The sequence below is a fragment of the Dermacentor variabilis genome, chromosome 2 (genome assembly GCF_050947875.1).
Source record: "Dermacentor variabilis isolate Ectoservices chromosome 2, ASM5094787v1, whole genome shotgun sequence".
In the NCBI taxonomy this organism is placed as follows: Eukaryota; Metazoa; Arthropoda; class Arachnida; order Ixodida; family Ixodidae; genus Dermacentor; species Dermacentor variabilis.
The window spans coordinates 50,257,126-50,329,214 of record NC_134569.1 but is presented as its reverse complement, the minus strand read 5'-3'; the positions used below and the strand labels follow the sequence as shown (position 1 = coordinate 50,329,214).

General features: G+C 46.7%; 1 protein-coding gene across 1 annotated transcript; it reads left to right on the top strand.

Moving 5' to 3' along the window:
• Window positions 1–20,186: 20,186 nt before the first annotated feature.
• LOC142570315 (retinal homeobox protein Rx1-like) lies at window positions 20,187–71,558 on the top strand. Its single transcript, XM_075678707.1, has 4 exons — window positions 20,187–20,433; window positions 60,367–60,686; window positions 68,220–68,524; window positions 70,500–71,558. Exons 1-4 carry the CDS (start codon window positions 20,187–20,189, stop codon window positions 70,675–70,677), a joined length of 1,050 nt encoding a protein of 349 aa, XP_075534822.1. The 3' UTR covers window positions 70,678–71,558.
• The last annotated feature ends 531 nt before the right edge of the window (window positions 71,559–72,089 follow it).

Genomic DNA, 72,089 nt, shown 5'->3' with positions numbered 1-72,089 from the left:
AATTGAATAAGACCAAAGAAGAAGAAAAAACAGAAATTGTGGAGCTGAATAGTGAGTATGAGTCATGTCCTGAGGCAACAACAACAACAACAACAACAACCAGAATGCAGTGCATGCTCAGCTCGATGGCGTGGTGAAAACATGGACGGGAAGAGTGTATATTCGTGCAGCGCCGTCTTCTTCGTTCGAGCCATGCGCACCTGAGCGTTGGCTAAGATATCGGTGTTCTTTCGCGAAGTTGAGAGGGCCTTCAATGCATGCTCTGATTGATGCAATACATGTGGCGCTATATTCAATAACTTCGTCCTCGCGTACTAGAGACCGACCCACCAATGATTACGATTACCTGACAGACGTGAACACGCAGAATCGAAGAACCGTCACAAATCAAAACTTTCTTGGAACTGTACTTCATCGTGTTCCCTCTGTCGTCACTTTCGTCTGTTACTAACAAGGCAAATCATCCCTGTAACGTGATTATTTGCGCTCACTTTGAAAATCTTGTTTTTCTCGCGCACCCGCGATAAGCTCTAGCGCGGAGATAACGAAAAGAAATCGCTCATTATAGCTGCTCAAGCCTGTTCATTACCGAAGAGCGCGTTCTAATCAACTACGTCTTCGCAACTTGCAGCTCAATCCTTTCGAACGTAAGGGGACTCTGCCGCTCGGGCAACGATTCTCCCAGTATACTTTCTCTTCCTGCTATAGCCTGCTCGGCGCTTGGCTTCGCCATATGGCTACGGGCATATTAGCTCGGGGCTTGAGCAAAAAGCAGCGTGCGTAATCTCGTCGGATCGCGCTCTTGTTACTGGGCATGCTTAATCCGCTGATCCTGATTTGGATAGAGAGAGATATCATTAGCGCCGTCTGAATCCGTGCTTTTTGGCACGGGCAGTCCCATACGCGCTGTAACGATAGTGAAAGGATTGTCGCTGTGTCTAGAAAGAAATCTAAAAAAAAGAAAATAGGAAGGAAGCACCACGACAGATAGACGCGTAAGGACTACGCTGGAAATTAATCTCGGAGTAACGAGAGCAAATTGCGACGAAGTAGCGAGAGATGCTTGATTCTTTATCTTCGTATTGTGTAAGGCTCAGAACTTTGTTGCCATGGTAAAGTTCTAGTCCGTGTACCAGCACTCTGTGATCACAGGCTGTAACAAGTTGGAAGAGTAGACGGGGCTGTATTATTGCACGGGTTTCTTTTATTTGCGTGTTCATTACATCGAGTATGCATAGAATACGCAGCATAGAAGACCGGTGGGAAGGAGTATATGCATGTCTGTATGTGAGGCAGTTTGGCATACAGTGCCACATTAAGGAATGATAATCAGCGCGTACTAAATAGACGGTTTCTTTCTATAATATTTCGTTAATCACGCGAACGCGATGGCCGCTTTGGACCTTTTCTTGCTTAAGTAAAAATTACACGTACCTAAAGGCCTTGCACTTCATACCTACGTAAACTATTATTATCAAGTTCCAGGTTGATAGCCATTGCGGTGTACATGCATCATGGTGTTCTGAATAAAAAAAACATATTTATCACATGGAGGCGTATCTTAATTAATTCTGATGTGTGACTGACACTTATGTTCTAAAATAAGTCAAATTCAGCCGAATTCTATACAATGTTACTGCAGTGTTACGTCGACTTCGCAAAAAAATAAAAGGAAGTCAATGTGAAACCTATGCACCTAGTAATGCAGCGACTGCGCAATAGCGTGGAACCACCACGTCTTCTTTTTGTTTCTTTTCTTTTTCTTTTGCTGGAGGTACAAAGGACAGCAAACGCGTTTTTGCTTCAAAAGTCGTGAAACATATTGGTCAATTTCGCCTGAACACTTTTTATACACAGACATTACCAGATTACCTCAATTCCGCGTGCTTCTGATTACAATAATATCCCCCCCCCCAACCTCTCTGTTCGAAATGTCGAGAGCAAAGAAAAGTAAGAGAACTCTTGAGACCGCTATATATTTCAGCAGATGAGAGCACGTCCGTTCTTTGACAGTTTCGCTTGCATACACCCTGTAGACTGTTTAAAAACCGTAGCGCGCAAGCAGTAAAGTGAATTAACAAGCTGCTCAACGATGACAGCTCGTTTCTCTACGCCGCCCAAAAGCAATCGTCATATCCGGAGGAATCCTGGAACGTGTGGGCGTACAAGCTAGAAACGAGCGATGCAGAGCGGGTAATTTTTCACCCCTCGTACTACATACGGGACGCACTTACTCAGCCGACGCAACTGCAGCGTCGAGCGATGTCGCGCGAAAGGGGGCTCTAAATCACGGCACACCATAGACGCGTGTGTCACAAACGTGGGCACACAGGACTCTACGAGCGTATAATTAACGGCCACCGCGAGAACCATGGTTCGTCCCTTTTGCCTTCAGAAATGTGTCCGAAACCGAGAACGACCGAACAGAAATAGGACACAAAGAAGACAAGTCTGCGCAGGTTTGTACAAGGGGCAAAGCAAGAAAAGGCAATCAAATCAATTAGAAGTGGGAGGAACCGAGGCAGCCGTGATGGATCTCTCTGCTGATTGGACAAGCGCACGTAGGTTCAGCGGCGTCATGCACGAGTGATTTGGCAGCGACGTGTGCGGCGGACGACAGACGGCGCGCCGCCATCGCTCGTACAGTTGCAGACGACAGGCGACGTGCCTCGCTACGGAGCGAGCGAGCCAGCGCCCGCGTCACACTGCAGACGCTTCCGTTGGAACAGACGCGAACGGACAGCGCGCTGCCATTGTACCTTGTCACTTACGAAATGCTTCGAGTATTCAATATCGAAGCTCTCCGCAGGACGCGAAAGGCTGGCTACGTAATCGATGCGCCCCGTGTTCGCTGACTACACGTAACTTGAAGTTTGGAAGAAGAAACTTCCTGAATATGAGAAGTTGATGCTCAAACTTATCTGGATCGAAGAAACCATACGCAGGAAGAGTGTACTGTCAGCCTAGAAATGCAGAATTCCAACTACGTAGCTCAAGTTACAGGAGAGAGCATCCGTATTCACCAGCAAGGCATCGACTGTACGTTACCCCTCTGCACCTTGAAATAAACTGTAACGCCACACGCCAGTGGGAGTAGTCACTAATTTCGATAGTGTTCCTCGGCGAAATTTTGCGGTGACAAGTTTCTTGAGAGGCAGTTCTGCGCTCCCATTCCTCTGAGCAGACGCTGAAATGACTCGACAAGGGAACATCTTCGCTCAGCAACCATCGCAGAAGGCTACTGAAAAGCCCAGAACCCCTTCACTCAAGGGGTTACAATGCTGCCGAATGCTGTCTGTTTGCAATAGTTGAGGAGCGGAGTTCACTTGTGTAATGTGTCCTTCCCCTCATTCCTCCCATTATCATCCCCCATTGTGACCCTTTTTCTTCCCCTCTTCCCCTTCCCTCACGTAGAGTAGCAGGCCAGCTGCTCCATTATCCCGCCGACCTCTCTGCATTTTCCAGTCATTAAAATACTTCTTCAGTAGTGGCGGATATATCAAAATAGCACATATTTATCCTCACTAGCCTAGCCAAGCATGACGTATATAACTAGCACACTCATGTGTATAAGAATCTACAAATGGGTCGGGCCATAGAGCGTCACTCTGTATTAACTCGATTTAGAGTTTCACTCGGGAAGCTCCCACATAGTGGACCATAGTTAGCCCAATCTCCCTTCTCCTCGCCAACATCACCAAATGGACCACGAGCCGTCATTTAACTATAATGAAAACCAATAATTGTTGCGCGTGCTCTAAAATGTCGCGGCACCAAAAAATCGGAGGTCTCTAAAACGAGCTATCAAGATCTTTACCTTGACAAAGCCTAAAAAAGTATGAGATAACTAGCTCGACGGAGAACCATCTTGCGCATTATACGTTACCGCAATCCCCTATCAGGAGCCAAATTCACGATAATTTGGCTTTTAAAACTGCTTGTTATTGAGAGAGTCAAACCCGCAATCAAGCCTGTATAGTCAAACCTGTAGCCAAACCTCTATCAAAGCCTGAGGTCCACAGTGTCGCGCCACAAATCCTTAGGACAGCAAAATACGACACCCGTAAGCTGCACACTCCACAGCCCATAGAGTACAGATACCACAGCCAGATTTCTAATGTGGAGGCGTATTTCGTAATTTGCTCTCTTTTGAGCCTCTCATTCTTGATACAAATCTTGTTATATTGATCCTTCCAGTGAACGACTTTGATTATATATATATCATGACGAAATTGATTCCTGCTTCTGACTCTGCAATTCGCAATCGAATAAGAGCAAAAAGCAACGGAAGTTTGGCGTCCAATAGGCTTCTGTTACAGCCTCTAAATTTTGAAAGCGACTCAATCCCTGAACACATATTTTATTATTACATGGCGATGTTGTCTCACAGGGCTGTGCATGTATACGGCAATGCAGGTAAGAGAAAAGAGATAACTTCGAAGTAATGTATTCTTTATATTTTTCATGATGATGCCTTCATAAGTCAGTCCCGGTAAGAGCTCCATGCTTTCCAGCTGCTCTCAGTAACCTGGCAGACTTCTTTTTTAATTATCAAATTTTCCTTTACATGCTCTCGTCCGTGCTTTGCAGAATTTTAATGCTATTCTTTTCTGCCAACTCATTATCCGTGTATGCATGGCGCTTCACTATTGCGCCTAACTTGACCTCAACAGACTATTGCCATCTATCTACTGACTCGTCATTCATTTTTATGCACAGGCATCGGCCAGCATATGAAAATGAAAACATGGCAAGGTTTCATAAACAGCGTCATAATTCTCACTTGGGTCTCTCTCAATTTCGCACAGCCATTAACTTCTTTCGCGGCACGAGAACCACACTGCGCCTCGATGTCTTGATCACTTGACTCGTATAACTCCAACTCTCCAGAGAGATGAACATCGGCCGCACTCACTGTCACCGAATTCCGCTAACAGCGCAACTAAAAGAAAACTGTGGTCCTATACGTCGTATAATGTCCCGAAAGCGGTTCTACAGCAGCCAGGGCGGCTCAGATTCAATAAACGTAACGCGCGCACCTCGACAGTGCGCTCACGGAGCGTAGAAACGATAACTGGCGCAGTAGACTCGGCCGTACAGGTGATAAACCCTTGTTGGTTGGGACAGCGCAGCGCACCAGTTCAATTAGTCCTAATGGAGCCGCGCAACGGCACGAGAAGGCATGCAGCCATTATGCACGCCGAGATATCAACGCTCGCACATGGGGCGCCCCCGCCTGGGCACCTGGTGGCGTCAGGCGTGCTCTGTCGCTCGAGCGCGAGCCCGAAAGAGCGCGTTACGAAGAGGAGCTGATTTGCTCGCACTTTCGCTACACACGTCAGCGAGTGGTGCAGCCAGCTGCATGTCGCATAGCCGTTTTTAAAGAGCTATACTCACGCAGACTCGTCACTAGTGTTCGAGTACGGTAGCCATGCAAACACTCCCAGTTGGCAGATCACCAAGGAATGAAGGGCTGTAGAAGGCGCGAGTGGGCAGATCCTGATACCATTGTGTGCGATATGTGTCCTAGCAAGTATTTTGTGCCACTAGTGGGCTAGTACTGACCGTGGTGGGTGATAACGACTGGGATGGAGACGTGGCGTTTATTTAGATGATCCTTTAAACCTAGACAGAATCAGCGGATAACAATTTCGTTGAGAAGTGAGCAGGATACGTCGATACATGGTTGATACATAGGCAACACCACTAGATCATAAGATTATATGGTCATAAGGAAGAGGAAGTTCCTGTGGATGCTAATCGATAATCGTTGAATGATAGGAGGCCACATATTGCTCAGTGCCTATGGCGTTCTGCTGCGGAGCAAGAGGTAGCGGGTGCGATTCCTCCTCACGTCGGCCGCAGTTTAATGGGAGGTTACTGCCGAAGCGCCCGTGCACATTTGCGCGCGTGCATGCGTGCATGCGTGCGTGCATTCGTAAAGGGTACGTAGTACATAAGACTAAGAGCAATAAAACTAATCCAAGCGCGAACGCGTGCCAAGGCTAACTATATACAAACAGGCGGATCCACGTCAGTCTAATAAACATTGTCTCAGAACTGCGCCAAGGAAAAACGGCGATTACAGTTATATGACAGACACCACGTTATAGATTTAAGAAAGTACGCCGCAAATAGCCATCACCCTAAAATGCGACTACTGCGTTAATCCTTACCTCGCAATCTTATTCGTTGAAAAAAACATGAAAGCCCACTTTTGAGGGAAGATATATAGCGCATACGAAAGTTCGCCCTATATAGTGCGTTTTCCAACCCAAACTGGCAGAGAGTCACGCGTTCTATAGAGCATATGCACGCGCACGCCTGTTTGGCTGCTCGCCGACGCGCGCATGCAGAGCGGTGGGCGCGAGGCCGCAACACGCACGCGTGCACCTCTAAACCCGGACGCTAATAACATCAGAGCCGCTGCCGGGCGAGGGATAAAGGGTCACGCGGGAGCCGACCACGCCGCCTTGATTGCAGATAAACCTGCCAGGGATGGCTCACGCAAGCACGTACACCTGTGCAGTAGTGTACGCGCTGGCGCGCGTATGCAGCCTAAAACGGGGAGAGGAAAACGAGGTTACGAGAAGTCGGGAATAAAGGTTCGCGTGTGAGGGCGGATAGGTAGGGAGAAATTACCTGCGGGACCCTCGCAGAGATTAAGCGCCGGACAGCACGCGGTGACCAGCCAGTTATACGGCTGCGTGCGCGCTCGGCAGGGGTTTCGAGAAGGACGTGGGGAGAGCTCCCCATTTTCATTTTTTACGGCTGTCTCTGCGGCTCGCTGGCCGCAATTTGCTAATTAGACCGGCAACTCATTGTTTGAACTGGTCACAGAGAGCAGTGCTCCTCCGTGAAGGGTGCACATGTCGACGTCGACGTGCGTACACGCTGAGGAACCTCCGCAATTTATTTTTTTTTTCGTACTCTTTATGCGAGAGATTACGACATGTGTGATATCTGTGGCGCGATTCGCGTGAGAATTGATTAGCTGTATTGTTTTTTGCTATTTTTATCTGCCTGGTATATATGCCAAGTTCGACGTGTGCGGTGTCCTGATACTTGAACGCTGCGGACTCGGTGCGTGATATAAAAACGTGAAGTTGTCGTGACAGCAGTTGAGTAGAGAAAACGTGCACGAAGTAAAAAAAAAAAGGGCTTGGATTCTTTTTTGTTTTCGCGTGCGCTTATGCACTTCTTCATTCAGTGGGCATATTTAGGATACGTACACGTAAAGTTCAACAAAGCAAGCCCAACAAAGCAAAGAAACCGAGTATTTCTTTTCATCAAGCGCCGATCTTAGTTTGAACCAACTTTAATTTCACGAACGGTCAGTACGCACACATAATACTGGTCTGAGTGTAATTACCTAGTGTCGTGTATTTTCCTTGCTTCAGTGGTCATCATCAAATGTTCCTACTTGCGTATTGACATGTGGCATCAAGAAAGTTATCCTGTGTATGTAAATATGTACATGCAAATACGCAGACTGATTCTGCTCTTCAATTTTAAAGAAAACCATAGAATATCTAACCCGCGTCACACAGTTTCTTCACGCACAGCAGTCCGACACAATAGCGCTGCTCCATAAATTTCCCGCTCGCCGCCATCTATCTATCTATACTTTCTTTGCCGCTGAGGCACCTTGACCACGGGAATGGTGAGTACTGTACGTTTCAGAAACTATATCTTTGTCCTGAATTCGGTGGAATGAATTTTGAAAAAAAAGTGGAATCAAGGAAAGCTTTCTCTTCCCGGTATTTCGAGACAGCTTGGCTGCACTGTTCGGTCACAATGCGTGACCTAGCATCTCTCCTGTGTGCAACAGAAGGTGACGTGCCCACGATCCCACCGGAGGGCACACCCACCGCCGACCTGGGAACGCGTGAGCATCCCCTGCCGAGGCAAAGCCTGTCCTCCTCCCATTCCCGCTGAGGCACCTTGACCACGGGAATGGTGACTTCTGTACGTTTCAGAAACTATATCTTTGTACTGAATTCGGTGGAATGAACTTTAAAAAGAAAGTAGAATCAAGGAAAGCTTTCTCTTCCCGGTATTTCGAAACAGCTTGGCTGCACTGTTCGGTCACAATGCGTGACCTAGCATCTCTCCTGTGTGCAACAGAAGGTGACGTGCCCACGATCCCACCGGAGGGCACACCCACCACCGACCTGGAAACCCGTGAGCATCCCCTGCCGAGGCAAAGCCTGTCCTCCTCCCATTCCCGCTGAGGCACCTTGACCACGGGAATGGTGACTTCTGTACGTTTCAGAAACTATATCTTTGTACTGAATTCGGTGGAATGAACTTTAAAAAGAAAGTAGAATCAAGGAAAGCTTTCTCTTCCCGGTATTTCGAAACAGCTTGGCTGCACTGTTCGGTCACAATGCGTGACCTAGCATCTCTCCTGTGTGCAACAGAAGGTGACGTGCCCACGATCCCACCGGAGGGCACACCCACCACCGACCTGGAAACCCGTGAGCATCCCCTGCCGAGGCAAAGCCTGTCCTCCTCCCATTCCCGCTGAGGCACCTTGACCACGGGAATGGTGACTTCTGTACGTTTCAGAAACTATATCTTTGTACTGAATTCGGTGGAATGAACTTTAAAAAGAAAGTAGAATCAAGGAAAGCTTTCTCTTCCCGGTATTTCGAAACAGCTTGGCTGCACTGTTCGGTCACAATGCGTGACCTAGCATCTCTCCTGTGTGCAACAGAAGGTGACGTGCCCACGATCCCACCGGAGGGCACACCCACCACCGACCTGGAAACCCGTGAGCATCCCCTGCCGAGGCAAAGCCTGTCCTCCTCCCATTCCCGCTGAGGCACCTTGACCACGGGAATGGTGACTTCTGTACGTTTCAGAAACTATATCTTTGTACTGAATTCGGTGGAATGAACTTTAAAAAGAAAGTAGAATCAAGGAAAGCTTTCTCTTCCCGGTATTTCGAAACAGCTTGGCTGCACTGTTCGGTCACAATGCGTGACCTAGCATCTCTCCTGTGTGCAACAGGAGGTGTGCACGTGCCCACGATCCCACCGGAGGGCACACCCACCGCCGACCTGGGAACGCGTGAGCATCCCCTGCCGAGGCAAAGCCTGTCCTCCTCCCATTCCCGCTGAGGCACCTTGACCACGGGAATGGTGACTTCTGTACGTTTCAGAAACTATATCTTTGTACTGAATTCGGTGGAATGAACTTTAAAAAGAAAGTAGAATCAAGGAAAGCTTTCTCTTCCCGGTATTTCGAAACAGCTTGGCTGCACTGTTCGGTCACAATGCGTGACCTAGCATCTCTCCTGTGTGCAACAGAAGGTGACGTGCCCACGATCCCACCGGAGGGCACACCCACACCACCGACCTGGAAACCCGTGAGCATCCCCTGCCGAGGCAAAGCCTGTCCTCCTCCCATTCCCGCTGAGGCACCTTGACCACGGGAATGGTGACTTCTGTACGTTTCAGAAACTATATCTTTGTACTGAATTCGGTGGAATGAACTTTAAAAAGAAAGTAGAATCAAGGAAAGCTTTCTCTTCCCGGTATTTCGAAACAGCTTGGCTGCACTGTTCGGTCACAATGCGTGACCTAGCATCTCTCCTGTGTGCAACAGAAGGTGACGTGCCCACGATCCCACCGGAGGGCACACCCACACCACCGACCTGGAAACCCGTGAGCATCCCCTGCCGAGGCAAAGCCTGTCCTCCTCCCATTCCCGCTGAGGCACCTTGACCACGGGAATGGTGACTTCTGTACGTTTCAGAAACTCTATCTTTGTCCTGAATTCGGTTGAAAGAACTTTAAAAAGAAAGTAGAATCAAGGAAAGCTTTCTCTTCCCGGTATTTCGAAACAGCTTGGCTGCACTGTTCGGTCACAATGCGTGACCTAGCATCTCTCCTGTGTGCAACAGAAGGTGTGCACGTGCCCACGATCCCACCGGAGGGCACACCCACCGCCGACCTGGGAACGCGTGAGCATCCCCTGCCGAGGCAAAGCCTCTCCTCCTCCCATTCCGGCTGAGGCACCTTGACCACGGGAATGGTGACTTCTGTACGTTTCAGAAACTATATATTTGTCCTGAATTCGGCGGAATGAAATTTTCACACAATATATATATATATATATATATATATATATATATATATATATATATATATATATATATATATATATATATATATATCCCTATCAATAGCTCATTCCAACTTACGCCTGCAAATTTGCTAATGTCAGCACCCGCAGTTTTCTGCCGTCCTTGACTGCGCTTTCCTTCCTTTGGCACTCGTTCTTCAACTCTAACGGAGTCCACCTCTTCCTGTTAACTTCCCTAGGCATTGCATGGCTTGATTGCGTAATGCTTCCACGACTGCTGGTATCTCTGCTGACTCAAAAGCTTTTTCATACATTATGAAAGCCATAGAGAAAGGTTGATTGTACTCCGCAGATTTCTCAATTACCTGATTCATGAAATGGACGTGACTGATTGTAGAATATCCCTTGATGAAACCAGTCTGTGCTCTTTGTCGATTGATGCCAAGTGTTGCCCTGATTCTATTCGAAATTATCCAGGTGAATATTTTATACAATAGTGAGAGCAAGCTAATGGGCCTATATTTCTTCATTCCTTTAACGCCTCTCCTCTCATGGATTAGTATAATGTAGCCATTCTTGCAGCTGTATGGTACATTTGAAGTCGTGAGACATAAACGGCCGCAAGCTTTTCAAGCATGATGTCTCCTCCATCTTTGATGAAATCGACTGTTATTCCATCTTCTCCTGCCGCTTTTCCGTGTTTCATGTCTTGTAAGGCCCTTTTAAGTTTATCCCTAGTTATAGAGGGAGCCTCTATAACCTCTTCATCACTACTTCCAATGAAGATTGCGTGGCTTCTCTGGGTGCTGTGCAGGTCAGTATAGAATGCTTCTGCAACTTTTACTATATCATCAACATTGCTGATGACATAACCCTGCTTATCTTTCAATGCATGCTCCTTGCATTGTCCTAAGGCAAGTTTTCTTCTCAATTATTTTTCGTTGCGGCGACTTTCTACTGCTTCCTCAGTCTTTCTGATGTTATAATTTCTAATGTCGCTTGATTTCTTCTTCATGTATGAGCTTGACAGTTCAGCGAATTCAAGCTGACGTCATATGTTAGGCACTTTCGTGCTTTGCCATTTTTTGATTAGGTCTTCTGTTATTTGGTAGAGCTTACCTTCTGGTTGGTTAGGTGCCTTATCTCGCACTTCAACTGCTGCTTCTGAAATCAGCCTAGTTATAGTTTTATTCATTACCTTCGTGTTATCTTCAACCTTCTGTTGTAAAGCTGCATATTTGTTTGCGAGCACCAGCTTGAATTTGTCCGCTTGTTCCCTTACTGCGTCTGAGTCGGCCTGAGACGATGTGCATTAGAATGTCTGTCTCTCATCAGATTGTGAGCAAAACTAGACCTCACTAACTTTCGCTCACTGTCCTTTACTCTGCCTAGCACTTCTACACCCTGCACTATGAAACAGAGAGAGGTAGTAAAGACAAAGATTTATACTAGTAGTCATCGAATAATTTGTGTAGGAAGGGCTTACTTTACCGAGTGCACAAATTTAAGTAACGAGGGCCTACGTACCAGAGAACGCGACAAACTCGAATCTTGTTTCATCAGCAAATTTAACACAAAAAAGATGAAATAAATTGACACCATAGAGCCTTCTCGGCATTAACATCCTTAGAACACGAATCCATTTTTATCTAAAAATTTCATGCCTCCTCGCTTCACTTTTCCTTAAATATCCTGTTGCACGGATGCGGGTTTTCTTGTTTCTTTCTTTCTTTCTTTCTTTCTTTCTTTCTTTCTTTCTTTCTTTCTTTCTTTCTTTCTTTCTTTCTTTCTTTCTTTCTTTCTTTCTATTTAGCTACGACTAATTACCTTACCTCCCAACTTTTGCACCTTACTTGGTTTATGCATGCACGCCGCGCTCTGGAACTCCGCGTGTTGTCCGCACTCTGCACAGCGCGCCCGGCCAGCATGCACAGACAAACGTGCTTCCGGTGATTGTATTATGTTGACTTACTGCTTTCTTAGTTCTTTTAATGTTGTAAGCATTTTTATTTCGTATATATTTTTGTTTTCTCTACCTTTGTTTTTCTCTTTCTTTCTGTCACGCTTTTTTCTGTTTGTTTTTTATATGCAGGCCAGTTGGAGGAACGCATTCGTGCAGATTGATCGTGCGCGTGCTTTGAACAACGGTCTTATGTATAGGTGAGTCACCCCCTTCCTTCGCCGCTCCTTCCCAATCCTTTCTCATGCCAGCGGGAACGAAGCTCACTAAGGCGGAAAAGAACAAACAAGTAGAACACGCTTTCTTCGCGGGCGCCGATGCTGGAAGCTGCCCACCCCAGCAGACAACAAACGGCACTGGGTGCGCTGACCCTGTTCACGTTTTTACCCGAAAGCACTTCTTGTGCTGCGTCTGGTGGCCCTCGTCACCTGAAATCACGCACTCGTTAAAGTAAGCCCTTCCTACACAAACTATTCAATGGCTATGGGCATAAATCCTTGTCTTTACTCACTCCCTCTCTTTTTTCACACACATTCTCTCTCTTTTTTTTACCGGTGGTATGTGGGAAACACAAAGAAAATCTGTACATGTTGTTTTCTGTTTTGAGAAAGTTCGGTCTCCGGTCGAAACATCGAAACAAGAAACAATTATTTTTAAAGAAGGGCATCATCTTTTCAAACATACATATTGTCTGTATATATGACGGTGCTCTGCTGCGGACCATCGTCAGTTGCAATTCGCTCCTCGAAGAGTCAGGACGTGTGTAGAGTGAGATCCTGAACAACACTTTGCGATGTGGTGAACGTGGTTTATATCATGGAGCCGGGATCTCAAAGAGGCGCGGCGTAATGCTAACGCCTTTCTCTCGCTTTTACCTTTAAATCGCCACTGATACCTTTAAGACCCTGTTAAGTTGTAGTTTGGCTGTACCATTATCCTACGTGTGCCTGACTGGCCAGAAATAAGCAACATTCTGAATTTTTATGGCCAACGAGGTTTATGCCTCTATACATTGCAACAATTTATTCAAACACTGTATTTTCTTTTATTCTTCGCGTTATGCCTACGCAACATAAACGGCACATAAACACGTCTCTCAATTTAGGACATTTATAAAACATCCCGTACTGCACCACTGTCCCAGTATAGCGTCGCGCATTTTCCCAAACCAAACCAGGTAGCGTATTAACATAGCGTATTAACATAGCGTCATATGCGTATTAACATAGGCGCCGACTACGGGGGGCTCCAGGGCCCCGGCCCCCTCCGGAGTTTTTCGGAGAGGGCAAGGCAGCCCCCCCCCGCGATGCCGAAGCCTACCCCCCCCCCCTCAAGCGCACACCTAAAATTACTTTACCATTATTTTGTCCCCCACATCACTTCAGGTTTCTTTCTACTTGCCTCGACCTTTTCACTTAGAATTTTATTGTGACTATTAGCGTACTACATCATTGTTGGCGCGGACCTGCACGGCTTTTAATTCATACTGTCGCTTTATTTCTGCAAATCCTGACAATAGGAGGACAAGTGCATTAGAAGCACTAGCTGCGGCTGCATCATGTGTATTTTCTCACTTAAACATTGTTTTAAATTTACACTGGAAACGGCATGCACATATACAGCATATTTAAATATACACGCTGTACAAAGTTTATTATATTTTAGAAAGAGAAGGAGGTAGCCAAATAAGAATTATTTCTAAAGGTATAGATAGCCTACGCCTGGATGTTGTTGTATGTTCACCTCACTTCAAATTGCTTTGCGTGCATTTTTAATCCCGAAAAAGACCTGCAGACTTCAGTGACTCTTTCGGCAGAGTCTTTTACCAATGGCGTGTGAAATGCACGTGAAGGATATGTGTCTCAGTATTGCTTCTCTTTCCAATAAGCAATGCTAACGACCCATGAAAAAAAAAGAACTCTTGGAATAATTTAGAACATTTATTAGGGATGGAAACAGCGTCATAAATACATACAGGTGTCCCAACGAACTATCATGCACCAAGAAATAAAAAATGAGCAATCGCGTTACTCAACGAAAGCCTAATGCATATTGTTTCCGGTACAGGGTAGTAGCTGCCAGTAACTGTTTCATTACTGAGATTTAGTTAGGTAATTGTAATTAATTACATAACTCGACACGTACTATCCTAATTATCAAAGTGTCAGTGAGGCATTCGTAGGCACAGCCAAGGGACATCTAATTGCGATATTTTCAGTGACGTACTATTGAGTACTAATTTTTTTCCGACTGATAAGTAAACCCCGCGAAATATGAAAAATACCACGTGACTGCGCTCCCACCCCCATCATAAAGCAGCCTCCTAGAACCAGCTCCCTCCGAGTTAGCCAGAACGAAATAAAGAAAATAAAGAAAAACTTTATGCTCGAGCTAGTTCCATATCCGCCGCACTCGGGCTGAAGTAACACGTCGCGATTGGTGTTAGTTGGAAACAAGCTAGGATAGCTGTTGTCTTAGCGTAGATAAATTGCGCGGATGTTTCGTTTCTCTGTATTTTTTTTTTTTGCCACGGCACCTATCGCCACAAAAGGGAATTGACAACATCACTGCAGAGGTTTAAAGGTGCGTTTTGTTTCATCCCAGTCACCATGTATTTCTCTAATGAGCCGGAGGAAAACATAATCATTGCCTTGGGAGCTGCAAATGGCAACAAGAGGAAGGCCGCAAATATATTTATCACGAAAATATATATCAGTTATGGAAGCATGGCGGTGGACCAAACGCATCGACTAACATCAGCAATTATGAAATCCTGAGACGAACAGACAGCTTCCAGAAACAGCGGCGGAGGACTCCATCTTTGAGTCCTATCCTGGGGCAAGGATGTTCTAGCATTTATGGCCTCAAACTCTCATGCTAGCGCGCGGGATGTGGCCGCCTAGGTACCAATTTCCAAGTCATCAGTTTGGAGGATTCTAAATGGCTCGGCCTTTCACCCGTACCACCTTAACCTTCACCAATGCTTGGAAGATAGGGACCTGCAGAATCGTCTATATTTCTCGAATTGGGTCCGCACAAAAGCTGATCAGTCACCGGAGTTTTTGAGCAACATCGTGTACACAGATGAAGCCAATTTTCACAGAAACGCCCAGGTAAATTTGCATACTGCACATATTGGAGTGACTACAAGGCACACTGGGTAAGCGCAATCGGCACCAGTACCAATGGTTGTTCAAAGTGGGGTGCGGAATTTACGCCGGTGTTATAATCAGTCCCATCTTCTTCGATCACACACTCACTAGACAGCGTTACGTGGACGAAATCTTTGAAGGAGTGGTGGAGGAGTTTCTCAGCGAACTTCTGTCGTCACGTATTCCACTTCTATGGTATATCAGAAAGCTGGAGCACCAGCACACAGCAGCAGCCAAGCACGAAACTGGCTGGATGCCACTTTTCATGCGCAATAGATTGGAAAGCATGGGCCTGTAAATTGGCTGGCTAGCTCACCTGACCTTTCTCCACTTGATTTCTTTCTTTGGGGTTATCTAAAAGATCGTCTTTAGATGATCGAGACGGACTTCAGATGAGTTCAATGCAAGGATAACGGATGTCAGCCATAGAATTCCAGCGTCGGTCCTCGAGAAAGCCACAGAAGAAGTGACAAAGTGGACTAAGCGTAGCTGCAGAAGGAAACCTATTCGAACACATCCTTTAGGCAGCAGCTAGTGTTCAACGGCGCTTGTGAATTCACGTATAATAAGTGCACACGGAAATCTGATGGTTTTAAATGCGTAAGCATTTCTATCCTTACCCAACGGAAACACCGTACCTCCGTCCGTTCCGTTAGACGATCGCTTTCAACACAGCGCCCGCAGCAGCGAGCCAATTGACCTTCGCGCTGCCTCTCGCTTCAACGCCAACGAAGCGGCGAGAACACAGCGCTGACGGAGCTCTCAGCCCATGCCACACTCTGCCGCTTTCACGGAACGCACTCAAGATGCGGGCCGGGCCGCCGCGCCACACGTAGCCGCCGCCGGAGCACGGTTGCCCACCGTTTATAATGGGTCAGTGTACCTAATAAATGTGGCACATATTTCCTTCATTTGCTACGTCTACCTGGTCATTTCATCCCACGTCCATATCCGCTGCGGGCTATCTATGACGCCAGCGAACATTGCTTATATTCGTCTCTTCTACGTCTTCTGTGCAGGTCTCAACAGTTCGGTGTCGCAACCGCGCTTCTCTGTTTCACGGTTTTTTCGCGGTCGTTCCCGCAATTATACGAAACAAACCAGCACACTACCAAGAAACACTACGACAGTGCTACGAAACGCGTACGCGTCATTAAGGTAAATCCCAGAGAAGATTCTGCTTCGATTCTTTTCTTCTCTCTTTCTTTGTTTTTGTTTTTTGTGCAGACGTCGTGATTGGTAATCCGGCTCATTTAGAAGTGGTACATTTACTTTCTCGGATGCATTGGTTTTGCCTTTTCTATACACTTGAGTCGCTTCCTGATCTGTTTATTTCGCTTTTATTCTTTGCCACGAACCTGCTTTTGCAGCGCCTATACACTACAATAAAAAAAAAAGTATCATCGCCCAAGCACTCAGTACAGATGGTTAACCAGCGCAGCTGAAACGTGCGGCCCCGGTGTTTATCACTGGGTTAATCGCGGTGCTTTATTAAACGACGGCTTGATAGGCTGCCCGATCCTCGGTACGCAGTTGCTACCTGCGCTTGCATGGTTGCACGAGCCTGTTCCTGTGCCTGGGCTGCAGCATCGGCAAGGCGTAGAGCAGCTTGTTCCCGGTCCTGCGCGCGTCTTTGCTGATCGAAAGCTGCCTGCTCCTCAGGAGTACATATGACGCCTGGCCTACCCATTTCGGAGCCGGAGAGAAACTGCTGTGCGTGCGCTAGGCTGTGACGGAGAACAACGACGTCACTACTGGTGCAGCCAATCGCGCGCCTCTCTCTCTCTCTTTTTTTTTCGCGCATGCGCATGGAGTTGCACACGAGGAGTTTTTGGCGTAAAGGCGACATGTAGACCGACGGACGGATCGGCTAGCAATAAACAGCCTCGCTGTAATATAAAACCATCATTTTAATTCGGCTGTGGTCCGAAGCAAGTTTTTGGTGAGAAATGTGGCTGCGCGCGCTCTCTTTCGGTACGGTTCGAGCCGAGCCGGGATTTTGAAACATTATATGCCTATTCCAGTGCTTCTCGCCTTTAGTGCGTGGTCAGAGTGACGCTTCGGAGGCGTTATCAAGGGGCTTTAGTTATCGATGTGTGATCATTCAGCCTTGAGAGACGGAAAATAAGTGCGCCGTAGAAAATAGAAGAAGAAATAGCTGCGAAGCCGCGAAAGTTGCTGCTGGTGCTCCTTCTGTACCATTATCAAGGTGATGCGCTGTCTCTTCGGTTTTGCGACAGGCAAAGCAGTTGCTTTCAATCAGCTTACTTGAGGGGACGCGGGTGAGAGCGCAGTCACGTGGTATTTTTCAGTTTTCATGGGCTTCTTTATCAGTCGGAAAAAATTATACGCAATTATTACGTCGCTGAAAATGCCATCGTTAGATGTCATTGGGGGTGATCCAAATGCCTCATTGACACTTTGATATTTAGGACAGTACTTCTCTAGTTATATAATTATATATAAATACCTAATTAAATTTCAGTAAGAAAAAATTACTGGCGGCTACTCCAGTGTACTGGAAACAATATGCACTAGCTTTTCTTCGAGTGACGCAACTGCTCTTTCGTTAACTCTTTGTGCAGGATATTCCGGTACTCATTGAATTATACATGATCCTGCGTAATTCACTCAGTAACCGAAATGAGGTCAAGCCGGATTCACTTGAAATCAGAATCAACAGCAGTCATGCGCTGCAGGGCTTATACTCGGACTCAAAGAAAGAGATAGAGAGAGAGATGCAGCAGCTTCTCCAGAAAGGCGAAGCAGTGTTAGTGATAGCGAAGTATAAGACAATTACACGAAGGAAAATTACACCACCGAGAAACGCCAAATTCTTGGCGTCGTGAGAGGACTCAGGCTGGGAAATCAAACTTTCTACCAACGTGGTCTTGCGAATACTCATATAAGGCCATAACTTAAGTCAACAACTCTTTGAGGTCGCATGAACTGTCGTCAAGTGCAACTGTTACTAAAGGTTATATTTATTTATTTATTTATTTATTTATTTATTTATTTATTTACACATATGGGGTTTGAAAAGCTCGTCGGCCGCCAGCACGTCCCCCCCCCCCCCCCCTTGGGAAAATTTACAACTTTCCGCCTGTGCGTATCAATATAAAAGCAAAAGGGACTTTGTCACCGAGCAAAACAATCTAAGCGGGCGCTACCTCATTTCGAGCAAATGTTTTTGTCTTCTTCTTCTTCTTCGTGGCGATGCGGCCGGGTGACGTGCGCTACAAAATAGACTTTAGGCGCCTCCACTCTAATTAAGGAGATTGCCGCGCAGCAAGGACAAGAGAGAGTACACCGTTGTTTGTACCAGCGCGGTACATGTACAACAGCGGCCGCAAGTGGGCTTCTCCGCCGCGTCACGCGCCTGCGGCTCTTATTAATTTTGTCGTGGCGGGAGGTCGTTTAATTGATAACGCTTTTCGAGGCGTGTGTGGTCACCCTCCCCGGCCAACAAGCTGCTCGTTTTCGCCTCGGCCACAGCCACTGCACTGAGCAAGCGCAGAAACTAAAAAGGGCACAGCGAAAAGAAGATCGAAAAAAAAAGAGGGCAGGACTTTCAACTTCGCAGCCTTCGCAACGGGCTCTCTTTCCTGCGCCAGGAGTACGATGAAGCAAAATGTAGGGCATCATTTGGGCAAAGACGGGAGGTGTTGTTTGGGGTTGAGGAGGAGTAGGCGGAGAGGTTGAGGCTGGAGAGTATACCACTCAATGCGACGCGGACAAACGCCCCGGAAAGCGAAAAACAAAGCCCACGTCGGGGATGGGAAAGAACAGACTCGGGGAGTGGGAGGGCGGGATTGAGAAAAACGAGTGGGCAGGCGTGCGGAGCAAGAACAAAAAAAAAAACGAGCGAGCAGGCAAGGGGGAAAGGAAAGGTGAGAAGAACGAGAAGAGGTAGGTCCAGATAATCTTAGCCCGATTTATCCACTTCCCCGGCTAAACCTCTCTCCTCTCCAGAAGATGGCGAAGCGCTTCAATTCAAACAGCGCTAAACGGCGCGGACAATGGCGCGGGCATGTGGGGCTTGCTGGAGGGAGAATGAAGAGGCGCTGCACACAACTGCTTCGTTTCCACTCCTGCAAGCAAAGCTGAAAGAAACAGTGTACGGCGAGAAATGAAAGGTAAAACTATTCAGCATGTAAGATAGCGGAAATTGCTGCAATGCAAAAAGAAAGTACGGGAAAATGTCCGAGGGAGCAAAACCAGCGCGCACAAAAAAGAAAAGAAGCGAAATAAGAAAAGACTAAACACGATCGCGCTGAGGGGGCCGCGCCCTGGGCATCTGGTACAAACTCACGCACGCACATTTGCGCCCCTGTCTAGAACGCGTGCGCCAGCGCACAGCCGACCAGAGACCACCACGATCAAAGGGAACGCCGGGAAAGCAAAATCAGACAAGGGACGCACCATGACGCTGCATGGCGCCACGGAGCCCTCGTCCCCCGTCTACAACGCTCCGTGACGTCATGAGCCCCGTGCTCGCCGACTGGCGAGGCGAGCGCGTCACTGGACGCCGCCGATTGGGCAATTACGCAGAACCAATGAGCGAACGCGCTGCTCTGGATCGGGCGCTTTGCTGTTTGGAGTCCTTCGCCTTATTTTTTTTTATCACCTCTCTGGCACCTTCTTCCCCTTCGCTCCAAAGCGGCGCTGTCTTCCCTCTCTCCCCCAAAACGGGAGGCGAAAAGGGAGGAGGGTCCCGTGGCGGCAGCGGTGGCGGTGGTGGCGAGCAAAATCGCTCGGTCCCGCTCGGCTCGACTTTGAACGGCGTGAAAAATCGACGGCCGAGGGTTTGGGTGCTACGCGCGCGCGTTTGTACCTTTCTTTTTCTTCGTAACGTCGTTCGCCCGGTGTGTGAGCCGCGAGGGTGTTTTGGAGTTCGGGCTGCGGCTGCTGCTGCCGTTTTTTCCCTCGTTGGCTCCGCCGGCTACTGCCACCGGTGGTGGTGCGGCGGCTACGACATCGCCATGCTGCACGAGGTGGCTGCTGCCGCGCGAGATACCGGCGGTTGCGGCGACGTCAAGCAGCCCGCGCCGTCGACCAAGGGCGTCGAGCGTCGACTCGTGCACGCTTACTCGATCGACGCGATCCTGGGACTTGACAGGTCGGCGACGTGCGCCGACGAGCGACGCCGGGCTCCGGTGCTCTGCCATGCCGGCACGCGATCCGCTTCACCCGCGGGCACGGACAGCGGGTCCGACACGGCGAGCAACGGTAAGGCGACCAACTCAACGTCATGCGTCGATTTCTCCGTTCGTCCACCCTAGTTCCGGAACCCACATGCGAGAAGTGGTGGCTAACGGTTTCTTCCCTACCGCTTAGTTTCGCATTATGACAGTAAATGAATGCCTGTGGCATACTGTTTCAGGTTTTAGAAGAAAAGGAAAATATGTGTAGTTTTAAACCCGTAAAGCTGATACGTTAACACAAAAAAGGAAAATTAACAATTTGTACCATTTTATTCCTGAACAGGAAGAATACATTGACACCAAATATACGTAATAAAATTTTACTTAGAGTAATAAGTTCATTAGTATGATAATAATTTAATTAATCACTGTTTGCTGAAGTAGCCCCTACTGATACTCGATCCGCTGTATCGTAAATGCTACTATGGGCTTTGGGTTAAGCTTCCAGCGCCTAAATCTCTATATTTAATAATCAAACTCAACGTAGCAAAAAGGAGTTAAGGTATGCGAAAAATTAGAATATACTTTATATTAAGGAATGAGAGGTAATGCTTGATACTGAGACGTTGTAATATATCGTACCTGGTGTAGAGGCAAACGCCGCGAATGGTTCCATTTAAAATATATATATAAAATATCAATCAAGCTAAACTCATTGTGGGAAAGCCGCCCAATAGAACTGAGAAGACACGTGATCCGAGAAATATATTTATATATCCCTAGTTCTTGTCTTTCTTCGTCATCTCGACGAATAGTGGTGGGTGCCCTGAAATCTTGACATTAAACAAGTATTTGCTGCTGCCTCAAGCAACGTGTTTCCAAGAAAATGTTGACGGTGTGTCCCTGCACAGTGAAGTTACTGTTTAACCCTCATACATGCTGAAGAAGTAAGACATAGAGCCAAGTTGGTCGAGGAAACCTCTTTTATAAAAGGAGTTTAATAACACTGAAGTCTTCGAATCGAGAATGAATTCTGGAAAACAAAATTCACAAAGTTCGCTACATAATGTTTAGCATAAACTGATGTAACAAGTGTGCAGCCAACCTTAAGAGAGTAAACATTCGTTATCAGGTAAGTTTAAGTGCAAAATATTGCGAAAAAATAATAATAAGCTGTGCTCGACGCATAACCTCCAAAGCTGCTTCCTGTCAGTGCTGGCCCAATACCTTCAGTACAGTGACAGCTTAACAGTGCGCAGTTCAGGCGCATTTACAGCGCTTAAAACTCAGAAATTTGACATATGCAAGAGTTTGCCCTACAAAGTCGCCAAAAATACCACTATACCCGTTTTGAGATGTTATTTGCAGTTTCACCCATTGTGAAGTCAGTGATATGTGAGGCAGGAAATGTCAAAATATTGGTATGTGGTATTTCTGGGCCTCCTTTTTTAACACACGAAGCGAAAAAGGAGGATCCCGCTGTTATATTAGAAATAATTTAGTGCCTTTTTACTGAAGGTCACCTTTGTGAATTCGGCTCAGTTGCACACTGACGATAAGATTTACGTATGTGCATCGTTGAATTTCTTCAACTACATAAGTAAGGCATTATGAAAAATAGTAGTATATTAAGCCGTAAAAACGTCGAGCAAAGCCTGTTTATGGAATGCCTTTCACTGCGCGTTCACAGTAAGCGGTATATTCCACGTCTAAAACATGCGGCGGTATTGTACGAAAACAGCAACACTATTGTGTACAGGATGTTTCAGCAAACGCTTTCAAAACTTCTTAAAGGTTACCTGTGGCAGAAAGCACAATTCCTGTTCAGGGAGTGGTCCACTCGAAGCGGCGGACACTGCTTGCACAAAAATTGAAATCCATAATCGACTAATTAACAAAAATTCACTAATTACCTTTCTAACTAATTACCTTATGGCCCTTATTACAATTTACAAATTCTGTCCGTGGGGTTCGCAAGGCGGATCCACTTGGAATAAATTCGCAGGATGTCATCAGTTTTGATATATTAATCCCCGAACCCTGCTGAGAAATTCCTTGGCGCTGGAGTTACCTTCGTGCTTGAATGCGTAAAACATGTTTTGGTATGAAAGTAACTGGAACGCCAATGCCTTTCTCCGCAAAGCTCAAAAATGAATATCTCGAAACTGGTGTCATCCTGAGAATTCCTTCCAAGTGGATCCGTCTTGCGAACTCCACGGCTGAATTTGTAAATTGCAACACGGGCCATAATGTAATTAGTTAAAAATTTGCAGAGTGATTTTTTATAATTATTTGACTATGCATTTAACTGTTTTGTGCAAGTAGTGTCCACCTCTACGAGTGTACAAGCTCAGGAACTATAATTGTGCAATCTACCACAGGCAACCTTTAAAAATTTTGAAAGTGTTCGCTGAAACACCCGGTATATAAGTTTTCATCGATTCTCATTCGGTGAGGGATCAAGCGGTTTTCCAAGTATACCAGACTTACACCTGTAACCAAACATCAACATGCTGATTTATGCTTAATTATTTGTTACCAATCACCAGAATAATTATACTGATTTATGCGCTTATTTACCAAACGCATCTGTTGCTGAGCAAAGGTATATGCTAGACGAAATGTGCCATAACGTTAGTCTTTCCGGGCTCGGTGCGTCATAATAAAACCTCTGGGCCAACTGCAAGAACCTATCAAGAACCAAACTTTTCTTGCGTACGATGTCGAATAAACAGCAATATGGACGTTATTTTGATAACTAAATTTTGATCATACCATATATCACCTACATGCGTACCGGAGCTTTGAAATTCCTCAAGCGTGTGAACCGAAATCAATGTAATTTCTGGAACAATATTACCGCAGTGAGTGCTTTTGTTGAATGTGATAGTTAACTATACTACTGCTAAAAAGCTCAAGGACGCCATTTTCCCCGTAACATTAAGCCTTTATTTTCACCCCGTGCCACTTACATGTGAATAATCAGACATTGTATACATGTGTATACATTTGCGTTCATGGGCTATTTTCCATAAAATTGCTATATCAGGTTAGTTTATTTTTTTCGTGACTGTTAAAGAAAAATGGCATTAAGATATGCTTTCGTTTGTTCCCCACTAGTCTACTTCATTAATTCAAGGTAGCCCGGCATATACGTATACTCGCATACTTGCCTGCTGTCCCAAGCTTCGGCGGTTATAAGTATGTACAGATGTTCACCTCTTTCTGTGTTCCTATTAGAAAGCGGGCATCGGGTGCCCAGTGGTATACAACTTCGAATTCAAGTCTGCTCGAGATCGTTTGCCTTGTTGACCTCGTTTTATTCTCAGTATTTGGCCGCGCATCGAGTAACGTGCCTCGTCTTACGTTCATGACTACCGGCAATCCTTCTGTGGCGCACCTCTCAAAATGAAATCGTGGTTTCGTGTGGACCCTGTGATGCATGTGCAACTTTCTCGCCGGAAATGCAAAAATCTTTCTTCAAGAACTAATTTCACCTGAGCAGGTACACTTCATCTGTATTCTCCTTGAAACACCGCGTGCCTCGCACGACCTTTGACTGGGTTTCTCAATAAACACGTTTGTCGACCTCTCCTTGTCCCTAATGAGATATAAAATTCCATTGCCATTCATAGGCATTGTATAGACGAATTACACAAGGTAAGTAAACGTCAAATGAACCGACACAGTCAGTTTGTCAGCATTTCAAGGTTGGCAATTACGGATAAGCCTACCAGGTGATGCGTTAGCTTATGTCTAACATTGTCAGTGTCAGATAACAAAACTTAAAGGAGTCGCGACTGTTTCATCAGGTGCAAACGTGACCATATAGCCTGTCGTCTCACCTTCGTGCTCCTATTTCTCTTATCACGCCCGTGCTATTTTGCGCCTCGTATGTAGTCCTGTATGTAGTTTCTCTATATATCGTTGTTGTTGCTTTTATTATCCTTACAACCCATTTTTCAAGGAGTCGAATGTACTGTGCAAAATAGAAAGCTTAAATTTTATAGAGTGAATAACTTAAACCTGATCAGAACAGAAACGCAATAAAAAGAAAATTCTTCGGGAAACGCAAACTAAATAGTGCTAAAACGAAAAAGAAAGACAATTTAGCAAGTGGACCGATTGTAATCAACAAGATACGCCTAGAAAGCGAAACAAAATATCCCGTGGCTGAATTTAAGACTTGAGGATCCAAAACAATAGAAGAAGCGACACTGACTGGTCCGAGCTAAGTCTGTGAAAACGAATTTCCGAAATTATTTTTCTCACAGTAGTGAGAGGGCGACCTGGTGAAAGGGATCAATTGCCTCGTTCTCATTACAGAAAGAGCACAGAGAGGAACACAAGGTTATGGACCTGTGAAGGTAAAGGTTCAGGCAAGAGATGCCGGGAGCCTAATTTCGCGAGAAATAGTTCAGACCTCCGTGCGATCGAAATTCACAACGCCAGCAAAGCAAGATGTGCCGATAATTAAAAGAAATAGCGAGTACAACATTATTATAGCGCTTGCATTCAGAAGGCACAGCACGCCTTTGGAATATAACCTCAAGGATACAAGCTCACAGTGCACCATAGGAAGGACCGGGCGGTGAAGGGACGCCTTGGTCTCTGAGTCGGCAGCTTCCTTAATATGCAACCTCTTGTAGTCGGGCGCCCACATTATTCGAAGACATTGCACATTTGCGGGAAACAGAGAATAAGTTAATCGGATAACGGAATTGGGTCACTAGACGCGGAAAAGGCAAACCAAGTCCATAGATGAACAATCAATAACAATAGCATTTGTCGTAGTGGAACGGCTTAATGTACGCAGGGTTAGAACAACTGCCGTGAGCAGATCAATTGACAAAAGATGACTTCAAATCTCGCAACCGAAATGGTATTGACAGCTGAAGTGCTGAACAAAAACTTCCGACGTGTAACCTTTCTTCGGAGAGCGAGACGTCAGTCACGATAACACTTCTCGAAATTGTCATCAATTAATACTGAAATAGGTCATTTAAGGCTTCTGGAGTATGCATGTACATTCGAGTTCACTTAAAAGAAAAGCAAATTCGGCCACAAGTCAACTCTCTCCCTCAAGGAACTTCATTGATGCATGTAGCAATGTATAACTTTCTCTTTAAAGGTTAAAGCCAGCTAAAAACACAACGTACAGAAGCGAGAAGGCGACGGGACGATGCTATAACTAACGACTGAATGTTCATTATGTGAAAGTAGAAGCATCTAGCCCCGGGTAGACCTCCGGCACACGGGAGAAAACCATTGCAGAACCCACCCGGAATGAACCGGATCTAGAAGCCAATGACCGGATGGACTGTGCCACCCATAACTTACTGCAGCTGATTTGTTGAAATCGCATGCTCGACGCTATCATGGGCCGTCGTAGAAACCAAAGCCGTGTTTATCGCTTGAGAAGGAGGAGGAGAAGTGCTGCCGCAACCGGGTTGAGACTTGAAAAGGCTTCGCTGCCCATGGAGTGTGATAAGGTTTCAAGTCCGTCACAATATACACCTGGTAACACAGGGGAAAGCTAACGGCAACGACGAATTTAAACCGGGGTGAAACAGGCTGTATGTCTGTATGCACGTCTACCAACACGACTCACCACTTGTACTTGCGTTCTTCATTAAATTCAATACAGCCTAGCAGGTAATGGCTGACGTTACTAAGAACTTGACGGCGCACACGGGACGATGACGCGCTAATTCCTGTCTTCCGCCGGCACGCTGGAGATTGCGCTGCCCTTGTGCGGATTAAATAAGGGAGCACGCGCAACTTGAGCTGAATTAGCTCTCAAGGTGATTATGTGAAGGTCATATTGACAATCCACGCCTAAATCCCGCTTGCCATGAACTCAACTCCTTTAATTGACGTATTTCGTCGCATGCCCGCGAACGTCCACTTGAATAAGGAGTGCCGTTTCGGCAACACTGTCGCCATCTTATTGGCCGTGCGGTCAGCCCGGACTGTGAGAACTGCGCCGTGCCGGAGTCTATTGCAGACCGTGTGCTTTGTGTGCGCCCAATTTACCTGTGAGAAAGACAACCAATGAAGAGGGTATTTGGCGAGCATTTTGACGTTGGTGTTTTGAGGTTGATGTATACAGCCCTACTTAATTCAATTGCACTGGTTTTGTTAAACGCCATGTAGGCTGACTAATAACACAGACGTTTTTTCGCCTTATAGTCGCTCTCTACTTAAAAATAAATTAGCTTGCCTGATGCGTTTACATTGTATATTTTTCAGATCGATGCAAGAAGATCTTTAGCACAATCCCTTGGTCTCCTGCAGAGTAATACAATCCATGAAAGCTTATACCAAAGAATTAAACGAACTGCGATCCACTGAACACTTACTTTGAAGCCAAAAAGAAAGATCCTGCAATAGAAACACCTCCAAAATCGAAGGTCCGTTGACAAAATAATTTGGCCTATACCGAAAGCCCCCGGCACACTTGCCCATTGAAACGAAGCTTTATTCGCCTTTAAGAAATAAATTCCGAGGTTTTACGTGCGGTAACCACGATCTGATTATGAGGCGCGCAGTAATGAGGGAATCTAGATTAATTCTGACCACCTGGAGTTCCTTTAACGTGACAGGACGGACGATCTGATTACACGAGCGTTCTTGAATTTCGTCCCCCATCGAAATGCAGCCCTGCGAGGATCGAACCCGCGGCCCTACGCTCAGCAGCTCAACGTCACAGCCACTGGGCGACCGGAGCGGGTCTTTGCCGCTGCAGTGCATAAAACTAAATATTGCATGAGATTATTCTTTGCGTAGGAACAAAATAAATACTGATGTACGCACAGCATTTAATTCAAGTGCAGGTAAATAACCGCTTCACATGGATTCCAACATGGCTGGGGGTTCTTATATAACTTTCTTTCTTAATACTATTATTATTGTTAATATTAGTATTTTTTATTATTTCTTTTTTACAGCAAAGTTGCTAGCATGTAGTTGGTTAGTATCTTTCATGTCTTCATGCTCGGTTTTGCTCGCACTAAAACAAACGGCAGCTGGAAAAGGGCATTGTATTTCAGTTTCCGTGTAACAGAATTGTGTTTTCTCGTATATTGGAATTACAATCCGATGCTATAGAGTGTTCAGTTTGTGCGTAAGTCGTATATTACGAATTTTCTGAAACATTTTGCTTTGATAATTTCAATTAGTTCAATAACCCACTTGCGCTAGTCGGAGGGCATGCAAGAACGAGCAATCACGTGGCACTTACGGACACGTGCATGCGTGTGTGACGAACGTCGTTTGTTGTGGTGGTATGTAATGCCGGCAACAGCTCAGCTGTACTTTAACAGGGTGGAATGGAGACGGATTTATCTCATTTCGTTTTTCTGTCTGCTTGTTCGTTTGCGCTGAGTTGATTTTTGCTCACTTGTCCGTTATTGTGCGCCTCTATTTCTTACTCTGCAAGCCGTGCCTCTCCGCATTCACCGTATAGTATAAGCGCGCGGCTGAATCTGCCATGTGAATTGGATTGACAGGTCGAACAGGGATCTGGCACATCTGCTTGCGTGAGTTCGCGCGTCTGTTCTCGCACTATGAAAACAACTACACAGCACTCGTGCCGCCTGTGGTATAACCTATGTCACAAAGTAGAGATATAAAGAACCAAATAAGGGGGCATGTTTTTAAGATTACTGACTCGCGTTTGCCAAGCCGCAACCGCTTCGTCTTCCCGCCCCCTCCCACTGTCACCCGCCGTCAGTGTCCCGTAACGCAGACGACGCAGACTCTCACAGGCTTGCAGACGATTTTCTCGCTCGTCTGCCGGTTTTCGCTCCGTAAAGCCGGACATAAGACGGGCTGCGGCGTAATCCAAGCCACGCCGCGCACACCGCAACCGACGGGCGAGTGTGTTTCTTCCGCGTTGCGTTCCGGAGCGGGCGCGTTAAGCCTAATCGTGAGTGACGTTTGCGAAGTCAATACGGAAAGAAATCCGTGTCGTGGTCCAACCGGTCTCTAGATTAATTTGAAGCGGTCCGGATTTAGAAGCCTGGGGGGAAACGCTCTCCTAAGCCAATTACGCCTGTCAGACACGCCGCGCTATGGCAACAATATTCCCCATTTATTTTGACAAGTGGCTGCCTTGTGCGCTTTCGACTATTTGGAAGCGCTGAGCAATGCAGGGAAGCCGCCGTCGTGTAACTATTCGGGAAGCGAAATAACCTCGAACGATGCCGCCACTGTAGGATCATGCACAATGCTCGATTTCGGAACAGACTACTGAAAGCATGCCCATGCATATTATTGTCTATAGCCTGTAAGCATTTACATTAACAGACTTTCATTAACAACACTTCTGTTAAAAGAGCCGACAAGATTTACTTGAAGTCAAGCTTCAGCATCACGCGTCATAAAGCGGTCAGTCTCACCCCTACTGCTTAAATGACTATATGTGTCCAATGGGGAATTGCTCACAGCGCCAATGAAATAAATTCGTGGCAAGAAGAAAGTACGGCGACAGCCCCGTTTCACGCGATTAGGTCAATTGAACGAAACATTTGATGCCAGTTATATCGGCCTGCATGGTCATTCAGAAATGTAGAAACATGTTAACCACACTCCTGTAGCGATTCCCTTCAACTTTCCATCATAAGAACATGCCGTAAAGTTTCTAATTAAGAAGTTAGTAGCCTAATTAGTTTACTTAGTTTACTTTGGTTTTTATGCAAGAGGTGTCTGCCTTGGCACTAAGACGAATTAGACCTAATAGTATTAAATGTTGTAGGTTTTGTTTTTTACAAGAAAAGTGCTCGATATGAAAAAATACACCCGGAAAACATACACCCGTTATATACAAACACTGGTAGTACCTAGTAACGTTGGGCAGTACAGCGTTAATTCGGAGCATATAAAAAAAATGAAGTCATTACGCAAAATATACATCAGCGGCTGACATATAATGCATATTATATTACTGTGTTGTGGTTTTATTTATTTATTTATTTATTTATTTATTTATTTATTTATTTATTTATTTATTTAACGTGCTCTCAGGACGAAAGGCATCACAAAAAGGAAAATGAATTACAAACGATAATAAAACACAAAAAATGAGCGACATGAGAAATCGTAGCTAAACAATGTTAGCCAAGGTATTCTTGAACAGTTGGTGTTCTGCAATGGCAATTATCTGTGTAGGAAGGCTATTCCATCATTCTGTTATCTATGGTAAAAATGAATGAAAATGAAATGGAAATGAAAGTAACTCCAACTTTTCGTTCACATAATCTATGTGAGATGAAACATATTGCAGAGACGATATAAACTCATTGCGCAGATGAGGGTGATGAAATATGGTGTGAAAATGCTCAAATGAAACAACTTACGAGGGGATGCAAGGGATGGTAGGTCAGGGCTTGATTTCATGGATGATATGCTGTATTAAAACAACAGGACTAGGATCCAGACAAAGGTAGCATATCCTAATTTAGAAGGAATGATCGTACTGTACTCGTACATGAGTAGTGTTATAGCTGAAAGTGCTTGCGTAAAGTCACGACGGAGGTATTCCAATGGTCAATTATCACTGTTTATTACATACGAAATGTGGACCACCTAAGAGAGGTTAGAGGCAATTTAAATTTCAGGGTATTTGTGCGGTTAACAGTACCAAGGTCGCGCTGAAGATATTTAGTATCATCAGCTCGGGTTATTTCTCGATAAACAACGCAATCGTAGGCCAACAGGTTAATATAGGTAGAAACATGAGAGAATAAGTGATTTATGTAAATGACGAAACAGCAAAGAAGGCCTAGTGCTGCTCCTTAATTCAAGTACCCCAGGATCGGACAGATGTCTGCTCCGAGTTTACGTTATTCGCTGATAAGAACTGAGAACGGTTAGTGAAAAAGGGAATTGTAGAAGCCTAATTCTAAAGAAATGCTTACACTGTACATAATTTTTAAAAATTGTCTGTGGCACAAAGCACAATTCTAATCCTTGAATGGGATCGCCGGAGGAGGCTGATATTACTTACACAAAACCTTAACTCCATAACTGCCTCATCAGCAAAATTTTATTTATTTATTTTAACTAATTACTTCATAGTACATACTGTTATTTGCGAACTGTAGCCGGTGAGTTTGCGATGCATATCTACTTTGAACAAATTCTGCAGACGGCAGTGGTTTTGAGATATGCGCCGGCAAACTTGTGGTAAAAATGGATTGTTGTTTTACCTTCTTTCTTTTCTTTAAGAAAGGCCGTTTTAGGCATTGAAGCAGCAAAATGTCCGGAATGCCAATTTATTTCGAACGTATGTCTCGAAACTGGTGTCATCCTGAGAAGCCGTTCGAACTGGACACGTCTTGGAAGCTCACCGGCTGCATTTCGTAAATAAAGTAATTCCTTCGAAGAATAATTAGTGATCTTAATTTATTCATCCCGCATTTCTATTTCTCGTACAAGTAATGCCCGCCTCGTAAAGTAACCTAGATCAAGGACTAGCGCAGCGCTATCTGCCACCAGCAATTTCCTTTAATTTTACAACCTAAAAAGAAAAAAAAAATCTATAATACATATAGCCCTGTATATACTCGAGGAAAGGCCGCATTACCTAACTTGGAGACCGAAAATATGAAAAGAATTTTTTGCAGTTTCACTCGAAAGGCGACGCAATGACAACTATTGCAAGGCTTTTAGTATCGCGCGCGATCTCCTCGCACGCGTTGTCTCACTTTTGGGGGGAACGCGACCCAGGCCTCAATTGTCTGAAAGCAAGAGTTCGGCAGCATGTTACACTCCTGTAACACGTGAAGGCGAAAGTCAGCTGTACACTTGGTAATGCGCCGTCTCGCATCGTCGCGTTACTGCTTTCGCAGTTCGGCTCCCTCGGCTCGTTTTCGAAGATTAGCTGCGGCTTCGCGCTGTAAGAGTTGTCGAACGATCTCGCCGCTGCCACCAGTTGTAAGGGTTGTAGGTCGTTGGGAGGAACTTGGGGGGACAGGACTAGGCGAGCAGGATTCATTTACAGAAATTTACATTAAACGAAGAGATACATTCGACAGTCTAGCGTGGCTCCCTAATGGAGCCACGCTAGACGGCATGAGACATTGATGACGATGATAGTTTTTGTACCATTGTGCCGGACGACGTGTTTTTTTTTTTTTCCCTACGCTATTGGGGGTATAAGACATTTAAGGCGTTCGCCTTAACAGTTGGCATTGCGTTGACAGAAGCACGCAAACGCCTGCAGCCCATTGAGCATCGAGATATTATGCTGGGGGACACGTACCATAGGCTCTAATATATATATATATATATATATATATATATATATATATATATATATATATATATATATATATATATATATATATATATATATATATATATATATATATATATTTTTTTTTTTTCTTTTTTTTTTGAAGAGGCCCGAACTGGAGGCATGACAACAACCTTCCTATACTAACTTCAAACAATGTGGGGTATGATCGAGGCAAAGAATGCTCCGCAATAGTAACGCCATCTGACGTAGAACGCCGACCGCTTTAACCCCATGGACCTTCAAAAAGTAGCCAAAGTCTTTGATCTTGCCGTCGAGCTTCGCGATTAGAAGATAACTTCATGCGCGTCCGCTGCAGTTTGGGCCAGGAGCAGCTGGTGTACACGACACACGCCTCACGCGCACCGTTCTCCGTTCTCAACTAGCGCGCACGTTTGCGCACGGCCGTGCCATTTTATATTATGTGGCTTCGATATCACGATAACTTCTTTCGCAGTTTGCCGGGTTCTCCATTTGCTCACGCAAATTAGCCGCCGCATGTCACACGGCTCTCTCTAGCTCTTCCCCTGCCCTTCCCCTACAACTCGATTTAACGTTTTTCTTCCAACGCTTCTATGCGTGCATCAACCATACGAGCGATTTTCTCATGTACACCTGCCCTTTCCCGCTTCGTTTGCCTTGTTCCTTCTCTTTTCTTAATCCTTTTTTTTTTCTAATTCTTTAAACGTAACCGACAGGTCCCAAAGTCCTAAACGTCGGCCTATCTTTTTTCGGTGCCTCCACTACACAGTGTCGCGCCACTTCTGTATACCGCCGCAACGACGCCTACGCCAATCTACTGAGGTTGTCGTCCCTTGAAATACCAACCCACTCCGTTCCCTCCACCCCCGTTATTTACCACAGACTCCATGTCGCCATCCTAATACCTTCAAAAAATTTCCCGGCGCACTGCTGCTGGGCCACTCAAGTCATTCTTTCAACTCGTGTCTCTTTGTTGCTACCGCGCTGACCGGCTGACCGGACCATTCTTCTAAAGCCACAAACGCACGCCGCCTACAACATTTACGGTTTCTGTCCAGTTCTCTGAAGGCGTACCATCCACTCCCTCCCCCAACAACCCTCGCCGCCCGGGCCGCTCTCTCTGTCTTTTCTTTTTTTCCTGCCGCCTCCCCACTCCCCCGCCCTCTTCCCCTCGTCTTCTCCGCCATGATACCTAGAAACGCCAAATGATAGCGCTCATTTTCTTTTCAGCCTCTTCCTTTACAGCAAACCGCCGCCGACAAGGACCGCACTTAACGTCGCTCAACTAACCCGTTAATAGTAACCCGACGAGGACGACAAGGCCGCATTTGACAAAGAACGATCCATTTATGGAAACGCATGCCAGCCTTTCTGAGGCACTTTATCCTTGTTTATGCGACTTCTATACCACAGTGTGCTACTCCATCTGTCGGCCAACTTTTTGATTTTGGGTCCACAGCTGCTCAATGTAACGCGGCCTACAGAAATCGTGCGAATAAATATTTTTCACGTGGCACAGACCAGGAGGCTCTGGCAGCAGTTGTCGCTAGTTTTCGAAGATCTAGGAGCCTTAAGAACGCTCAGATGCGCCATCTCGTGTTTACGAGAAGACTGAACACATGAAATCACGGCGTAACGTCTGCTCACAGCGGAACTGGTGTAGAGGGTACCATAAAGACGACGAAGCAAAATACTATGGGAGCCAGCTAAAGAATGCTTCGCTATAAAATGCAAGGCGCCCTATGCTTATCCTATAAAAAGCATAGGAAAATCCTATAAAGAGCATGACTACGTTTTTTTTGTGCGCAGACGAACTTCTCACACAGCTTCCAGGCAGGCTCTTCAGCCGCAATCTTGTCTGGGAAGCAAAACATAGCCTGCGTCGCTCTTGACTGCCATATGCCGGATTCGTGGAGCTGTCTTCTCGTCACTGTTGGCCACTGCTGGCTTAGTCGGAAACGGAACGTGGCTTAAAATGACCGCCCTACACTTTACTCTCTATTTAGCAGTTTATATGGCGACTATTGAAACGTACCCCTAGTCGATGAACATGCGAATAGTTGTGAACATTTCTTCTTTGCATGCTGTAGTTCAGCATATATAGATTTCGTTATATGCTACGCGAGAAAGATTCAATATTCCCCACTGACCGCCTTTCGTATCTTCGACCCCGATACAACGTCTAGCGTAAACCTCTCCGAGTAGCGTCGAACCTGTAAAGCTGTTTACGGAAACGAAGTTCCTTCGACATTTTGGCCGCGCCCTTCGCTGGCGCAGAAAACAGCGAGAGCGTTGCTGCGGTACCTCAAGTCTGCAGGCCTCGGCTACCGCTTGTATAACCTAGCTGCGCATCTTCACGCGCGCTCGCAACAGGTATCCTTCCACTCCCCCTGTTTCTCTCTTTTCGTCCTTACATCTCCTTCCCGCAGAACCAGGGTAGCAAACAAGACATGCCTCTGGTTAACCTCCGCCTTTTACCGCTCTCTCTCTTCCGTCAGTCGAAGGTGCAGATGTACTAGACTTCCTTTAGTCTTTACCACATTGCCAGCCTATACTGAAAGATACATTATTATGATTATTTTATATGAAAACGCACATACACACACGGAAAGAGAAATAGGGAAGGAGCTGGCTGGCAACTGCCACCGAGAGGGGCACAGAGCCTGCCGACTCTCTAGGAATGAGGGGATAGAAAAGCAAGTTCAATAAAATGTACAAGCAGGAAGATACAAGTAAAGCATCTTTGACAAAATAGATTGTTTTTTTTTTTTCTTTTTTTAGATGCCTTAGTAAATTACCCTACTGCCGTACCAAGAAAATCTCTCTATACCGCTCGGGGAGGCTTGATAAACCGAAGAATTCACAACTAACGCCGCCTTGAAGTTGTCACACCACCTCACCGTGACTTTATGCATTTGGACCGTGTCTGCTCCGGCCTAATCAATTAGTTGTCGGTAGAGGTGGACTACATTGTATTTACTAAAGATGATGAAGACAAAACATTAGCAAGTTTCAAGCAACGTACTGCTGCGCCACAACGGCCGAAAAAAAAATTAAATTCTGGGGTTTTACATGCCATAACCAAGATATGATTATGAGGCCCACGGTATATAGTGGAGGGACTACGGAAATTTCGACCTCCTGGGGATCTTTAACGTGCCACCAATGCAGGGGACGCGGGCGTTTTTTGATTTCCCTCCCATGGAAATGCGGCCGTCGCGGCTGGAATTCGTTCCCGCGACATCGTGCTTAGCAACGCAACACCATAGCCACTAAGCCGCCACGGCGGGTCACAACGGCCGAAATACGGGAATAAACTTTTAAATCTGTGAAGTCACACTGATGTACCGGCGCTCGGATTTTTAGGCGCGAAATTTAATACATGTCAGACTTCATTTCTCCTTTGAATAATCAACCTCATATTAAAGAAAGTAGATTTATTAAAGAATGCTTCATCTGTTTAACTTACTTAGCGTTTCTGTTTACAGATTTGTTAACTATTCTTCGAGTAGTGCCACTTTTAAATAATTCAAAGGGTGACATGCTTCACGCTTCTAAATAAAATCATGGATGCTCAGTTCGCGGCAGAGCAAAGATGTTCTCAACTGGCGATGGGCAACATCGCCTCATGTTAAGTCACGGCGCCATTTGAGCCACTGACATGTACGATCAATTCCCACTTTTGTTCATATCCGTTCTGCTGCCCAGTTGATAGAACAGACCACTGCCTGTTTGTTCTGAACCCCTTGTGTCCTGTTTTCTCAATGTAAGCGCGCCCGTTAAAGAACCTAAAGGTTGTGTATATAAATCAGAAAGCAGTTATTAACCCGAAAGTGAAGCTTGCGCCGTGGAAAGCGACAATCAATACGGTTTTATAGTTCGCTTAGTTTCTTCAAAATTCGAATCCAGAAGTTTTACGTTTTGCGGGATTTGGGCTCACTTAAGAGCATGTACTTAAAAAGAAAAGCTCGGATTGACAGACACCCTGTTTATACTTCCTGCAGTGCTTTCACTTGTGTGTTTGCGTCAAGGCTTTTCTTGACTGCACTCACTTTAAATACGAGGTACCGCCCAAAAGTTCACGCAGTGAGTCAGCCAAAAAGAAGAAGATTTTGTGGCCCTGCTCTTACTCCCTCCGCTCAAAGGGACCCGACTGACCTCTATAGTGCGAGCCTGACTGCTGTAGCCTGTATGACAAGGCAGAATTTTATGCAGGAACTTTATGTGCGACCCATTTTTAGTATTTGTCTAAATGCACAGAAGAGGAAGCGGTATTCTGTAGGTCTCCACCTAGTGGGACATCTCCATTTCGTCTGCTGCTGAAGTTCTGATTGGCTGGGCTGGAGTACGCGTCAGAAGGAGACTGGCGCCCCTAGCCAATTAGCACTTCAGCAGCACACGAAATCGACATATCCACTAGGTGGACACCTACAGAACAGTCCCCAGAACAAAGGATCAGTATAAAAGTTCTAGTGATATTCGGCAAGGATTGTGCAGGAATTCATCTAACGTTGCAAAAGGCCCATGAAAAGTATGCCCAGAAGGAAAGAACTTTGATCAAGTCGGTCCAGTGTTTTTGGGAAGGCCATGAAGACCCCAAGGGCGAAGCAAGATCACAACGCCCCTTCACATCGTACGAAGATGAAAACATAATCGCATGTGTCCTGCCATATTTAACTATTGCAACTACTGGGACAGAGCTTGTACACAGAGACAATCGCTCTCTTCTTATTATGATATGAATAAATAAGGAGATGTTGGCAACGAAATATGGTGTGGCCTACTCCATTTCACATAGATGATTTGCATCACATAATATTACATAATATGACACATTTCACATTATATTAGATCTTACAAAGTTTAAAAAAGTACATTATATAATGACACACTATAATCTGACTCATATTTAGTTTCACAAGCACTACAGATACAGTAAAAATGCACAAACGGCGTAAGAAATAACAGGGCATAGCAATATTAACTATTACAAATGTTGCAACATTTGTTGTTATAGCATTTCTTGTTTCAACATTGCAAACATTCGTCGCGTGTACGGCTTTGCTGTAGTTGTAATCCAGCTATACTCATGAGAGAAATCTATGACGTTGAAACTGCTGAGGCTCGCTGTGACAATGACGGTGAAAGAAGCAGAAGTGGAAAGCCCCTCATTGAATCTACAGCTCAAATACGTAATGCAGAAATACGGAAACTGGAGCTGCAGCACCGGTTAGCAATACGGCTCTGTCTTGGCGTTCCCCGAACCTCACAAGTGGCCGCCACTTAGGCTGAGGCAAGTGCCTGGCCCCTGACATTACTCTTCCTGCAACAGGGGCTATGACACATTGATCGTCTACACCATGCCGCAGATAGTCAAGCACTCCTGACCCGCCTACGCCCCCGGCCAGCATCACAAATGGGACGGCTGTGTGGCCTCTATAAGGAACTCATAGGGGACACGCGTGCAAACACTGTACAGCCTCGCCCACCACATCGACCACGAATACCTATCTAGACGGAGCTGCCAGGTGTCTCGAAGAACCGTTCCCCAACATGTGCCCTACAACAGACGGCAGCCTCTCTCCTCCAAGAGAGACTTGGGGACCACCTTCACATCTTTGTCGATGGATCCGTGATACCGGAGACGGGCTCAGCCACAGCAGCCTGCGTTGCACCGGCCCTAAAAAAGAACAAGCTGTGCCGACTCCCGGGACATGCAAGCTCTACCGCAGCAGAGCTAGCAGGACTCCACCTTGCTGTGGACCTACTTGCATAGGAGCTACCAGTGACCCCGGCAGCCTTCTTCTGCGACTCCAAGGCAGAGCTGCTCTACCTGCAGAACCCTGACAGGGCTAGCCTTGGGGTTGCGCTGCTCTCTTCAAGACTGACGGCCCTTCAGGACGCAGGATATTCACTATCCATGCATTGGCTACCGGCACACGTGCGGATCCCGGGCAATGAAGAGGCGGACACTCTTGCAAAAAGTGCCCACCACTCGAGTGTCCCCCTCAGCCCTGCTGTAACGGCCGCAGACTTCTCGAGACACAGGCTGCGCCGGCACATCATCGCCTGCCACCTGGACAAACGGGTATCCCTGGGCCGGCCTCCACGGCCTCTTCCACAGCACGGCCTCCTACGAAGGGATGCCTCGTTGCTGCTCCGACTGCGAATTGGCTGCTACTGGACGGCAGCCCGCCGGCACCGCCTTGGGAAAGCCACCTCGCCAGCCTGTGCCTTTTGTGGGGAACCAGAGACTCTGGAGCACCTCCTGCTGACCTGCCCTGCTCACCTGCAGCACCGCGGCCGACTTCTGCAAAAGTTCCACCGCCTGGGGCTCCCATGTTCACGACAAGAAGATATCCTCTTCCCCTATCGTAATCAGCTACCAGCCTTCCTAAGTGTCGTCGAGTACCTCGACTCGTCGGGGCTCTCGGCGAGACTATAGGAAATTTCTACAAAGACGGATGGCCTAACGGCCATCCCACCACCTCGGGCTTCCTGATTCGCCACTACTTCGCTTCTACTGGGCCATCTCCTATACGGTCTAACTCCAGCCTACTCCTCCGGTCGAACCCACTGGGCCCTGCCTGCCGGGCTGCTCTGATGCTGCTAGGACGACCTTCTACCTTTCTCCCTCCTACCCTCTCTCTCTTTTAATCCCATCTCCCCACCCTGCTGGCGCTGAGCCGTGCTCCCGCATGGGTTGCAGAAAATAGTGCTAGCCTTTCCTCCTTCCCCACAAGAACCACTTCTCTCTCTCAAATACGCACGCGATTAAGACATAAATATTTTTCTTTGTACTTCAAGGAATTTTCAATGTGACTTTTTTCTCTGCTTGGTACCAGCCTACGCGGCGTGATACCAGGCCATTGGTGTAGATTCATGCAACTTTGCGAAATAAGACAGCTAGACTAGCAGAAAGAGAACCTCGATGGGTGCTACTTGGCTGTAGCGCCCGCATGACCATAAGATAACTAAACTCCATCAACTCTTCAGCAAAATACGAAATGGCGCAAGAACCCCACAACGTGATAGACGCATTAAGGCAAACACTTAGGCAAAAGTACCTCGTGGTAGGCGACCTTGAAACATTGCAACTCAATTTCCAGCGAAGCTCTTTCTTTTCAGTTGTTCAGTAAAGAATTTCAGTTACCTGTCAATAAAATATAATTTAATACGTTGACCGCATGTGACTCGCCCATTTGAAACCTTGCCCCGAGCAGTCAATAATTTTTTTTACAATTCATCCATACATTTTACTTCGTATGCGCATAATTTTTCTCAAATATTCACTAAATTTCATCTCGTTGGCATATATAGTTCTCCAAGGGCAACGGAATAATTCTGCGCCGTTCTTTAAACGCGCTTATCACCCTCCTGCGGGTGTGCATAAACAAGTTACTACAAAGGCCACAATTAACCCATAAACTGTGAACTTTTCCTACATATTACACGTAATCTACCATTGATTTTCAAGACAGATAAACAACTTGCCTCAATGAGTTAACCGAAAACACCAAAGACGCCTATAGTACGAACCTCGTATATAAGCATGGAAATTGGGAAAAGACGAGGGTTCAGCAATTATTTTCGACACTTCTAATTAAGCTTGAAACGTCAAGCTGTCGCTACGCGTTAGACTCATTATGCTTGCCATGACCACCAAATAAACTTAGTGTACAATTGAGTTCGCTCGGGACATTCGTGAACATTGCTGATGACGGTCGTATGACATTCGCGAGCGCTATCTTCAGAAATATCAACCACCAAATAAACTTAGTGTACAATTGAGTTCGCTCGGGACATTCGTGAACATTGCTGATGACGGTCGTATGACATTCGCGAGCGCTATCTTCAGAAATATCTTGCAATAGCTGTCTCTGATGCACACGTATTTACCTCCCTGTACTGTTTTGCCATACGGGTAGTCCAATTTTCGCTAAGCTTGAACCCGGTGGTATTTGTCATTATGCCAACAGCGGGCTAAATTTTGTACCACTCTAAAACATGCCTTTTTATGACGCTCCGTAGCATTTTTATGCGTAAATTATTGGCCGCAAATAAACCCATACATACTGAAGTATGCCTGCACATTACCTGAAACGTTTGCCTTACTTTCATCAAATAATTCACCGAGGACACAGGGAAAGCCAACTACGAACCACGTATAACGCAAAAAAATACGAAGAAAACGAAGCTTCCGAAAACGAAGCATTTAGAATGCTAAGTAAGTCAGCAACGTTAACTTATTCAACACATTGCACTTAACTAATAAAGAGAAATTTAGGCCTCCACCCGTTTGTAGCAACAGCTACGAAGGAAAGCCATACGGGTTCCACGAAAGAAAAGCCTCGCAGTTGAAGAAAAATTTGTCCTGGTCCGAGACTCGAACCTGGGACCACCGCCCTTCCGGGGCAGCCGCTATACCATCTGAGCTAACCAGGCGGCTACCAGATGGTAGGGTGAAGTCGAAGTTGCCAACAACACGAAGCAAAGCAAGAGTTTGGCGAAATAGTTCTTCGGAAACCCGCAAGGTGGAGAGACGCAATTAATAAAGGGAAAATTAGACATCCACCCGTTCGTAGCAATTGCTACAAAGGAAACCCATACGGGTTCCTCGAAAGAAAAGCCTCGCAGTTCTTTCGAGGAAACCGTATGGGTATCCTTTGTAGCAGTTGCCACGAACGGGTGGATGTCTAAATTTCTCTTTACTAATTACCTCTCTCTACCTTGTTGGTTTCCGCAGAACTATTTCGACATTACACTTAAAATACCCCCTGCTTTCTTCATTTTCACCGAACTTTAACTCAGTGTCATATATAGTTCTCTTGGAACCCCCGGAAATATAGTAGGTAACGGCAATATCACATTCCAGAGCACTTGAACAAGTTATCTCTTACAGAGGCTGTAATTAATGTACGCAGATTAGACACTTGTACGTAGTCATAATATGATTCCTACTTCAACGAAATATAAACAACGTGCTCGGTGTAGTTGAACGAGAATACCAGGAAAACGAACTACACGCCTTGTATAAACGCATAAGAATTGCGATAGAACGAGTGTTCTGTAATTACCTTGAAGGCACATAATATTTCTACGTACTTCAAACTGTTGGAACACGACACACATAGCATGTTTCTTATTTTCTAGAAGTATGAAATGTCTGCCGTTTTCGGTCCTTCCAAGAAAGCCATAAACTCTGTAAGTGTTTCGTATACGCCACCTTTAACCGGCTGAAAACGAAGATTTAGCAGTTTTTGTTTAACACATAAATAACCCAGAGGCTCCAACGTCATCTGCACGTCCCCCCAAACATCTCCCACGTTTTCTCTAACATTTTTTTTTTCAAATAAACTTTGCGGGTGATATACTTTTTTTTTCAGAAATTTGTGAGAACAAGCCTACAACGCTATCGAAAGCTTCTAGTCGCGCTAACAGCTTCGTTGTAAAAACGTGACAGCGTCTAAGTTTCAAGTTGTTGAAATAACGCAACTTGCATGAGTGCATCGTTAGAGCTCGGCTGAAGGCTGTGCAGAACAGAACAACGTTTGAAAGGTCAACACCTGTCACAGAGGCCTGTGTCGTTGCCAAGTCTTAAGTTAATACTCCCTGAACAGTCCTTTAACGCATGAGACGGATGAAGATGCAAAGCAGCTTTCCTAACTAAATGTAATTAAATGTTCTTTCAGAGCAATGGGCACTGTGGGGTTTTCGAAAAAAACACAATACACCTGCACGCACGTGTCTCGGGTCGCAGTGTATTACATTTATTGCGCAATATTAAATACATCAGAGATACGTCGGTGCGCGCCACAAGAGGGCAGAAGTAAACCGTATTTTGCTCACATAAATGCGATGAGGAGACTAAAGAACATGTCCTTTCCTTTTTTTTTTATTTTGAGTCTCCCTAATTCTGGTCTTTCATGAACCGGTTCCAACCGGTTCAAAGCGTTATATGGAACCGGTTCAAAGCGTTATATTTTCGCTCCGGAGTTAAACCTGAACAGAAGCAGAAAATATGCGCAAGATTGAACCTGTGCTCGAACCGAACCCGAAAGAGTTTTGCTTCGACACCCTGTCTAGCATACCATTAAAACTTGTATCTCTCTTACGGCCGACGCGACCTTGTACTGCGCGATCTGCTAGGTTTATGTCTAAGCGCAATAATGCCACCATACTTTTCGTTTATTTGTGTGCCTCGCACAGTCTTGCTCAACCTTCCTTTCATATTTTTTTTAAATTGTAGCTCGCAGAAATATAGCCGGTCTCACTACGCAGACAGTAGCAAGGTCGTTGCTTATGTAATGTACAAACGAAATAGACACAATCTTCCCGCCACCGCACTTCCTTACACATCTCGAGCTTTCGATCCAGCCTGAAGTCGCTGACTGCATGGAGCGTGCGCCAACGATTTGGGCACGCCAGGTAGGCGGCATCTCTTTATCGCTCGCGGGCCGAGCCTCCCAATCATTCTTGTGAAGGGGAGCTGACAGCCGTTTTAAACTCCGCATTGAACACAATGGGGGCCCTCCTCCGCGAACACAATTCAAGCAAGATGGCCAAGAAAGTGACGGGGTGCCTTTTCTTCTGTTTTCCTTTTCTTTCTTCGTCTTAATTTTGTGTCAGGAAGCGCGCCCGGCCATTTTGGTAGCCGGGCGGTATTCACGACAAGGCCGACGCCATTGCATACCCAGGCAGTGACGTGCGTTGTGCAGGGACACGCCCGTGTCTCGCGAGCGAGCAACCATGCACGAGAGACCTGGTTTCGCTTGCTCCGGGGGCGCGCTGTATTCCTTAGACCATGGCGCAGTCACGTGAGCAAACCGACGCCTGCCCATACAGAGCCGTTCGGAAAGCGAGCATGAACAAGAAACTTGGCGCCGGAGGCACATGCGAACGCGTGAGAGGAAATCGGGGCAGAATGCCAGCGCTATAGAAAACTAACGTCTGACTGCCGCTATAGCTCGATCTCCCGAAGAGGGCTAATCTGAACGACGGGTAGGGGCGCGCCGCCGAATCGTTGTTTGAAATTCGATGCATTTGGCGGGAAACGCCCGCAGCGCTCGCGCTGACTGGTTAGGGCGGTGAGAACCAGTGACGGTGAGAACGAGATGACAAAGAATGACGATATGGCTCGTGGCTACCCTACGCTCGAGTCGGGGAGCACGGCAATGAAAAGAAGGAGAGAGAGAAAGGGAAAAGGCGTGGTCAATATGCGCGTGCACGCGAACAGCGCCAGTCATTGAGAAATAGTACGCACAGGGAAAGGGTGGTCGGTGCAAATCGGTTGCTCACGCTGCAGAGCCAAACGTTGTAGAACGGCGCTCTGTCCACGTAGTGAACGTACGTAAGTTCAGGGAGAACAATGCGGTTGGCTGTTGTTGATGCTCATTACCTGCCTAGTATAAAAATGTTTGTGCGCTGTTCGACGAAGTTGGAAGGCAGTTCAACCCCTAGGCGAAGTCGATGAAAGACAACGTCAGAATGGGGTGCATTAACTGTATAATCTGATGTGAGAGCCGCGCTGGCGCGACAATGCTTATCGACGTCAAATAGAGGTCGGATCACCTTCCAACTTTTTGTCATCAATTATCATTGCCAGCATCAATAACCCTCCACTCATCATCATCATCATCGTCGTCGTCATTGCCATCATCATCTTCATAACAGTCATCATCAGCGCGGCTCTCACAATAAATTATATGGTTCATCATCAATATTATTATCATCATCAGCTTTGTCACATATTTAGACTGCACTGTGTTTGGGATCGGCCCACGAAAGAGGCTAGAAACAGACCTTAGAAACCGGCATCATGGAAAAGTGGTGATAAGGAATACATTACCTTAAAAACTTAACTAGAAAAAGGCAGGAGCAAGAAACATACGGAAGTAGAAGAAAGAAAAAGGAAGCTGCAGTAGCAAAACCTCTAGTTGGTTCATGATTCAGTCTTAAGAATGGCGCAATAAATAACGCAGACAAGAAGAACCGGACAGGAGACAACCGGGTTATATTTTGCCCCATTCTTAAGCTTGAAAGCCTATGCACTCGGAAGAAGAAACTGTGAGAAAGAAATACATGGTGCAAGCCAGCACAAGATGTGTCCTACACTCGTGTACAAAGTGTTAGAAGAGCGCAAAAAAGACATAAGTGTCACAATAAGAAACCACCGAAAAATAAAACAAAATGAAAGGAAACGTGTTTTCCTAACATGCTGCTGAGCTTGTTAGTTTAACCAAAACCAAAATGCTACCTATGTTATTCCTGTGTTCGCCATTCCTGCTCTCTTGTGCTTTCTTGTAAACATGGGGTATGTGCTCTGCGGAAAGGAAATCGATAACGATAGCAAATGAGAATGAACGATTGAAAATTAGTACTTGAAATACGCACGGGAACTTTGTAGATATAGCCTCCAAGATCAGAACATTCATGCATACTTCTGTGGTCTATATCAAATGAAATTCAATCATTTTTTTACTTATCATCATTTTATTGCACTTCATATACAGTTACATTTATTTAAAGCAAACATGGTTTTATGCTCGACTGGGCAGCGCCGTTACCTATTCACCATGCATAAACGGTTGAGTATATTTGCTACGTCTATAAAGTAACATGCACGAACATTTTTGCAGCTAAATTTGAATCACCGGTAATATTGCCACATCCTATATGGTCGCCGCGGGTATGTGCCAGGCGATGAGAACGACGCTGAAGTAGCGCGCGAGTAGAAAAACAGAGACGACAACGACGTCGCGTTGACTGCTTTCATAAAGTGCTTTTTCACGTCCTCGACACCGGCTTTCCCGTCTCCTACTAGGCTATGACAATATATGAGTTTGATGCAAAGACAAGTCATACAATACTGCAAAGAACTAAGTGTTATAAAAACACACGCAAACTTTCTACATGAACATGCATAAACTGCATATCAGAAACTCAACATTATAAGACACATGTATACTTTTCTTTACGCGTACACGTACGTATTTGTCCTTTGATTTAATGAATAACCCTAAATATATTTTAATAAGTGCCGATTTAGCAATAAATGCGAGAGAAAGGCGTTAGCATTAAGCCGCATCTCTTTGAGCTGCCGCATTCATGATTTAAACAGCGTTCACCATATTGAGAATTGTGCTTTAGGAGCTCACTCGGCGCACTTAATGCTAACGGAACAAGAGAGGAACCTTCAGACAGCAATAGTTGTCTGCACATTGTACATTTTATACCATAGTTATAACAAATAATTAAATGAAGACAATAGCTATCTAACACGCATATTTTGTTCACTGTTCATCGTATTCAAGTTGCTGCAACATTTGGTTCAAGTTCTATTTATATACTCTGATTAACGAAGGTGGCCGCTTAATGGCAAAGAGTACTTGAGGTCGGAAAGTCGCATGAATTCGGCTCTTGGTACTCGTCGTCTTGGCTTTAATATTGTCATCGTCGTCCTGCCTTCGTATTTGTCATTGCTGTCGCCGGGCAGCTACCGCTATTTCAAGTTTGGTTTGAGTGGCCCTCTACAATCTTATTTGTATCTCGTTTTTCTTCTTTCTTTCTTTTTCTCTATATCTGAGCACGATAGCAATCTAAGTCACGACTTTGCGCACGTTCACTGTGACCTGGAAGGTAAATGCTTATCTTAATAGTCCTCGAATAGCCAATGATACTGCAGCAACTGTGTGCCGCTGCTGGACGTGGCTTTCTTGTTTTTTTCCCGTCGGATGTGTTTTTTTTTTTTCTCTCATCATAATATTTCTTTTGTTCCTCAGGACGCAAAGCGTTGCAAATATCAAGACAACGCTCCCTCTTACCCCACTTCCATTTCCTCACGCTCTTTATATGTATGCGGTATAAAATGCAGGCAAACTTTTCGGCAACGCCATTCATATAGCCTCGCTAAATGCTCCGCTTGTCCTTCTTGCTCTGACTGACGTCATCCGGGCAATATAGGGAGAAATAGACTGCAGTGCTTGTTTAAACGGGGACGTGGCACTTTATAGAAGCAACGAGCTAGCGGCGTGCTGCCACTTACATAGCGTCGAGCGCGTGCTGTTGAAGAGCCCACCTAAACGTTCGCACACACACACACGCTATAACGCTACTGGTGCGGGGAGGTTAAACAGGGGGCGCTCGCCTCCGCATGCACGCAGGAGTCCGCTTACAGGAGAACCGCGCTCTCTGGCCCTCCCTGCGGGTTCCGCGTGGCAGTTAAGCCTCGTGGGGAGGTGTCGCGCCGGCATGCGCTGCTGCACTTTGATCCTACAGAGCGTATACGGTGCAAAAAAGCCCGAGGCCCGCATACGTCGGCGGCGGCGGAAGGCAGGAGGGCTCATGAATACCTCGCGCGGCGTCAAAACAGGACCGAGCGCGCATCCCTCCGCCCACGTACGCCACCAGGCCCTGCGGGGATGTCAAGGGCCATGGGAACGCAAACATTTCCACGAGTCTCGGCTCGGAGGCGAACTCACGTAAGGTTCGCGCTCGAAGCGCGCCCCCCCTCCCCCTCCCCACCCCCCTCTTCCCAACGCGCCGCTCCGCACTGTCGCCTGTCCGCATTGCCCTCCGTCCCGACCTCGCCGCCCGACCTCGCCGCCCGTCTGCGCGCGTTCATTGAAGGAGACCGTTGGCCCACGTAAGCCTCTGCCCGTCTTCCACCGCCCAGCGCTTCTTTATGGTGTAGATGCGCTTGCGCACATTCTCTGTGTGTACTGTTTCAATCGGGCACGTGACACCCGCCTTTTGAGTATGTTAAATATTTACCCCGTCGGAGCTTTGCGAGATGCAAAGGTTATGGAGACCTCCCCGGTTCCGTCATAACGTACAGATTTGGCTCGTTGAACTCGGTCGTGTCGCCATCTGACTAAGCTCGATTATTCGAATTTGGGAGAGGCAGCGACCGAAAACCAATTCGGCGCTAGTACTGCGTTGCCAAATAATATCTGGACAGTTTTGTGATGAAGGGCATTCTCAGCACCGCGTTCTGACTATTAAAAGATCATCATCATCATCAGCAGCAGCAGCAGCAGCAGCAGCAGCATCATCATCATCAGCCTGGTTACGCCCACTGCAGGGCAAAGGCATCTCCTATACTTCTCCAACTACCCCGGTCATGTACTAATGTCCGTGCAAACCAAAAAAATAACGATATTAAAATAAAGAAAGAAAGCACCCTGCCATAGAGAGCTCTTATAATTTGCTGCCTACTAATTACTCATCGTCACGACTTAAGATTGCGCAACGTGGCCACGGAGTAAAATGTAACTTGAGGTTTCAATAACTACAATAAAATATGTGTCTTTCAAATGTATATTTAGGATCTTTGTCGTAGACAGAAGACGATGCAGGATGCGCCTAATAAAAAACCGATATCTGACGACATCCTTCGTCCATCATTCGATAATTTATAATCAAGGACATTTCTACGACATATGCCTTGCGTCCCTGCACGGCAAGTGCTCCCACTGACATCTCTGCATGAGAATTATAACTTGGGGCCTCCTCAACCTACATAATATTGGTGTTTTGGAAAAGACAATCAAGAAGTGTTGACCTCTTTTGCCGATCACTACGAACCCTTCAGGAAACACTATACGTCTTGAAAACTCGTCGGTAAAAAGGCTTTTCTGCAGGCATTCAAGCAGCGTTTCATTCTAAGTTTTTTTTTTTTTATTTAGCAGCGGGAATATCCAGACGAAGTGTTTCACATTACCCATTTCACCGCATAAGTAGGTTCCTTCATTGTGAGGTATTTTTATTATTATTTTAGTCGGGGAGTTAAAAATAATGTTTTAAACGGGAAAACCGGGAAGAAATCATAATTTTTTTGGCTGGCAAGCCGAAGTTTGGGATTTCCGGGTAACTTTCACAAACAACACAGACAATGGTCTCCTCTTGGACACAAACCTTTTACTTAGACAAGCGAAATCACTTACAGAAACATATACTAATAAAGATAGCTGCTCGCAAGTCACATGACGAACCTGTGCAACCGTTCGAAAGTAGGTAGCACTTACTGAACAAACCACATAAAACGAAAAGAAATAGACATGTGCTTGGAAATCCCTTGCCTAATTCGTTATCCGCACTATCTTTAACAAAGGAGAAAAAATAGCGCAGCCAACAGTTGACACGGGCTAGCTTCGCAAGAGGTGGGATGCCTAATTACAAGACTTTGTTGAATTTCATTATTATTAGCATTTTGATTATTTCTGTATTCACTCTAGACCTGTCAAGGTTTTACGTTTGTCTTATTCGAGATGACGCCCTTTCAATATCACGAGTACACGGTTTGCAATGCAGAGCAACGTCAATGTGTGCTTGCCAGGTGTTGGCGTATGGCGAACGATGGTGTCCTGCAGAAGGCCAGCACGCGAGGGTTGTTCTCGGGGCTTCGTTATACCAGATAATATTTAAAGTGATCTTTTAGAGAATTCACTTGTGGGTGAACTTCGCGGAGAAGTCGAGTTTAACCCAATTTTCATAAAACTTATTCGGGGGGCAAAAAACGGGAATTATCACTTCTTTCCCCGAGACCGATGGACCCTATCGACACCTCATATGCACTAAGCGGGAAGCAGAGCGTCCCGTCTTCAAGAACCACGCATTTCTGTGGTAACAGGTTGAAAGCCTGGGAGAAATAGCGCAAAGAAAATGACATGCCTTTTCCTCGCGCTGTTAATTTCTTACCTTCGATTACCAACTGGCCGAAAACCTCACTTGGCTCGTGTGCGGGCGGAGCCAGTTTGCACCTGTTGCAGGACGGCAGCCTCTTCGCGGCTAAAGTCCTGGCCTTACACGGTTGATGTGGAGTTGGGTGGAGTGCCGTAAAATGTTTGCAAGCTGGGTGTTTTGTAAGCTGCAGGTTCTTCGATTCGGTCAATTCCGGGCCGCATGACAATGATTCAACCGCAAGACCGTCAGGTTTCTCATTTCCTTCAATTACAACTGGACATGAACCCCACTTACTACGGAAGTTCTGTTGCCGAGTTCTTATAAACCAGTGTCACATATTGTTTGCGAAACTCGTTGCGAGGCTGGGTACAATATAGCAGTTGTAGTAATGAATTTTCGTCCGTTAGTACCGCAAGATATTGTGCCTAACTGGTCTCTTCCCATATTGGAGAGCGGAGGGGGTGAGGTAGCGCTTTTCCATTTTCTCGTGCTGTGGCGTTCGACTATACGGCAACTTTAGCTCAAATATTAATCAATAAATACAAATACAAGTTTATTGCCATCATCGCTCTTGACAAAAGTACAGTGATGGTGAAGACACGCGCGAAAAGCCCGTGGATAGGCTTGACAAGACCTGCGCCTTTTCCGACACGGCACAGACGGAACAGCACAGACATTAAGCTATAAAAGAAAGAAAGAAAGAAAGAAAGAAAGAAAGAAAGAAAGAAAGAAAGAAAGAAAGAAAGAAAGAAAGAAAGAAAGAAAGAAAGAAAGAAAGGAAGCACTGAAAAAAAGTGGCATCTAGGTGCACAAGAAATGAGTACAAAAAATACTGAAAACTTCTTAAAGAACAGCAACGAAATCAAGGTATACTGGAGAAATAAATGAAATCAATGCAAGTATATAAAGGTAATCAGTAGAAGCGGAAGCGCTATGACGCTGCAAAAGAAAAGAAGCGCAGCGCGTACAAAAGGAAGCGAGCGACGTCGGAAGCTCGGGGTTCTGGGCGGGCGCAATTAAGTCTCGGGGCGGCGGAAACGGTGCGCCGTCGGAGCGCGTGCGCCGTCTATAGAGTTTGCCCCGCAGCTTAAACCGTCCCAGCGACGAGCACGTGATCGCCGTCGGGGTCCCTCGCTCTCGACACGCGGCGCATTGAACGCGCACATTTGCTTTCCTGCGCGCTGCCCCTGCCTGGGCAGGCGCCCCAGCTTACCCTATACGGTTGCTCAACAGTGAATGGAGATTATAGGCTCTCGCTCTGTGAGGAAGTATATCCGCAAGTGCAGCAGTCCGTGGAGCAATCCTTTCGGTCACGCTGGCTTCGCCCCACAACGTGAATGCAAGAGGGCGCATGTAAGCACGCTCCGCGCAGAAGACTAGCCACGCTTAAAGCGTCTTGTCCACCGTTCAAAAAGCGGCGCTGGAAGTCTTCATCGCAAAATTGGCCGTGACGCCCTGAGCTTGTTTGGGAAGAAAGGCGCTAGGAAACGGACGTATGGGTTGTTTGGCGACATCCCAGTGGGTGGTCCCATGAAAAAGATTCTTACCAACGTTTCTCCCCCGTTTTCTTTATTTGTGTGGGTATGTGTGGGATTAACGTGTCATGTCCGGCAACTCCTTGACACATACGAGTGTTGTCCGGGTATTCGGACCAATCAGTTGGTGCGCATGCAAACCAATTGATTTTTTACCTCGCACATACCACACCTCGACAAGTTACCGCGCAGCGTATAGACATTTACGAATGAAAGTATCGCGTTCTTTATTATTTTTTGTTGTTGCTGTTGTTGTTGTTGTTGTCGATGTTTGTTTCTTTCGTGTTTCATGATTCCTCAGCTTACAAAAGACAACTTATTGATGTCTATACGGTACTGCATGTTCTATATCATAAGCAGTAGGTTGTATAGGTCCCGTTGTCGCGATTGCTGAAGTGAGTCCATTTGGTTATCTCTGGATGAACCTGGTAGGGGAGAATGCATGGCGACAGCTCCACGTATCCCTGACTGCAGCAAAACAAAACCAGAGCCAGTTCTGAAGTGTTTTTCACTTCGAAGGACAAAAAAAGTAAATGAGTCTAATTTCGTTCGTTCGTATCTAGTACATGTATACATACATCCTTCGTACACAAGGTCCGGAGGGAAGCCGCACGGATGACGTGGCACTGCCTCGGATCCCCAGAGCATATATAGAAATACAAGCCGTACCGTGTGTCCCAACTAACGTTGGCTAGGCTGTTAAATAAATTATTTTAAAAACACGATGCAAGATTGAATTACAGGACTTACGATGCTCGGTCGTGAGTGATCTAACGACCGAACACCGTATGTGTTAAAATCATATTTTACACCGTGTTTCCTTATTTTCATCTTTTTATTTCATCGAGCAGCTTGGCTAACGTAAGCTGGAAAACCTATATGTCACCCGTTTGGAGACTTGACTGAAAAATACTGGATAAATACAAAACAGTTTGAGCGTAAGTAAGGTAAAGTTGTTTCGTGTGTCTACAACTTTCAGCGAACCCATTAATGACCTCGAAGACAAATAATATCAAAAATTCAAAAAAATGATAATAATATCAAAAATTCATATTTAAAACACCTCGAACTTGAAACTCTCATCCAGTAATTCCTAACTTGTAGATAAAAGCTACACTCAACATTGATTTAAGAACATTGTTCCCCGCATTGTGCTTGGGAGCCTTATATATTCTAAGCGAGTTTGTCTACGTTCTTATTCTTACTTCCTATGCTCACTTTTTACTTTCAAGTCTTGTTTGTATGTCCATTTTCAGTATGGATAGGTAGTGTATTTATTTTTCCTTGTATCGGTGCTTTATGTTGCAGTGTTGTCAGCTGTAACTCGAAATTGCAGAAGGCGACATCGCTTCGACATGTCTATTCGCCGTGATTTAGTTGGTATTTTGTTCTCGTTTTGCCTTCTACTGCCTTTTGTAGTCCCTTCCCCGTTTTGATTTGCGCGAGGTTCAAGTTGGATAAACATAAACATTGCAAAAGGCATGTGGTGGCACGCTTCATGGGATGACGGCAAACACAACTGTACGCATTTCCGTTAATTGTACAAGATTTTATACACGGCTTGACTGACGCTTCGTTCAGCATGGACTTCAACATCTGCATTGGATCTGCATAATTTTTTTCATGTTGAATTCAAAGGTGTTCTTTTTTTTTTTGACCATTTGATCATAATGCATACGTTGTTGTAATTTGCTCGTACTGTATATCCATGTCGTATCGTTCCATGTTGTGTATATTCCTTAGTTCTACTAATTTTTTCTCTCACATCTCTATGATAACTATGATAACCCCTGCTGACTATGATAACTATGATAACCCCTGCTGATCATCACAACTCAATAGGTTGAGTCGCCGTTCTAGAAGCGCTATCACTGTAGAACATAGAACGAGTGCCACGCTAGAGACATAAAGTTGCAGCACTTATCATGCCCCTGCTTTAGAAAGATACCAACGTTTCAAGCGCTAATGCCATCGCGTTTGGTACTTCCCGAGACAGCAGACGAGGCAGCTTTATTTCATCCGGCTAAGCGAAAAAGAACAGGGGCCGCGAACCTGACACCGAGGTCTGCGTTTGGTCATTGATTTAAAGTGGAGTGCATTAAACGGCTTCTGCGCCAGAGGGCGACAACAGATCCCGTATATGCGAAGCGAACAAAGCGACGCCGCGCGCGCAGCCTTTGCTGCTCGGGACGCCCGCACGTGTTGCTCGAAAAGGGTCCGCGGTCACACTGGGGCGCGGGGGTTAATCCGGCTTGATTGGCCCCACGCGCTTACACGCGGGACGCGAGACCTGTCTCGTGCGGTCCGTGGCCCCCTCGCACGCCCCCCTTTCTCCCTATACAATATCGCGTGATTAAGTTGCGCGCCTCGGTCCGGACGGCAGCTGTGGTCCGCCGACAGCCTCGAGAAATATGGAACCGGAATCATATTTCGCGCCTAATTCGCACGAGCGAGCGTTCGTGTCAAGGGCGCCAACGCCCGAGGAAGCAGGCGTGAAGATCAGGTGGAAGCGAAGCTTATCTCTTGACGTAAACTGGCTTTCACAAAGTGGGATACTAATTAAAGTCACCGAGACAGTCGGGTCCTTCACGATGTGTACTGTAACGTATGCGTCAGAAGTCGAATTAGGTAAGCGAAAAGACTTGTTAAAGGTCTAAAGAATGAAGATGCGAACTAGGGCGACTATAGACGGCGTATAGTGATATTGCATAAAGTCAGGTAATTTCTCGAGTTATACGCGTAGGAAGCTGCGAGTACACGAAGTGGTTACGTGGAACGGTCGTTGCAGGAGTATAACATCCTTACTCGAACATTCTCTAACACAAGGGCACACGGGCTGCGGCAAGCTTTTTGGCACACTTGTTTGCCCGCCTGTTAGGCAGGGTATAGAGAGAGACCGCAATGTTTATTTCGAGTGTTCCGGGGGCCCACGGCCTATATATGTTGAAAGTCCGCACTTTAATACTTGCATTGTATTTAAATGAAACAAGAACACAACAAAAACCTCATCGTATCCTCTCTGTGTTTCTCTCTCTCGCCTCGCTGTAGCCGTAATCTGCGAAATTTCCCCGATTAAACTCGCCGTTGGAAAAACAGCGAGGAGCGTTGTAGTGCAACACAAAAGGCGGGGGGACCCCGGGCCGGGATAATGTAACGATTCTATTCCAATTCTGTCTTTATCGCGCTTCGTCAGTCGTCCATACTTCACTCCACCGTTATCACCACAACCGGTCGATCATTCGATGATAAGAAAGAAATAGAACCAAGCGAAATGAATCCCTAAATTATTCTTATCTAGCCCTCTTGTGCACGAGGGTCATGTACTAGCTATTCGAACCGTTTACGTGAAGTACTCAAGAAACGCATACCGGACCACGATTTAGCCAACAAACTACGCGGCCACAACACGATAAGTGCTTGCTCGCTCCTTCCGCCAGCATGCGTACATCAGTGCATTACATGCATCCTTTCTCTATCCCAATTGTCCCGGGCTAAAGTGTCCTGCGATGGTCGTCGACTCGAACTCGGACAAACGCTCGCTGATGCGCACTACCAGCGCTGTTCACCGTCGCGGATCCCGTCTTTTCATGTCCACACGAATCGACAACCCAAAATCCGATGATCGGTTCCACTTATCTCATCCTGCAGGAAAAAGAAAAGAATAGAAAAAAAATCGAAGACGGACAAATCGCTTGCTTTCCTACCCCCGAACAACTGCGTCCTTTCCACTCTTTCCCTCGCCCCCTTCGCTTTTTAACGGATAAGCAAGCGACAAACGGGCACCCATAGATTCCCGCAGAGCCGAACACTGCGCAGAGGGAGGCAGGGCTAATTTTTATGTGCGTACGAGCTAGTTTGCTCTTATACTTTTGTTTTTTGCATGTCGCTTTGCTGGGGTTAAATTTCTTTTTTTTTTCAGTACCCGTTGGTACAGCGAGTACTTTACGTCCCTTCCACCGCGGCTCACCGTCGGCGTGTTATTCTATGGCCGCCTAATCTCTTTGAGCAGCGCCTATCAGGGGGTCCCATTGTTGGACACGCTCTCCCGTTCGAGGCCCCGCGCGCGCAGTTATGAGCGAGTACAAAAACACTGTATTGTGACCGAAGCCCCCTCACAAGAGTGCACAAGCGGGGGCCCGAGGCTCAGAACAGGGGGTCAGCGCGACGCACGGAGGCAGCAAAAGAGGGTCATGCTCCTGTGTATATACACGAAGGGAGCCCTGCCACTATACTCCTGCCGCCGCCACTTTGTGTCTTTGTCCGGAGACCGTTCGCGACAAGCTGGAGCCAGACGGGGCATCTAAGCGTGCCCACGGCCTGCCTAGTCAAGTCCCCCTTCCCTGCGCTTTGCGTCTCCTCTTCTGCCCTCAACCCCCCTCCCCGTAACTTCTAGGAAGGGCCAGTAAATTACGGATAAATGTTCCGCGGTGACCTTTGTCTGCGGGTACGTGCATGCGTCTCTCGTCAGCGCATAATCTTCGTCGAGGTGGCTAAGCAGCGCTGCTTCGGGCAGGTTCTTTTTTTTTTTTTTCCCCTCTTCCTGGCTTAAGCTGGTCGTGAGGCTCTGTATTATTGACCAGCTATGAATATTCGCGTGCTGCGGGGATAAGGAACTAACGTGAGCAAACAGTGTCGTTGAACCCACGTCCCACATGTCAAAGGACAGGGGAAGGGGTGGTGGGCTGTACTCGCTTGTATAATACCCGAGGAAGCCGGCGTGAAGATCAGGTGGAGGTAAAGCTCTTCGTGGTCTGCTTTAATATGCCTTCAAGAGAGATAAACACGCTGTCTCCCACAGGGACGTCTACGTGTGGTGTCTTTCGGGCCTGTTCCGTACCTGTCAATCTGGTTGTTCTGAATGCGGTCGTTTAGAGCTGCCCCAATGTGGTGATCTGTCGGACGTCAGTGTAGGCATGCGGAAGCGAGCGAATCTTCGCTGTCATTGGCTAACCGGCACCTATGGCGGCCCGGCGGCATCCGGGATTAACCCTTCACACCTTTCAAACAGTGCGCGGAGTAAGCCTGCAGATGGTCGAGCGTCGACGGCGCGCACCAACCGCACAGCTAATCCCATGCAATTGCAATAGCACGGAATGTAGCGGCGTAGCATTGCGAAAGGGACGACTCACCGCGTGAAGTGATAAGACTAGAATGAACACAAAGAGGAGGAAAGGCAGGTGAAAGCAGAAACACCCAGCCTATGCTGAACAAGGAACTGAGGATGCGGGTTCAACGACACTGCTCACGTTTGTTCCTCGTGCCCGCAACACACGAATATAGACAGCCGAGGCGAATTGGCCGCACCGATTTACAGGCACACCTTACAGTATTGTGTATGTACGTTTTGCAAACATGCATGTACACGCTTTTGAAATCCCTGAGAAGAACTTCGTAGTTTCTTGTTGTTGTCTTTTTGCATGGTTCGATTCCTCTCAAAGGGGCACTAAAGGTTACCAGAAAGTCAAGTTAAAGTGATAAAGCAATGCTCTAGAACGTCTAAGGCGTCGATATAATCGCGAACGGAGCCTTAGTAACCGAGAAATTGAGGTAAATGCACGACACGAATTGAGACCCCCCAATGACATTCCGGTACTAGCCCGATGACGAAAGCACTCCTCATCATAATTTGTCACTAGTACTCAGCTGCTCGTATTAAAAAGATGATTTCATTAGATTATAAGACGGAAGAAAATGCTACTTGTCTACTTCGATTCTAAGAAAAACATAACATTTTGACGTTACCCTTGAGTAGTATGGGTGATCGAAAGGTTTCGTTTTCGCTCGACTCTGCGCGCTCGACTTTGCGCCGCGCGCGCTTTGGAGTTTCAGCTGTTTCTTTATCGCGTCGTGCTGCGGTGGTCATGCTGGCTCGCGAAACTTGCATTTAGAACAAGCAGCGAGAATGCCACGTCCATGTGATGTCATGGGATGCGCAAACGGTCCGCGGAACTTGGCCAAGGGCAGTTGCAGCGGCGAATCCAACGTTACTTATCACTGTGTGCCAACGAGTGAACCTCTCCGTTTGAAGTGGTTATGTGCCGTACCTCTGCCACAGCCCGCTGACAAAGAGCTGAAAAATCACGTAGTGTGCTCGCTGCACTTTTGTCCAGAGGATTACGAGTTCAACGCCGACTTACTGAAGTCGCGTGAAGTGCCTTTCAAAGCAGGCCGTTGTCGTAGTAGTACGCAACGACGCCGGCAGCGCGAGCCCTCAACAGCAGGTCACGTTCATCAGTGCTTAAATCGCTGAACTCGAGCCCAGCATCGCACGTTAATGTGTCGTTGCCAGGGTCATCCATTGCAACGAGCGTCGAAGTTGGCGTCATAAAGAACCAGCTTATCGTCGTGCGCTTTCCCTTCCGCTAGCCACCATAGTTCCGCTTTCGCGCTGCTGTCGGCTCTGTCTTGGCTTTGTTTCTGGCCCCGCGTTTGCGTTTTGTGCAGAAAAGCCGTAGCGCCGTCTGCTGGAGCCGTTTCACTCACCGACGGCGCAACGTCACTATGAGACCATGACGTCAATACTCCTCGGTCGGAGGGCGGGTGATTTGAACTGCGCTATAGGTACGCGGACGCTTCAGAACGCATTTTCTCTTAAAATAAGTCTCTTCTTCGCACGAAACGAGCGTTTCGAGGTTTCTGGGATAGTATTTCAACAGTCCACGTTGACTTAATATTAACCTTTAGTGTCCCTTTAAATAACTCCCCTGGGGAACTGACCGGCTTAACATTGTAAATGCGTGATGACACCTGTTTTCTCCGCGCGATGTGTCTTCAGAGTAGAAACTGTATTGCGCGCGCAGCTCTAGAATTTCTCTTAGCAGCAGATATTATATGGACACCTAGAAACGTGTTTCTCAGCTAGATAGCACGTCATAATTTTAAGATTATTGATAGCTCAGTCTAAATATGGCTTCATCAGGCATTGATGGTTTTCTTATTGAAATATTGGAAATCATGCTAATACTGGTCAGCAATTCAATTAATATAAATTTCATATGTACTTTCTCTTTATCGACTCTAAAGCAGCGGTATCAAAACCATCCTCTGAAAGCACACACGAATTGTGCACTGGCATAAGAACCCTTGCCTTCTCGGATAGCTTTCTTAGCAGATTATTTTTACTCTAGCTCCCCTACCTCTTCTACAAGAGGAATGTGTTTCGGAGTTTACAATAACCTCTTCTAGGAGCATCAAACATTTTTCCAGCTTAAACTTGAATAAAATGTCGTAACCATAACTCTCGATTTCTACACGGATAAAGTTATCTTATTGTCATATGGTTGTTAATTGTTCTAAGCAGGGAAAGAATTGTAACATAGGAGATAAATAAAACATTTCCGTAGCTAAATATCACTAGAACCCTGGTGACTCGCACCTTCTCTACATTTATACTTTACTATGGGCAACCATGAATATCGGCTGCCATGAATATGAACCATGAATATCGAACTTTGTTTGTTTCATCGCTTTGAAATGCCTCTGTATGGAGACGCTGTAGACGACAAGGTCATTTTTATTGCTATGAACAAACAAAGTTGCTTTACTTCGGTTGTGTGCGTACATATACTCGAGGAAGTAAGTGCACGAATAATATAAGCAAGCCATATGTCGAGGCACAACTGAGAACCAAGGGGCCGCGCGGCCCACATTCAATCGCGCGTGCTTACGGACCACTGGACCGGAGCTAACGCCACTCGACCCACCGCGCTTACAAGCAGGCACAATTAAGTGAAAAGCGGCGCCATCTGCAGACATTCACACGAATCAAATTGCCCGACGACCCGATATATACGTACACCGATCACAGCCAGGCTTCCCTCGTGTCGCTTGCTGTCCCCCCGGATCTCCTGCGTCCCGTCCAAGCCTTCTGTCGGGGGCTCCTTTGAAAAAAAGCTCCCTCTCTATCGTGCGCGCGGGGTTAATTTAGCTCCCCAAAGGGCTATTTAGCAGAAAACGGGAGTACGAGGGGGCGGGAGTCGAACGAGGGGCGCGCACGCCAAAGAAAGGGGCACCGCGAAATTAGCAGTTGCGGAAACCCCCTCGTCCCCCCCCCCCCAACACGCCCCCCTTCCTTTATGTGCTGTGAACGGGCTGTGGTGTGAACACGGGCGGCGGAGCTGACTGGGGGACAAACCATGGCCGTTTAGCAGACGACAACGACGGCAGACATCCCGTCGCCGTCTGGCCGGCGCGTCGTCTGCTTCAGAAAGCAGAGGACAAGTCGGGTAGGGGAGTGAGTACAGAGCAGGCGTGGATGTAGCTAGGGGGTGCTGGGGTTGTTGGGGGGCGGGAGAGGAGGATAGCTGCGGAGCACCGGGCTGTGAGCCCCGCACAACGGGGCAGGACGCCCGCTTCCACAAACATTTGTGTAGCGGCCGAATTCTGAACCCACCTCCTTTTCTTCTCCCGGTGTGCTTCCTTTTTTTCTTCGGCTTCTTTCTTGGCCTCTTCAAGCTTCAGGCCAGCTTTCGTCCTCTATCTCGCATCTCCCCCGAGTCCTCCTCCGTGGCCCGCGCATCTTTTCACGGTGAGTTGCGCGAGGCAAAAGATAACAGACACGCACACAGAGACGCACGCCCAGTGTGAGACGCAAGCAAAGCGATAGAGAGACTGGCGTCGTCGCGCCAGGCCTGTTACGAGGAGAGAGCGCGGAAGACGTCGGTAAAGCTCGTTTCTTCCTTACTTTTTTTTTTCTTGTCAGCGCTCCGGGCCGCCGTGCCACCTTTAGGTGCGCCCGCCCCGGACATCTCCCATCGCTCCCCGGTACCGAGCTGCTGTTCTGCCTGTTGGCTCGTGCGTTTCCATGCGAACGCGGCGCGTCCCTGTGTAGGGGGTGTGCATTTACTACGAGTGTGTACCGTATATACACCGTCTAAAAAGCATTATAAAGAAAGAGAATAAGAAATGTAGGAGAGTAGTGGAAGGTATTGGAGACACGCGCTAGTGTGCTGTCGAGAGCTGCGGCCCAATAGCAGCCGTTCTCCCCTCTTTCTGTGGCCGCGTTGTGGCCATTGTGCGCCCGCTGAATGCGCGCCCTACAAAGGAAGGTTGTTTTTAAAGTAGCCATCTTGAAGTGGGTTTAAGCCTTTGAGAGGAGCCGTTCGAACACGATGAACACGATAGAGAGCGTAGTGAGCGCGGAGCTAATCTGAGGCGTTCTCCCGCGAGAGAGCGCTCCGCCCCAGCGACAGGGAGGCGCCGGACGGACGTCCGTCTCCTCTCGGAGCTGCCGTTTACGACGGAAGCCGATGCGTCGGCACTTGCTACTTTTCGCTTAATCAACCATGTTCAGAGTACAACTTCTACGAACTGTTTCTGCGAAATTCAATTGCGTCAAATAATTATGGCCATAGATGGCAACAACGTAATCATTGTCCCATTAAAGAAGAAAGAAAATGAAGTGGTTGCGCGAAAATCCTTGATAGGCTCAGATGTAGTTATGTTCTCGTTCATTCATGAATTGCGCGTTTCGATCAGTTCCTTCCGCATTATCGCAAACTGTCACGTATGGTATATGTCACACCTCAGTCAAGTCATAAAATGTGGCGCTATATATATATATATATATATATATATATATATATATATATATATATATATATATATATAAAGTCACGTATAGACGATGGTGTACGAAGCGCTTTGACGCAATGTTTTCATTTTTCATTTCACGCACCGCGAAATGTTGAAACATTCAGCACATCCACCACGTTTTAGTTGTATCACGCCTAAAGATCATTTGCCACCTCAGACGTATGAAAAACCGGACACGATCGACAGTTGTGCTAGCTGATTGTAAACATTGGTAGGAGCAGCGACAAATAACGCAAACAAGTGAAATTATTTAATTAAATTACGAGGTCTTGTGTCCAAAAGTCACAGTCGTTCTATGAAAGCCGCAGTGGTGAGGAACGTTGGATTAACTCTGAAAATCCGGAATACCTTAATGTGCGGTCTAAGCTTGGTGAGCGAGTGCTCTAACATTCTGCCCCTGTAAGAGTGCCGCCGCAGACACCGGGAGTCGTACACCCGACCTCAAGCTCAGCAACAGAACACTATGAGGTCGTAACCACTGAGGTATCGAAGACGAGTACGCAGGTTAAAAGATGCGACCAAAAGTAACGCGACATTCATGGCGTCACTTGTGACTTTTTTCACCAGTGTGCTTTGTCTAGCTTGGCGCTGCCCCTTCCAATATGCTGAAATGCGACAACCCGCTTTTCGCTTGTTCATTCCTTGTTTTGTTTTGAGATAAGGAGTAGCATGCCACGCTGAGGAACAGCATGCCACAGACACTGAGTCACCGTGACGGGTATGCAAGCGAAGGATTCTACATAAGTGACGTCACGTCATTGACGTCAATTAGGTCTCTTCTTTTAATTGCGCGTTTCGTCTTGTTTGGCTTTCGCGCTTCTAATGCGAACAAAACCTTGTAGCCCGCTTTTCGTTCGTGTACTTTGTTCGCTTTTGTTTTCTCCGGCGTTGAGAAAGGCAGCGGTGCTCGCTTTTTTACACACAGCCGGCCTGGAAGTCTCTAGCGGACCCGAGCTGTCGCCCGGAACCGGAAGTCGCGGAAGTCCCGGCCCGGAATGCGCGACGACGCACCTGCCTGCCGAAGGGGCGTCGCCCGCGCCGGGTGGTTCCGGATCTTCTTCCTCGCTGTCCCCTGCGGGTGGTGGTGCGGCGGGCTCCAAGAAGAAGCACCGGCGCAACCGAACCACCTTCACCACGTTCCAGCTGCACGAGCTGGAGAGGGCGTTCGAGAAGTCCCACTACCCGGACGTGTACAGCCGCGAGGAGCTGGCCATGAAAGTCAACCTGCCGGAAGTCAGGGTGCAGGTGAGAGGTCACTACGTCTGTCTACGCTGGGACTGCGTGTGGGTGCTGTCCTCTGCGCAAGACGCTTCTTTATTTAGAATCACGGGCTGACAAATGCAAAAAAAAAAAAATCTTTTCAGCTTTCTGCACAGTCGTATGACGTCAACATGGTTGTTAAGCGTTGGACAGCCCCTCCATGACGTCTTCCACCAACCAGTTCGCAAGAGCGTCGATCAAGGAGCTTTAATGCATACGAACTAACGTTAGTACTGTGTGTACGTTGTTAGAAAACACCTGTGTTCATTAAGCACGTAATTGCAGAATTCTAACACTTTCGCAAACTTTCATGTACTGAAGCTGGCGGCGAACGCGGGAGTATCAGAGTCGCTATAATAGGTTACCCGAGTGTATGAACTTCAACAGCGTTGCTACCGACTTTTGGTGGGACAACCCTATATATAGAACTCTTCCCGTTTTCTATTTCCCGGTTTCGCTGTCTTTCTTCGCTGTTATTTCTAGATGGCCCCCTGACCATTTCCCCAGCCTAAGACAGCCTACAGGAGCGTCTCTCCTGGCTAACCTTTATCATTCAACTCCCTCACTCTGTCTCTTTTGTGTCTCTTATTTGCGTGCTCACAAATGTAGTATGTGGAACATGGCACTCACAGGCTACCTCAGTTCTGCCCCCAGAGGAACACTTCTTTTTGTGTATGTGTATTTGGGGTCGTAAAGTAAATTTTCATGTACTTCGCATTTCTATTCTCTTATACATTGGTTGCTTTGGAGGGATTTACACGGAATGTTGTACCTGCTCTCTTTCTCTTGAGTTTTACAGCAAAAATATATTTAATTAATAACAGGTGGTAATCAATATCATCATAATAAAAGTAAGTATGCCGCAATGAAGAGTTCGCAGGACATCTAACGTCAGTCAGCACCACTTTCCAAATTTTGTATACGTCTTGCAGTATTTAACCGTTACTGCAACACGAATTGCACCACGTACAAACACGGATGGCAGGTCAGAACACAGCCTAATTCAATCGTATAGTTAAGCGTAGTCGGCAAGCATAGGACACAAGTGCACCCCTTAGCACACAGTTGTACAGCGCCAACCATCACTAAAGCTGATCTAACCTTGTGTCTAGAAAAAGAAAATCTTAGCATGTTCGCCTTTACGCTGCAGTTGGCTCACTGATCACAATCCAAGTATTTCTGTAAGTAGAATCTAGTTGTGACAAAGTCGCATCCAAGACGAAACTATCTTAGTTATATCTAATCCACGTTACAAGCAGATAATCGTTACCTGCTGATTTCGGCAATAAATGCTTTATGTTTACTTCGTTATATCCATCTTAGTTATATTGAAGGGCGCACCTGCATTCTTCCCATAGTAGTTCGTTGATGTTCCGCTTTCTTCATAACCTTTGCTGACCTTTGGAGAGCAACATTTTTGTCCCTTTTTTAGCTATTCGCGCCGCTGACAAGGCCTTTTTGACTACACGCCCTGCCATGGGTAAAAGCGTCGAGGCCACCTGGACAATGCAGGCAGCGCGTGTACTGTGAGTAGTGAGAATGAGAATACTGTGAGAATGAGGGCGGCAACGTAGCTCTGAAAAGCGAGAAGCAGTGCTCGAACAAGTATAATCATCGGGCAGCGGTCGCGCGACGCTCAACATTTCGAAACAATGAAGCGGCTTCCGTGGCTCACTTTGCAAATTACGCACATCATAACGCTTAGACTTCCGCTGCACTCGTTATTGTGACCGCTAAGGCGTAATTATTTTCGCCTCCTACCTGGTCGTGTCGGTCACGCGGAAATGAAGAGTCAAAAGCGTGAATACTTTGGAACGTCGAACGTGAAGGCCGGGCCGGTAACGCGGGAAAAAAAATAAAATGACAAAAGAAGTTACCAGCTCCCGCGAACAACGCGGGCGCACTGAGCGCAAGCTGTACACGCAGCAGCAGCAGCAGCAGCAGCAGCAGCAGCAGCGGTGCTGTTTAATTGGGCGCGTGCTCGCACCGTCACGCCTTCGTTGTATAACACCAACGCGGCACTCTTTCGTGACCCCTGTGCACCTAAAGGGTAACTTTCGAGTTCGGTCCGCTTAAATGCGTGCAACGCCTTCAAAAATTCTGCACTATATATATAGGTGTGCTCCGGCGCATAACTGCGAGTGTTTCTCAGCTATAGAACCCCGCTTATCACCTCGAATGTTATAATTTATGCCTTAAAGACGCTCAGGCGAGAACTTAACGGCTCCGTGACGCTTCAGCTACAACTCGCCCGTTTAATATTCTTTTTTTTTTTTCTCGCTGCTAGGCGAAGCAGAACTGAATGCACGCAATGCGGAAGGAGAGCGCACTGAATGTCACGCACTTCCACTTGGCGCTGGTCGACGCCGGCGCCGCAGCGTACGCTGCGCTGCACGCTACCAGTGAGACAGAGCATAGTGTACGCACGGTCGCAATTAACTCCGCTACGGGGCCACTTTTTCACTCGGTTGATTTCCAATTCGCCTCTCGCGCGCCCGCGAAATAACCCCGAGTGAAGAAGCGAGGCGTCCCCTGCCGCCGCGAGGGGGGCAGTGTTAATTATAATCCCCTTTTTTTCCCCCTGAAAGCAAAAGGAAAAGTGTCCTTAAACTCTCGCTCACGTTGGCGACACCTGACGGCGGGCGCGGACATCACGTGGTGCGTGTGTGTGTTTGTGTCGCGCGCCGCCGGCCGTGCAGCCATTGCCGCTGCTGACGCTGCCGCCTCGTTGCTGGTATAGCGGCTTCGGCACGGGGGGGGGGGGGGGGGGGGGCGTTCTCACGAGTGCCGTATGCCCGCTGAGCTGAGTGGCTTCCGGCGCCTGCGTGCCCGCGTTCGGACGGGAGGAGGAAGAATAAAGGAAAACGACCCGCGACAGATTCATTTTACGCTCCGCTGCGCCCGCGCTCTCAACGCGACACGCGCGTGCGGTGGACAGGCTGTTCGTTCCCTTTAGCGCCTCGCTTTTTGTTGCTGCTGCTGTTTTCTGCCTTCCAACGGCAGTTTTCCGGGGTTTGCTCGAGTGCTTTAATCCGCTTTATGTTGCTCGCTGCTTTCGTGCTCATAAACATTAATTTCTGCTGTACAAGAATGAATTCAGTGAGTGCTGCGTAGTGATCGATGAACGCCAGATGTGGTCAAAACAAGCAGCCCTCGGAAAGGTCATCTCCTGTCAGTTCCTTTTTTTTCTCTCTCTCTCTTATTTCTTGGTGTTGTTGATCTAGCTGCGAGATTGCGGCAGAATTTTGACGGCGTCCTTGGGAATATCTTTATCCATTTTGCGCCCTTACACCCGTGAGCGCGACTGGGCAAGCCGCAATGCTTCAGAAAGTGTGATAAAGGTAAATAATAGTTAGATATACCCAGAACTCCCCACCATGCGCTTAAACCCACAAACAGCAATACCACTGCATACGAGGCCCTCACCCCCCTCCATCCCGCTCACCCCTCAGCCGAGACCGTAACCCACCACACACAAAACAGCGATACGGCCCGAACCAGAATTATTTCAGTGATGAAGGTTGAAATGGATAACAGTAGGAAACATTAACATCTGAGAAAGAGCTCAAGTTGCCGACATCGAGGTCGAAGTTCACGAGGGGAGACTAAGTTTCGGAACGCGCAATAAGACACGATATTTATATCGCTGGGAGACGGTGTTATCAATATTGGTTTTTGTTACACGATAAATCTCCTTTAAACGAAGCGGAGGTGATAAAAGATTAATGTGAGAGGTCTTAATGTCGAGAATCGGAGGAATAAATAGTTGCCCTACAGGAAGAAGTGACGATTATTTATCTAAAACTAGGTTCCCTTCTAGAAAAGTGCAATGACCATCATTAATAAGAAAGATAACTAAGTTTAACACTGCTGCGTAGCAGTAAATGTGATGGTCCCAGCTTTATGTCAGGCTGTTGTTGGTGTTGTGAACATGCATGCTCGACTACAGGCTACGAACAAACTTTAATGCGAAGGAAACGAAAGGCTGTGTGCGTTCAGTTGAAAGGAACTGCATGAGCCCAAAATTTTGTTTGCTGTATTCGGGAGGTAGCGATTGCTGAACGGGCACGCAACAATATGTACGTAACTTTTTGTTGTTCGTCTATTATGACCAGAGAAAAAAAACCTCCGCAGCCTCCTGTGGCTGTGAAAGTATTAAAGCTGTAAATGAAGCACGTACGCCTGTGTATTACGCTCTAAAGCTCTGGCGAAGTAAATCTGAATTTTGGACCTAAGAGACACTCTGCGCGCGCTTATGTGTCTGATCACAACTAATGTGCGATAGGCGCTTTAAACTGCAGGAATGTCAGTGCAGTCTGTAAATACTAGATCGTGCACAACGGCGCAGCTGACCTGCATCCGGGCCTTGTATGATGTGCAAACGGTTCCGGTCCACATGCAGCAGAAGCCGCGACATCACCCTAAAGGGAAAGATGAAACTGAAATCCAAGTGACGTTCGGAGTTGTTCGTAGCGTGTTGTGGGTGTCATTAATATTCCAATGTTAGCGGATAAAAACGCATACTTCAGCAGAAAGCCATAGTTTATCGTTGAAGCAAACGAAAGAATAGAAAGCACACCGAGAAATAAAGCTGAATAAAAGCACCAGCTATAGTGCGAAAAACCTTATAGGAAGACGAGCTAGAACACGGCAGTTAACTTGGCCACAGTGAAGAGAAGAAAAACCTATTCGTTTTCGTGAGGACCGCACCGCGAGGCTACCTTTTGAATCACCCTTCCCCAGAGGAGGCAATTCAAAACGATTACAGGTCAGAGTCGCACCACCGCTCCTCGCAAAACGCTCCCCAACAAATGACTCGTCCCTCCGCACGCACCAGCGTAGCCCCCCCCCTCTTCATTCCCCTTACTGCTTTCCCCTCGCTCTCTCTCTCATTAACCTCGCGGTTCTTCATCTACTTAGCTTTCTCCCTTCCAACTCTGTTTTCGCGCGCCGCACCGGAGCGTTTATAGGCCGGTGCCGCGTACAGTATCAAAGGCGAGCTGTGCTTTGTGAGCGGGGCAAACGGAACCAGGTAATCTCATATTCCGGTCACAAAAAACCACAGCCATCCCCGAGGCCTCGTTAGCATATTCATAGCTTTATTATCGGTTCCACAAGTTTCCCCCTTGGTTGCGGCCCAGCCATCGTGCGCTCGCCCTGCGTATGCGTACACCCTGATCGCGTCACGCGCAAACAGTGCTCGGCTAAACGTGTCTTGCTTGGCCCTCGGGACACGCGGGCGAGAGCGAGGGATTCGGGAAAAGCGTGAAGAGGGGAAAGGGGGGGGGGCAGAAGGACAAAGTATAGCGTGGATACAGTCACTATGCGTACCGCAGCTTCCAGCCTGCTTGCCTGCCTGATTCACTATATAGGGTCCCACCGGTGGATCTCGCGCGGAGCCTAAACGGCCTAATAAAATGCTCTGATGCGCCACCCTCGTCCTCCTTTTCCCTCTAACTTCCTCCCCTCTCCCTCGAGTTCGCTCTTGCATCCGAGTACCGCGCGCGCTCAACAAAATAGATACACATTCGCGGGACCGTATACGACATGACTGCGTGTGCATTGTACGCGTTCGCGCGCTTGGAATAACCAGCGGGGCGCGGCGACCCCACGTCGGCGAAGAAGCCCCGAGTGTCGAAGGTATATGCGCGTATGAATAAACAGAGCTGCGCATGCGTGGGCCGCGGGAGCGGGCTGTGGAGCCAGGGCCGCGACTATCGCGTGCGTTGCTGCGCCCAGAAAGGGTGAAAAGGAAAGAGGGAGAGAGAGACGAGCATGACGCGAAGGGGTGTCGAGGGACAGAGTGGGCTCATCAGCAATGCGTGTCACTGTCGCTCTCGCTGAGATATCACACAACGACGCTCCGCACCGTGCGGGCGTGCCGGGATTTGTTATGCCCTCGACGCTCGCGTCGTCGTCGTCGTCGTCGTGCTCGGCTTGTTTTCCTGGTCGGTTATTTTTTTTTTTTTATCGCAATTCCTCTCCCGCTGCTCTGACCTACGTGAAGTACTAGTTCATCTTGTTTATACCGAGAACGGTTTTGCAGCGTCGTGACCCTATAAGTATACTGGCCCCCTAAGTTGATGAGCTCTAATGTGCCTACAGTCTCTCTTAAACATGGCTTTTGTGCACCTGTTCACGTTGAAGTACGGAGAGGCATGTTTTGTCTACAAATTTATGGAGACACTGGACAGCCGGCCACTTTCAGGGCAACAAATACTGGGATAGTGGTCCCAACGAACGTATGCGCTAAAGGCAGTCAACACGCCAAAGCTCTGGTTGGCTTCCTGAGATCTACGGGCCCGCGAGATTGGTTGCCATAGAGACGCGCGTGCCGCTTCAAATCCGTGTGCCAGTTTCCGTTTCTATACTCGTCTTTCTCGCATTCCTATCTCTTTAAGTACCTTTTCCTCTGTGCAGGATAGCAAATTGAACTTCTACTGATTATATATATATATATATATATATATATATATATATATGTGTGTGTGTGTGTGTGTGTGTGTGTGTGTGTGTGTGTGTGTGTGTGTGTGTGTGTGTGTGTGTGTGTGTGTGTGTGTGTGTGTTTCGGTCAGTCTTCGACTTGCCTGATTCGTGAGCGATCAGGTGTGATACTATACGTTCTTTTGAAACGCGGAACACCTGGCACCTTATTTCACCTACACAACCAACAGGGCTGTATAGCAAGCTGTTGCTGGAGCTCACATTTGCCAGAAATGGCACCCCTACTATTAGCATCTATGAAAAGAAGTAAGTTGCGTGGCCAATGCAAGGTAACAATTCCTTTCCTCCGATTTTACTCATTTTTGATCATTCACTGTTCAGGAGCAGTTGAATATTTCAAAACGGTAGCTCTGTGCAATTAAGCGTTAAACTAGCGCAAAAGTAAAGTAAGTTTCACCACGTGAGTGTATAGTATATTGACATAAAACACGAGACAAGGGGAGCAGGCTAGGTCGGTGAGGAAGCCATACTTTTTTGTCTATACAGCGATCATTCGCACTCTCCGAAAAGTCACTTTTATGCAAACAAGCTGGTTATTTGCTCCTTCTTCATGTGTGCTTTTAACCAATTACGCATCAAAACGTCCAATGTAATCAGAGAAACTTGCTAACACTGACTATAGGGATGTGATCGTCGTTTTATAATAATTCTGAAAACGACTGTTCACTATTCGAAAGCCACTAGAAAAGCATTTGATATTCGATTCGCTTATGGCCTTAATCGATTCGAATTCAATTCGTTCTGAAAAAAAAAACGACTATTCGCACGCGCTCGTAGAAACGACGAACAACAATCACGAGCGTCGGTGACACACTCACAACCGGTGACCGACCCCTGCGTCGATTCGATGAGAGTAGCGTCGCCAAACACGAGCTTAGCCATACTTTTAACGAGCCAACATGGACTTGGCATGTAGCATTAGGATGTAGCAGTAGCGCGCCTCCACGCTACACGCACATCTTACGACAAGCTTCTGTCTCTCAACACCACCGTCCGTCCCATCGTTCGGCGCAGGTGTGGTTCCAGAACCGACGCGCAAAGTGGCGGCGCCAGGAGAAGATGGAGTCGCAGAGTGCCCTGCAGCACCGGCTCGTCGGAGGCGGCGGCTCGTCCCCTGGGCCCGGATCGACGGGCTCGGGGGCGGGCTGTCTGGGCGCGCCCCCCGCACTGCCGCTCGACCCGTGGCTGGCTCCGCCGCTCCTGTCGGGCTCCCCTTTCCTGGCCGCGGCGGCTGCTGCAGCGGCTGCCACGCAGCAGCCTCCGCACCACCACCACCACCACTTCTACTCGGCGGCGACGGCGCCCTTCCACCTACAAGGGTGCGCGTGAACTCCTCTGCGACTCGGGGGTCACGTGTGTTGTCACGACGAGGAAGCATGCCGTAGACTTAAGAGAAAGAGGGGTAGGAAGGACACGGTGCGGGCGATAACCCGTTCAGTCACTAATCACTGTGCATTCTCGATAAATGTGTCCGAGTAAGATAATTTTATTCCGAGGCGCTTCAGACTCTCTTGAAAGAAAGTAAAGGTGGCTCGAAGGTCCTGGATGTTCTAGGGGGTCTACGTAATTGCAGAGTAATTAACTTTCGACTTATTGTACGGTCAGTAAGATCTTATTTCTTCGTAAGAACAATTTATTAACCGCCGCAGACCACATGCACCATGTTAATATTGGCTGCAGGTGTGACGAGGAACGAAACACTACTACTTCATCATTGCCGACGCACCGCGGAATGTCGAGCATCTTGTAAGACACGGTAGATCCTTTATTGAAGTGGTCACGCGTAGCAGCACTTTGATCGGAGATGAAATGGAATAACATCTTCTAAGAAGAGGGATTTTTTTGCCCGCAGCTAAGCTTCCGTGTTTTCTTTTTTTTTCATTACTGAGCAGAACTGTTAGAAACAATTGTGTCAAAATTGTGCCAAAAGTGTGTCAAAAAATATGGACCCCGTGATTGAGCGCATCTAAACCACTAACCAGGTACTTCGCAGAACTAGCAACACGTTGGCACGAGAGTCGGTGGAGAACTTTTATATTTAGAAAAGAGGCACGAACTTTATCAGTGACAGTTCTGTTTATCTTTTAGAGCAAAGAGTTCCAACTGTTTCACACGACGCTGTGATTTTCTGACGTGAACGCTGCACGCATGATCATCTGGTGCATTCTTCTACTTCGCTCTCCGAATAAACAGTTGAAGTTTAGCGTCCGCCCTCTATCTTTCCTACGTGCATCTGTTAGCCTTCAACCAACTCGACCAGCAACAAATTTAACAGCACTCAACAGCTTTGTCACGCGCCAAAGGCAACTGACAGAGAGGCATAGAAAGAGATATAGAATGTATGTAAAGGAAGTACTGCTCAACGTCAGTGAGCGCGAATCAAGTGACTTAGACCCAGCTAAAAATAGGTGAGCTGTTACAGACGCTGACTTCTAACCACTCTGAAACCCAAAACATGTTGACGGTGGATGTTAGCGCTGTTTACTCGTTGCTAGTATGTTCCTCGTCTTCGAATTTGAGCTCGCTTGTCTTGCTCAGCACACTGTGAACCAAATTACGAAAGAGAAAACAGTTTTAAGTACAGGAAGGCCGAGCTGTTACCTAGCAATAGTTCCGGTTGACTACCCGGCTTAGAAAGAAAGATGGACAGACAATTCACTTCAGGCATCCTTCTGCAGTGCGCCCTTTTTTTTTTTCACAAGCGCTACATCTGTAACACTGTATAAAGAAGAGTCAAATTTGAACTTGTACTTGAAAGTACAAACATATAGACATGAACCCAGTCATATGCAGGCGGAGGAGGATATAAGCGAATGTTTGAAAGAAATAATGACAATTGCCTCAAAGGTCACGAGAAAAGAACAGCTATTTCTGGTCAAAGTAAAAACTAATAAATAATCAAGTATAGCAAAATACATATAAAATATTTTCTCAACGTTATCTCATGTGAGGGAATAGATTGATTAGAATTTTGTTCCTAGTTAGCATATAATTCTTGATTTCACTTCGAGTTTCTTTCTTTTTCCAAATTGATCTACTTCTCGTTTATTATAAATGATGTAGCCTGTTACAAACGTCTGTTTCCGTTTCCTGGGGAGGATATCACAAGTGCGTTTTACGTGACACATTTCAAGCGCGACGTATTTCACGCGCTATCGTCAGCTCCCTCCGCCGCGCGTTTCTCTTTGCCACATTGCGAGTCATGTTGCGGCGAAGGCAGCTTTTCTGATGTCACAAGTGTTCGACAGTTTCAGTGCTTCGTGGCCTAATTATATCATTTCTCGCTCCATGCAGGATGACCGCTCCGAGCAGCAGCTCGCCGCTCAACCTGACGTTGTCCAACGAGCCTAAGCCACCGTCTCAGTCACCGGAGGACGAGGACGAGTCGGCCAGTTCCGGCCGCACTTCGAGCATCGTGACTCTCAGGCTACGTGCTCGAGAGCACGTGCAGCTGCTGTGCAAAGGAGTGTGACGCCGGCTACGTCCGGACGGCTGGACACGGCAGTGAGGGCCGAGCTGTACGAAACTAGACAAGAAGAGAACGACGTGTACATAAAGCAACGATTTAAAAAAGGACGCGTGTTGCGCCACGTGATGTCACCTCTCGCTTTAGGAATCTCGCTTTAGGAAGCCAAACTGCCTTGCAGGAACGGAACTTTGTGCAGTGAATGGGAACTTCAACAGCCGTAGGTCGCGTTTAACGGCGGCAACGCCTCGCCTAAAGCTCTCCTATTAGGCGCCTGTCGCCTAGTTTGGAAGCGCAGGTAACACAAAAATAAACGACGATTGTTTCTAGGGTCTGGCACCGATGTACTGCACGGCGTTGTTTATTTATCAGTAACATTCCGAGACGACTGTTCGTGCATCTTTTTCTTTATTCTGTGAATGAGCGGATGCAAACATAGACATCTGTATTAATAAACAAAGATTACGCTCCTTTCCTCTAGGTCTTGGAGTAGTGCACTTAGGATGTTTACTGCAATTTCTGCTGCTAAGCTGCTACAGAAAGCTCGCTAATTGTACATATTGTTGAGGCTTCAAGGTTTTAAGGCGTTGAGGTTTTAAGGAATAAATGGAGCTATAAAATGCCAGGGTGTTAGTGAGATCGACAGTCATCGCGCACCTTTGAGTGCGAACGAAATTTCTGCGCACGAATAGCGCATAAACCGATGCGCATTCATTATGAGGTTTGAAACATTATGAAACTATTTGACGATACAAATAGAAAGAAAATCCGATTTCCTCGTGACTTTCTCCAGCTTTCATTTCACGTGCACGCGCGGTTTGTCTGTTTGTATATACTGTAGAGCAACACACTTGATTTTGAATTCTCTGCAATATAAATATGTATAAAGCTGGAAATTAATAAAGCTCTATAAATAAAGATTGGGGCGCTGAGTCAATTTGCTGCTTTGTTTGTGTGCGTGTGTATTCTTTTCAGCAATGATTTGTCATTGTCGTACTTTAGTATTTAAGACCTGCTATCTCGTGCTTGCTTTTTGTCTCTTTCAAGTAAGTATATGGATATATTCAATAATAATAATAATAATAATAATAATAATAATAATAATAATAATAATAATAATAATAATAATAATTGATGATGATGGTGGTGGTGCTGGTGGTGGTGGTGGTGGTAATGGTGGTGGTGGTGGTGGTGATGATGATGATGATGATGATGACGACGACGACGACGATTATGATGATGATGAAAGATAAGGACAAATCGAGATCAGTGCAATCATATACGAAACAACCACTGTCTTAGCGTTGCTCTGCTTAAGTCCTATTCACATGTTCTTGAGCCTATTTGTGCTTTCCTAACTGTGAGGATGAGTACACAGAGCCACATTTCGTTTACACTGGGCTTATAATTAATGCAAG

Coding starts and splice junctions, on each gene's coding strand:
- LOC142570315 (XM_075678707.1), top strand. CDS start 20,187: ATGCTGCACGAGGTGGCTGCTGCCGCGCGAGATACCGGCGGTTGCGGC. Junction 60,687..68,219: donor TGCCGGAAGTCAGGGTGCAG/GTGAGAGGTCAC, acceptor CGTTCGGCGCAG/GTGTGGTTCCAGAACCGACG. Junction 68,525..70,499: donor GCGCCCTTCCACCTACAAGG/GTGCGCGTGAAC, acceptor CGCTCCATGCAG/GATGACCGCTCCGAGCAGCA.